Source organism: Schistocerca piceifrons, unplaced genomic scaffold (assembly GCF_021461385.2).
Source record: "Schistocerca piceifrons isolate TAMUIC-IGC-003096 unplaced genomic scaffold, iqSchPice1.1 HiC_scaffold_1544, whole genome shotgun sequence".
Classification (NCBI taxonomy): Eukaryota; Metazoa; Arthropoda; class Insecta; order Orthoptera; family Acrididae; genus Schistocerca; species Schistocerca piceifrons.
Genome location: NW_025727396.1, coordinates 5574686 through 5646774, shown reverse-complemented (window position 1 = coordinate 5646774; position 72089 = coordinate 5574686).

Here is a 72089-nt window from a genome sequence, read left to right as displayed (position 1 = left end):
CGACGATGAAACACAGAAATCTGCATCGGAATTAAATACAAAAGGCACAATGCCGACTTAAGTAAAAGAAGACTGACTCTTCTTACTGTCTATGTCTTGAACCAGTCCTGTGACACTAGTTATAGATTCCTATGCTTCACTTCAGGTTTACTGTATCCCTTGGACCTTCTTATTGACGACGAAACACAGAAATTGAATCGGGACTAAATAGAAAAGGCACAATGCCGACTTAAGAACAAGAAGACTGACTCTTCCTACTGTCTATGTTTTGAATCATTCCTGTGACACTAGTTATAGATTCCGATGCTTCACTTCAGGTTTACTGTATCCCTCTGACCTTCGTATTGACGATGAAACACAGAAATTGCATCGGATTTAAATAGAAAAGGCACAATGCCGACGTAAGTACAAGAAGACTGACTCTTCCGTGTCTATGTTTAGAACCATTCCTGTGACACTTGATATAGATTCCGATGCTCCACTTCAGGTTTACTGTATCCCTTGGCTCTTCTAATTGACGACGAAACACAGAAATTGCATCGGAATTAAATACAAAAGGCACAATGCCGACTTAAGTACAAGAAGACTGACTCTTCTTGATGTGTATGTTTTGAACCATTCCTGTGACACTAGTTATAGATTTTGATGCTTCACTTCAGGTTTACTGTATCCCTCTGACCTTCTTATTGACGATGAAACACAGAAATTGCATCGGAATTAAATACAAAAGGCACAATGCTGACTCAAATACAAGATGATCGCCACATCTTACTCTCTATGTTTTGAACGTTTCCTGTGAGACCGGTTTTAGATTCCGATGCTTCACTTCTGGTTTACTCTATCACTTGGACCTTCTTATTGACGATGAAACACAGAAATTGCATCGGAATTAAATACAAAAGGCACAATGCCGACTTAAGTACAAGTAGACTGAATCTCCTTACTGTCTAAGTTTTGAACCTTTTTTCTGATACTAGTTACAGATTCCGATGATTAACTTCAGGTTTACTGTATCCGTTGGACCTTCTTATTGACGACGAAACCCAGAGATTGCATCGGAATTAAGTAGAAAACGCACAATGCCGACTTAAGTACAAGAAGACTGACTCTTCCGTGTCTATGTTTAGAACCATTCCTGTGACACTTGATATAGATTCCGATGCTTCACTTCAGGTTTACTGTAATCCTTGGACCTTCTCATTAACGACGAAACACAGAAATTGCATCGGGATTAAATAAAAAAGGCACAATGCCGACTTAAGTACAAGAAGACTGACTCTTCCTACTGTCTATGGTTTAACCATTCCTGTGAAACTAGTTATAGATTCCGATGCTTCACTTCTGGTTTACTGTATCCCTTGGACCATCTTATTGACGACGAAACACAGAAATTGCATCGGAATTAAATAGAAAAGGCACAATGCCGACATAAGTACAAGAAGACTGACTCATCATACTGACTATGATTTGAACATTTCCTGTGAGACCAGTTTTAGATTCCGATGCTTCACTATACGTTTACTGTATCCCTTGACCTTCTTATTGATGATGAATCACAGAAAGTGCATCGGAATTAAATACAAAAGGCACAATGCCGACTTAAGTATAAGAAGACTGACACTTCTTACTGACTATGATTAGAACATTTCCTGTTAGACCAGTTTTAGATTCCTATGTTTCACTATATGTTTACTGTATCCCTTGGACCTTCTTATTGACGACGAAACACAGAAATTGCATCGGAATTAAATAGAAATGGCACAATGCCGACATAAGTACAAGAAGTCTGACTCTTCTTACTGACTATGATTTGAACATTTCCTGTGAGACCAGTTTTAGATTCCGATGCTTCACTATATGTTTACAGTATCCCTTGGACCTTCTTGTTGTCGATGAAATCCAGAAATTGCATCGGAATTAAATACAAAAGGCACAATGCCGACTTAAGTACAAGAAGACTGACTCTTCTTGATGTGTATGTTTTGAACCATTCCTGTGACACTAGTTATAGAATTCGATGCTTCACTTCAGGTTTACTGTATCCCTCTGACCTTCATTTTGACGATAAAACACAGTAATTGCATCGGAATTAAATACAAAATGCACAAAGCCGACTCATGTACAAGAAGACTGAGTCTTCTTACTGTCTATGTTTTGAACCTTTCCTGTGACACTAGATATAGAATCCGATGCTTCACGTCAGGTTTAGTGTATCCCATGGACATTCTTATTGACGACGAAACACAGAAATTGCATCGGAATTAAATAGAAAAGGCACAATGCCGACTTAAGTACAAGAAGACTGTTTCTTCCTACTGTCTATGTTTTGAACCATTCCTGTGACACTAGTTTCAGATTCCGATGCTTCACTTCAGGTTTACTATAACCCTCTGACATTCTTATTGACGATGAAACACACAAATTGCATCGGAATTAAATACAAAAGGCACAGTGCCGACTTAAGTACAAGAAGACTGACTCTTCTTAATCATTATGTTGTAAACATTTCCTGTGAGACCAGTTTTAGATTCCGATGCTTCACTATATGTTTACTGTATCCCTTGGACCTTCTTATTGATGATGAAACACAGAAAGTGCATCGGGATTAAATACTAAAGGTACAATGCCGACTTAAGTATAAGAAGACTGACACTTCTTACTGACTATGATTTGAACATTTCCTGTTAGACCAGTTTTAGATTCCGATGTTTCACTATATGTTTACTGTATCCCGTGGACCTTCTTATTGACGAAGAAACACAGAAATTGCATCGCAATTAAATACAAAAGGCACAATGCCGACCTACGTACAAGACGTCTGCCTCTTCCTACTGTCTATATTTTGAACCATTGCTGTGACACTAGTTATGGATTCCGATGCATCACTTCAGGTTTACTGTATCCCTTATAGCTTCTTATTGACGATGAAACACAGAAATTGCATCGGAATTAAATACAAAAGGCACAATGCCGACTTAAGTACAACAAGACTGACTCTTCTTGCCGTGTATGTTTTCAACCAATCCTGTGACGCTAGTTATAGATTCCGATGCTTCACTTCAGGTTTACTGTATCCCTTGGACCTTCTTATTGACGATGAAACACAGAAATTGCATCGGAATTAAATACAAAAGGCACAATGCCGTCTTAAGTACAAGAAGACTGACTCTCCTTACTGTCTATGTTTTGAACCTTTTCTCTGATACTAGTTACAGATTCCGATGATTAACTTCAGGTTTACTATATCCCTTGGACCTTCTTATTGACGACGAAACACAGAAATTGCATCGGAATTAAATAAAAAAATGGCACAATGCCGACTTAAGTACAAGAAGACTGAGTCTTCCTACTGTCTATGGTTTAACCATTCCTGTGACACTAGTTATGGATTCCGATGCATCACTTCAGGTTTACTGTATCCCTTGGAGCTTCTTATTGACGTTGAAACACTGAAATAGCATCGGAATTAAATAGAAAAGGCACAATGCCGACTTATGTACAAGCAGACTGACTCTTCCAACTGTCTATGATTTGAACCATTCCTGTGACACTAGTTATAGATTCCGATGCTTCACTTCGGGTTTACTGTATCCGTGGGACCTTCTTATCGACGATGAAACACAGAAATCTGCATCGGAATTAAATACAAAAGGCACAATGCCGACTTAAGTAAAAGAAGACTGACTCTTCTTACTGTCTATGTCTTGAACCAGTCCTGTGACACTAGTTATAGATTCCTATGCTTCACTTCAGGTTTACTGTATCCCTTGGACCTTCTTATTGACGACGAAACACAGAAATTGAATCGGGACTAAATAGAAAAGGCACAATGCCGACTTAAGAACAAGAAGACTGACTCTTCCTACTGTCTATGTTTTGAATCATTCCTGTGACACTAGTTATAGATTCCGATGCTTCACTTCAGGTTTACTGTATCCCTCTGACCTTCTTGTTGACGATGAAACACAGAAATTGCATCGGAATTAAATAGAAAAGGCACAATGCCGACTTAAGTACAAGAAGACTGACTCTTCCGTGTCTATGTTTAGAACCATTCCTGTGACACTTGATATAGATTCCGATGCTCCACTTCAGGTTTACTGTATCCCTTGGCTCTTCTAATTGACGACGAAACACAGAAATTGCATCGGAATTAAATACAAAAGGCACAATGCCGACTTAAGTACAAGAAGACTGACTCTTCTTGATGTGTATGTTTTGAACCATTCCTGTGACACTAGTTATAGATTTTGATGCTTCACTTCAGGTTTACTGTATCCCTCTGACCTTCTTATTGACGATGAAACACAGAAATTGCATCGGAATTAAATACAAAAGGCAGAATGCTGACTCAAATACAAGATGATCGCCACATCTTACTCTCTATGTTTTGAACGTTTCCTGTGAGACCGGTTTTAGATTCCGATGTTTCACTTCTGGTTTACTGTATCACTTGGACCTTCTTATTGACGATGAAACACAGAAATTGCATCGGAATTAAATACAAAAGGCACAATGCCGACTTAAGTACAAGAAGACTGAATCTCCTTACTGTCTAAGTTTTGAACCTTTTTTCTGATACTAGTTACAGATTCCGATGATTAACTTCAGGTTTACTGTATCCGTTGGACCTTCTTATTGACGACGAAACCAAGAGATTGCATCGGAATTAAGTAGAAAACGCACAATGCCGACTTAAGTACAAGAAGACTGACTCTTCCTTGTCTATGTTTAGAACCATTCCTGTGACACTTGATATAGATTCCGATGCTTCACTTCAGGTTTACTGTAATCCTTGGACCTTCTCATTAACGACGAAACACAGAAATTGCATCGGGATTAAATAAAAAAGGCACAATGCCGACTTAAGTACAAGAAGACTGACTCTTCCTACTGTCTATGGTTTAACCATTCCTGTGAAACTAGTTATAGATTCCGATGCTTCACTTCTGGTTTACTGTATCCCTTGGACCATCTTATTGACGACGAAACACAGAAATTGCATCGGAATTAAATAGAAAAGGCACAATGCCGACATAAGTACAAGAAGACTGACTCATCATACTGACTATGATTTGAACATTTCCTGTGAGACCAGTTTTAGATTCCGATGCTTCACTATATGTTTACTGTATCCCTTGACCTTCTTATTGATGATGAATCACAGAAAGTGCATCGGAATTAAATACAAAAGGCACAATGCCGACTTAAGTATAAGAAGACTGACACTTCTTACTGACTATGATTAGAACATTTCCTGTTAGACCAGTTTTAGATTCCTATGTTTCACTATATGTTTACTGTATCCCTTGGACCTTCTTATTGACGACGAAACACAGAAATTGCATCGGAATTAAATAGAAATGGCACAATGCCGACATAAGTACAAGAAGACTGACTCTTCTTACTGACTATGATATGAACATTTCCTGTGAGACCAGTTTTAGATTCCGATGCTTCACTATATGTTTACAGGATCCCTTGGACCTTCTTGTTGTCGATGAAACACAGAAATTGCATCGGAATTAAATACAAAAGGCACAATGCCGACTTAAGTACAAGAAGACTGACTCTTCCTACTGTCTATGTTTTGAACCATTCCTGTGACACTACTTTCAGATTCCGATGCTTCACTTCAGGTTTACTGTAACCCTCTGACATACTTATTGACGATGAAACACAGAAATTGCATCGGAATTAAAAACACACGGCACAGTGCCGACTTAAGTACAAGAAGACTGACTCTTCTTAATGATTATGTTGTAAACATTTCCTGTGTGACCAGTTTTAGATTCCGATGCTTCACTATATGTTTACTGTATCCCTTGGACCTTCTTATTGATGATGAAACACAGAAAGTGCATCGGGATTAAATACAAAAGGCACAATGCCGACTTAAGTATAAGAAGACTGACACTTCTTACTGACTATGATTAGAACATTTCCTGTTAGACCAGTTTTAGATTCCTATGTTTCACTATATGTTTACTGTATCCCTTGGACCTTCTTATTGACGACGAAACACAGAAATTGCATCGGAATTAAATAGAAATGGCACAATGCCGACATAAGTACAAGAAGACTGACTCTTCTTACTGACTATGATTTGAACATTTGCTGTTAGACCAGTTTTAGATTCCGATGTTTCAATATATGTTTACTGTATCCTGTGGACCTTCTTATTGACGAAGAAACACAGATATTGCATCGCAATTAAATACAAAAGGCACAATGCCGACCTACGTACAAGAAGACTGACTCTTCTTACTGTCTATGTTTTGAACCTATTCTGTGACACTAGTTATAGATTCCGATGCTTCACTTCAGGTTCACTGTATCCCTTGGATCTTGTTATTGACGATGAAACACAGATATTGCATCGGAATTAAATACAAAAATCACAATGCCGACATAAGTACAAGACGTCTGCCTCTTCCTACTGTCTATATTTTGAACCATTGCTGTGACACTAGTTATGGATTCCGATGCATCACTTCAGGTTTACTGTATCCCTTATAGCTTCTTATTGACGATGAAACACAGAAATTGCATCGGAATTAAATACAAAAGGCACAATGCCGACTTAAGTACAACAAGACTGACTCTTCTTGCCGTGTATGTTTTGAACCAATCCTGTGACGCTAGTTATAGATTCCGATGCTTCACTTCAGGTTTACTGTATCCCTTGGACCTTCGTATTGCCGATGAAACACAGAAATTGCATCGGAATTAAATACACAAGGCACAATGCCGACTTAAGTACAAGAAGACTGACTCTCCTTACTGTCTATGTTTTGAACCTTTTCTCTGATACTAGTTACAGATTCCGATGATTAACTTCAGGTTTACTGTATCCCTTGGACCTTCTTATTGACGACAAAACACAGAAATTGCATCGGAATTAAATAGAAAAGGCACAATGCCGACTTAAGTACAAGAAGACTGAGTCTTCCTACTGTCTATGGTTTAACCATTCCTGTGACACTAGTTATGGATTCCGACGCATCACTTCAGGTTTACTGTATCCCTTGGAGCTTCTTATTGACGATGAAACACAGAAATTGCATCGGAATTAAATACAAAAGGCACAATGCTGACTCAAATACAAGAAGACTGGCTTCTCTTACTCTCCATGCTTTAAACCTTTCCTGTGAGACCGGTTTTAGATTCCGATGCTTCACTTCAGGGTTACTGTATCCCTTGGACCTTCTTATTGACGAAGAAACACAGAAATTGCATCGGAATGAAATAGAAAAGGCACAATGCCGACATAAGTACAACAAGACTGACACTTCTTACTGACTATGATTTGAACATTTCCTGTGAGACCAGTTTCAGATTCCGATGCTTCATAATATGTTTACTGTATCCCTTGGACCTTCTTTCTGATGATGAAACACAGAAATTGCATCGGAATTAAGTACAAAAGGCACAATGCCGACTTAAGTACAAGAAGACTGACTCTTCATGCTGTGTATGATTTGAACCATTCCTGTGACACTAGTTATAGATTCCGATGCTTCACTTCAGGTTTACTGTATCCATCTGACCTTCTTATTGACGATCAAACACAGTAATTGCATCGTAATTAAATACAAAAGGCACAATGCCGACTCATGTACAAAAAGACTGACTCTTCCAACTGTCTATGATTTGAGCCATTCCTGTGACACTAGATATAGATTCCGATGCTTCACTTCAGGTTTACTGTATCCCTCTGACCTTCTTATTGACGATGAAACACACTAATTGCATCGGAATTAAATACAAAATGCTCAATGCCGTCTTATGTACAAGAAGAGTGACTCCTCTTACTGTCTATGTTTTGAACCTTTCCTGTGACACTAGATATAGATTCCGATTCTTCACTTCAGGTTTTCTGTATCCCTTGGACATTCTTATTGACGACGAAACACAGAACTTGCATCGGAATTAAATTGAAAAGGCACAATGCCGACTTAAAACAAGAAGACTGACTCATCCTACTGTCTATGTTTTGAACCATTCCTGTGACACTACTTATAGATTCCGATGCTTCACTTCAGGTTCACTGTATCCCTCTGACATTCTTATTGACGATAAAACACAGTAATTGCATCGGAATTAAATACAAAAGGCACAATGCCTACTTAATTACATGATGACTGACTCTTCTTACTGTCTATCTTTTAAACCTTTTCTCTCATACTAGTTACAGATTACAATGCTTAACTTCAGGTATACTGTATCCCTTGGACCTTCTAATTGACGACGAAACACAGAAATTGCATCGGAATTAAATAGTAAAGGCACAGTGCCGACTTAAGTACAAGAAGACTGACTCTTCCTACTGTCTATGTTTTAACTATTCCTGTGACACTAGTTATGGATTCCGATGCTTCACTACAGCTTTATTGTATCCCTCTGACCTTCTTATTGACGATGAAACACAGAAATTGCATCGGAATTAAATACAAAAGGCACAATGCTGACTCAAATACAAGATGATCGGCTCTCCTTACTCTCTATGTTTTGAACGTTTCCTGTGAGACCGGTTTTAGATTCCGATGCTTCACTTCTGGTTTACTGTATCCCTTGGACCATCTTATTGACGACGAAACACAGAAATTGCATCGGAATTAAATAGAAAAGGCACAATGCCGACATAAGTACAAGAAGACTGACTCTTCTTACTGACTATGATTTGAACATTTCCTGTGAGACCAGTTTTAGATTCCGATGCTTCACTATATGTTTAAGGTATCCCTTGGACCTTCTTGTTGTCAATGAAACACAGAAATTGCATCGGAATTAAATACAAAAGGCACAATGCCGACTTAAGTACAAGAAGACTGACTCTTCTTGATGTGTATGCTTTGAACCATTCCTGTGACACTAGTTATAGATTTCGATGCTTCACTTCAGGTTTACTTTATCCCTCTCACCTTCTTTTTGACGATAAAACACAGTAATTGCATCGGAATTAAATACAAAATGCACAATGCCGACTCATGTACAAGAAGACTGACTCTTCTTACTGTCTATGTTTTGAACCTTTCCTGTGACACTAGATATAGAATCCGATCCTTCACGTCAGGTTTATTGTATCCCATGGACATTCTTATTGACGACGAAACACAGAAATTGCACCGGAATTAAATAGAAAAGGCACAATGAAGACTTAAGAACAAGAAGACTGACTCTTCCTACTGTCTATGTTTTGAACCATTCCTGTGACACTAGTTTCAGATTCCGATGCTTCACTTCAGGTTTACTGTAACCCTCTGACATTCTTATTGACGATGAAACACACAAATTGCATCGGAATTAAATACAAACGGCACAGTGCCGACTTAAGTACAAGAAGACTGACTCTTCTTAATGATTATGTAGTAAACAGTTCCTGTGAGCCCTGTTTTAGATTCCGATGCTTCACTATATGTTTACTGTATCCCTTGGACCTTCTTATTGATGATGAAACACAGAAAGTGCATCGGAATTAAATACAAAAGGCACAATGCCGACTTAAGTATAAGAAGACTGACACTTCTTTCTGACTATGATTTGAACATTTCCTGTTAGACCAGTTTTAGATTCCTATGTTTCACTATATGTTTACTGTATCCCTTGGACCTTCTTATTGACGACGAAACACAGAAATTGCATCGGAATTAAATAGAAATGGCACAATGCCGACATAAGTACAAGAAGACTGATTCTTCTTACTGACTATGATTTGAACATTTCCTGTGAGACCAGTTTTAGATTCCGATGCTTCACTATATGTTTACAGTATCCCTTGGACCTTCTTGTTGTCGATGAAACACAGAAATTGCATCGGAATTAAATACAAAAGGCACATTGCCGACTTAAGTACAAGAAGACTGACTCTTCTTGATGTGTATGTTTTGAACCATTCCTGTGACGCTAGTTATAGAATTCGATGCTTCACTTCAGGTTTACTGTATCCCTCTGACCTTCTTTTTGACGATAAAACACAGTAATTGCATCGGAATTAAATACAAAATGCACAATGCCGACTCATGTACAAGAAGACTGAGTCTTCTTACTGTCTATGTTTTGAACCTTTCCTGTGACACTAGATATAGAATCCGATGCTTCACGTCAGGTTTAATGTATCCCATGGACATTCTTATTGACGACGAAACACAGAAATTGCATCAGAATTAAATAGAAAAGGCACAATGCCGACTTAAGTACAAGAAGACTGACTCTTCCTACTGTCTATGTTTTGAACCATTCCTGTGACACTAGTTTCAGATTCCGATGCTTCACTTCAGGTTTACTGTAACCCTCTGACATTCGTATTGACGATGAAACACAGAAATAGCATCGGAATTAAATACAAACGGCACAGTGCCGACTTAAGTACAAGAAGACTGACTCTTCTTAATGATTAAGTAGTAAACATTTCCTGTGAGACCAGTTTTAGATTCCGATGCTTCATTATATGTTTACTGTATCCCTTGGACCTTCTTATTGATGATGAAACACAGAATGTGCTTCGGGATTAAATACCAAAGGCACAATGCCGACTTAAGTATAGGAAGACTGACACTTCTTACTGACTATGATTTGAACATTTCCTGTTAGACCAGTTTTACATTCCGATGTTTCACTATATGTTTATTGTATCCCGTGGACATTCTTATTGACGAAGAAACACAGAAATTGCATCGCAATTAAATACAAAAGGCACAATGCCGACCTACGTACAAGAAGACTGACTCTTCTTACTGTCTATGTTTTCAACCAATTCTGTGACACTAGTTATAGATTCCGATGCTTCACTTCATGTTTACTGTATCCCTTGGATCTTGTTATTGACGATGAAACACAGAAATTGCATCGGAATTAAATACAAAAATCACAATGCCGACTTAAGTACAAGACGTCTGCCTCTTCCTACTGTCTATATTTTGAACCATTGCTGTGACACTAGTTATGGATTCCGATGCATCACTTCAGGTTTACTGTATCCCTTATAGCTTCTTATTGACTATGAAACACAGAAATTGCATCGGAATTAAATACAAAAGGCACAATGCAGACTTAAGTACAACAAGACTGACTCTTCTTGCCGTGTATGTTTTGAACCAATCCTGTGACGCTAGTTATAGATTCCGATGCTTCACTTCAGGTTTACTGTATCCCTTGGACCTTCTTATTGACGATGAAACACAGAAATTGCATCGGAATTAAATACAAAAGGCACAATGCCGACTTAAGTACAAGAAGACTGACTCTCCTTACTGTCTATTTTTTGAACCTTTTCTCTGATACTAGTTACAGATTCCGATGATTAACTTCAGGTTTACTGTAACCCTTGGACCTTCTTATTGACGACGAAACACAGAAATTGCATCGGAATTAAATAGAAAAGGCACAATGCCGACGTAAGTACAAGAAGACTGAGTCTTCCTACTGTCTATGGTTTAACCATTCCTGTGACACTAGTTATGGATTCCGATGCATCACTTCAGGTTTACTGTATCCCTTGGAGCTTCTTATTGACGATGAAACACAGAAATTGCAGCGGAATTAAATACAAAAGGCACAATGCTGACTCAAATACAAGATGACTGGCTTCTCTTACTCTCCATGCTTTAAACCATTCCTGTGAGACCGGTTTTAGATTCCGATGCTTCACTTCAGGGTTACTGTATCCCTCTGACCTTCTTATTGACGATCAAACACAGTAATTGCATCGTAATTAAATACAAAAGGCACAATGCCGACTCATGTACAAGAAGACTGACTCTTCTTACTGTCTATGTTTGAACCTTTCCTGTGACACTAGATATAGATTCCGATGATTCACTTCAGGTTTATTGTATCCCACTTACCTTCTTATTGACGACGAAACACTGAAATAGCATCGGAATTAAATAGAAAAGGCACAATGCCGACTTATGTACAAGCAGACTGACTCTTCCATCTGTCTATGATTTGAGCCATTCCTGTGACACTAGTTATAGATTCCGATGCTTCACTTCAGGGTTACTGCATCCCTCTGACACTCTTATTGACGATGAAACACAAAAATTGCATCGGAATTAAATACAAAAGGCACAATGCCGAATTAAGTACAAGAAGACACACTCTTCTTACTGTCTATGTTTTGAACCATTCCTGTGAGACTAGTTATAGATTCCGAGGCTTCACTTCAGGTTTACTGTATCCTTTGGACCTTCTTATTGACGACGAAACACAGAAATTGAATCAAGATTAAATACAAAAGGCACAATGCCGACTTAAGTTTAAGAAGACTGACTCTTCCTACTGTCTATGTTTTAACCATTCCTGTGACACTAGTTAGAGATTCCGATGTTTCACTTCAGGTTCACTGTATCCCTCTGACCTTCTTATTGACGATTAAACACAGAAATTGCATTGGAATTAAATACAAAACGCACAGTGCCGACTTAAGTACAAGAAGACTGACTCTTCTTAATGATTATGTTGTAAACATTTCCTGTGAGACCAGTTTTAGATTCCGATGCTTCACTATATGCTTACTGTATCCCTTGGACCTTCTTATTGATGATGAAACACAGAAAGTGCATCGGAATTAAATACAAAAGGCACAATGCCGACTTAAGTATAAGAAGACTGACTCTTCTTACTGACTATGATTTGAACATTTCCTGTGAGACCTGTTTTAGATTCCGATGCTTCACTATATGTTTACGGTATCCCTTGGACCTTCTTGTTAACGATGAAACACAGAAATTGCATCGGAATTAAATACAAAAAGCACAATGCCGACTTAAGTACAAGAAGACTGACTCTTCTTGCTGTGTATGCTTTGAACTATTCCTGTGACACTAGTTACAGATTCCGATGCTTCACTTCAGGTTTACTGTATCCCTCTGACCTTCTTATTGACGATGAAACGCAGTAATTTCGTCGGAATTAAATACAAAATGCACAATGCCGACTCATGTACATGAATACTGACTCTTCATACTGTCTATGTTTTGAACCATTCCTGTGACACTAAATATAGATTCCGATGCTTCACTTCAGGTTTACTGTATCCCTTGGACCTTCTTATTGACGATGAAACACAGAAATTGCATCGGAATTAAATACAAAAGGCACAATGCCGACTTAAGTACAACAAGACTGACTCTTCTTGCCGTGTATGTTTTGAACCAATCCTGTGACGCTAGTTATAGATTCCGATGCTTCACTTCAGGTTTACTGTATCCCTTGGACCTTCTTATTGACGATGAAACACAGAAATTGCATCGGAATTAAATACAAAAGGCACAATGCCGACTTTAGTACAAGAAGACTGAATCTCCTTACTGTCTATGTTTTGAACCTTTACTCTGATACTAGTTACAGATTCCGATGATTAACTTCAGGTTTACTGTATCCCTTGGACCATCTTATTGACGACGAAACCGAGAGATTGCATCGGAATTAAGTAGAAAATGCACAATGCCGACTTAAGTACAAGAAGACTGACTCTTCCGTGTCTATGTTTAGAACCATACCTGTGACACTTGATATAGATTCCGATGCTTCACTTCAGGTTTACTGTATTCCTTGGAAATTCTCATTAACGACGAAACACAGAAATTGCATCGGGATTAAATGCAAAAGGCACAATGCCGATTTAAGTACAAGAAGACTGACTCTTCCTACTGTCTATGGTTTAATCATTCCTGTGACACTAGTTATAAATTCCGATGCTTCACTTCAGGTTTACTGTATCCCTCTGACCTTCTTATAAAAATGAAACACAGAAATTGCATCGGAATTAAATACAAAAGGCACAATGCTGACTCAAATACAAGATGACTGGCTCTTCTTACTCTCTATGCTTTGAACCTTTCCTGTGAGACCGGTTTTAGCTTCCGATGCTTCACTTCAGGGTTAGTGTATCCCTTGGACCTTCTTATTGACGACGAAACACAGAAATTGCATCGGAATTAAATAAAAAAGGCACAATGCCGACATAAGTACAACAAGACTGACTCTTCTTACTGACAATGATTTGAACATTTCCTGTGAGACCAGTTTTAGATTCCGATGCTTCACTATATGTTTACTGTATCCCTTCGACCTTCTTTCTGATGATGAAACACAGAAATTGCATCGGAATTAAATACAAAAGGCACAATGCCGACTTAAGTACAAGAAGACTGACTCTTCATGCTGTGTATGATTTGAACCATTCCTGTGGCACTAGCTATAGATTCCGGTGCTTCACTTCAGGTTTACTGTATCCCTCTGACCTTCTTATTGACGATGAAACACAGTAATTGCATCGTAATTAAATACAAAAGGCACAATGCCGACTCATGTACAAGAAGACTGACTCTTCTTACTGTCTATATTTTGAACCTTTCCTGTGACACTAGATATAGATTCCGATGATTCACTTCAGGTGTATTGTATCCCTCTTACCTTCTTATTGACGACGAAACACTGAAATAGCATCGGAATTAAATAGAAAAGGCACAATGCCGACTTAAGTACAAGCAGACTGACTCTTGCAACTGTCTGTGATTTGAAAGATTCCTGTGACACTAGTTATAGATTCCGATGCTTCACTTCAGGTTTACTGAATCCCTCTGACACTCTCATGACGATGAAACACAGAAATTGCATCGGAATTAAATACAAAAGGCACAATGCCGACTTAAGTACAAGAAGACACACTCTTCTTACTGTCTATGTTTTGAACCATTCCTGTGACACTAGTTATAGATTCCGATGCTTCACTTCAGGTTTACTGTACCCTTTGGACCTTCGTATTGACGACGAAACACAGGACTTGAATCAAGATTAAATACAAAAGGCACAATGCCGACATAAGTTTAAGAAGACTGACTCTTCCTAATGTCTATGTTTTAACCATTCCTGTGACACTAGTTATAAATTCCGATGTTTCACTTAAGGTTTACTGTATCCCTCTGACCTTCTTATTGACGATGAAACACAGAAATTGCATCGGAATTAAATACAAATGGCACAAAGCCGACTTAATTACAAGAAGACTGTCTCTTCTTTCTGACTATGTTGTGAACATTTATTGTGAGACCAGTTTTAGATTCTGATGCTTCACTTTAGGTTTACTGTATCCCTTGGACCTTCTTATTGACGATGAAACACAGAAATAGCATCGCAATTAAATACAAAACGCACAATGCCAACTTAAGTACAAGAAGACTGACTCTTCTTACTGTCTATGTTTTGAACCTCTCCTGTGACACTAGTTACAGATTCCGATGCTTCACTTCAGGTTTACTGTACCCTTTGGACCTTCTTATTGACGACGAAACACAGAAATTGAATCAAGATTAAATACAAAAGGCACAATGCCGACTTAAGTTTAAGAAGACTGACTCTTCCTACTGTCTATGTTTTAACCATTCCTGTGACACTAGTTATAGATTCCGATGTTTCACTTCAAGTTTACTTTATCCCTCTGACCTTCGTATTGACGATGAAACACAGAAATCACATCGGAATTAAATACAAAAGGCACAGTGCCGACTCAAATACAAATGACTGGCTCTTCTTACTCTCTATTTTTTGAACCTTTCCTGTGAGACCGGTTTTAGATTCCGATGCTTCACTTCAGGATTACTGTATATCTTGGACCTCCTTATTGACGACGAAACACAGAAATTGCATCGGAATTAAATAGAAAAGGCACAATGCCGACATAAGTACAGGAAGACTGACTCTTCCTACTGTCTTTGCTTTGATCCATTCCTGTGACTCTAGTTATAGATTCCGATGCTTCACTTCAGGTTTACTGTATCCCTTGGACCATCTTATTGACGATGAAACACAGAAATTGCATCGGAATTAAATACATAAGGCACAATGCCGACTTAAGTACAAGAAGACTGACAGTTCTTACTGTCTATGTTTTGAACCTTATCTCTGACACTAGTTATAGATTCCGATGCTTCACTTCAGGTTTACTGTATCGCTTGGACCTTCTTATTGACGACGAAACACAGAAATTGCATCTGAATTAAATAGAAAAGGCACAATGCCGACTTAAGTACAAGAAGACTGAATCTTCCGTGTCTATGTTTAGAACGACTCCTGTGACACTTGATATAGATTCCGATGCTTCACTTTAGGTTTACTGTATCCCTTGAACCTTCTTATTGACGACGAAACACAGAAATTGCTTCGGGATTAAATACAAAAGGCACAATGCCGACTTAAGTACAAGAAGACTCCCTCTCCTTACTATCTATGTTTTAAACCATTCCTGTGACACTAGTTATAGATTCCGAAGCTTCATTTCAGGTTTACTGTATCCCTTGGCCTTTGTTATTGACGATGAAACACAGTAATTGCATCGGAATTAAATACAAAGGGCACAATGCCGACTCATGTACAAGAAGACTGACTCTTCTTACTGTCTATGTTTTGAACCTTTCCTGTGACACTAGATATAGATTCCGATGCTTCACTTCAGGTTTATTGTATCCCTCTTACCTTCTTATTGACGACGAAACACAGAAATAGCACCGAAATTAAATAGAAAAGGCACAATGCCGACTTAAGTACAAGAAGACTGACTCTTCCAACTGTCTATGATTTGAACCATTGCTGTGACACTAGTTATAGATTCCGATGCTTCACTTCAGGTTTACTGTATCCCTCTGACACTCTTATTGACGTTGAAACACAGAAATTTCATCGGAATTAAATACATAAGGCACAATGCCGACTTAAGTACATGAAGACTCACTCTTCTTACTGTCTATGTTTTAAACCATTCCTGTGACACTCTTTATAGATTCCGAAGCTTCACTTCAGGTTTACTGTATCCTTCGGACCTTCTTATTGACGATGAAACACAGAATTTGCATCGGAAATAAATACAAAAGGCACAATGCCGACGTAAGTACAAGAAGACTGACTACTTCCTGTCTATGCTTTGAGCAATTCCTGTGACACTACTTATAGATTCCGATGCTTCACTTCAGATTTACTGTATCCCTTGGACCTTCTTGTCGACGATGAAACACAGAAATAGCATCGGAATTAAATACAAAAGGCACAAGGCCGACTTAATTACAAGAAGACTGACTCTTCTTACTGTCTATGTTTTGAACCATTCCTGTGACACTAGTTATAGATTCCGATGCTTCACTTCTGGTTTACTGTATCCCTTGGACCTTTTTATTGACGACGAAACACAGAAATGGATTCGGGATTAAATACAAAAGGCACAATGCTGACTTAAGTACAAGAAGACTGACTCTTCCTGTTGTGTATGTTTTAACCATTCCTGTGACTCTAGTTATAGATTCCGATGCGTCACTTCAGCTTTACTGTATGCCTCTGACCTTCCTATTGACAATGAAACACAGAAATTGCATCGGAATTAATTACAAAAGGCCCAATGCCGACTCAAATACAAGGTGACTGGCCCTTCTTACTCACTATGTTTTGAACCTTTCCTATGAGACCGGTTTTAGATTCCGATGCTTCACTTCAGGATTACTGTATCCCATGGACCTTCTTATTGTCGACGAAACACAGAAATTGCATCGGAATTAAATAGAATAGGCTTAATGCCGACATAAGTACAAGAAGATTGACTCTTCTTACTGACTATGATTTGAACATTTCCTGTGAGACCAGTTTTTGATTCGGATGCTTCACTATTTGTTTACTGTATCCCTTGGACCTTCTTGTTGACGATGAAACACATAAAATTGCATCGGAATTAAATACAAAAGGCACAATGCCGACTTAAGTATAAGGGGACTGACTCTTCTTACTGACTATGATTTAAACATTACTGTGAGACCAGTTTTAGATTCCGATGCTTCACTATATGTTTACTGTATCCCTTGGACCTTCTTATTGACGATGAAACACAGAAATTGCATCGGAATTAAATGCTTATGGCACAATGCCGACTTAAGTACAAGAAGACTGACTCTTCTAACTGTCTATGTTTTGAACCATTCCTGTGACACTACTTATAGATTCCGATGCTCCACTTCTGGTTTACTGTATCCCTTGGACCTTGCTATAGACGATGAAACACAGAAATTGCTTCGAAATTAAATAGAAAAGGCACAATGCCGACTTAAGTACAAGAAGACTGACTCTCCCGTGTCTAAGTTTTGAACCATTCCTGTGACACTAGATATAGATTCCGATGCTTCACTTCAGGTTTACTGTATCCCTTGGACCTTCTTATTGACGATGAAACACAGAAATTGCATCGGGATTAAATACAAAAGGCCCAATGCCGACTTAAGTACAAGAAGACTGACTCTTCCTACTGTCTATGTTTTAACCATTCCTGTGACACTAGTTATAGATTCCGATGCTTCACTTCAGGTTTACTGTATCCCTGTGACCTTCTTATTGACGATGAAACACAGAAATTGCATCGGAATTAAATACAAACGCACAATGCCGACTCAAATACAATATGACTGGCTCTTCTTACTCTCTACGATTTGAGCCTTTCCTGTGAGACCGGTTTTAGATTCCGTTGCTTCACTTCAGGTTCACTGTATCCCATGGACCATCTTATTGACGACGAAAAACAGAAATTGCATCGGAATCAAATAGAAAAGTCATATTGCCGACTTACGTACAAGAAGACCGACTCTTCATACTGACTATGTTTTGAACATTCCCTGTGAGACCAGTTTTAGATTCCGATGCTTCACTATATGTTTACTGTTTCCCTTGGACTTTCTTAGTGACGATGAAACACAGATATTGCATCGGAATTAAATAGAAAAGCCACAATGCCGACTTAAGTACAAGTAGACTAAATCTTCTTACTGTCTATATTTTGAACCATTCCTGTGACACTAGTTATAGATTCCGATGCTTCACTTCAGGTTCACTGTATCCCCTGGACCTTCTTATTGACGTCGAAACACAGAAATTGCATCGGAATTAGATAGAAAAGGCACAATGCCGACTTAAGTACAAGAAGACTGACTCTTCTTACTGACTATGCTTTGAACATTTCCTGTGAGACCCGTTTTAGGTTCAGATGCTTCACTATATGTTTACTGTATCCCTTGGACCTTCGTATTGACGACGATACACAGAAATTGCATCGGAATTAAATAGAAGAGGCACAATGCCGACTTAAGTTCAAGAAGACTAACTCTTCCTACTCTCTATGTTTTGAACCATTCCAGTGACACTAGTTATAGATTCCGATGCTTCACTTCAGGTTTACTGTATCCCTCTGACCATCTTATTGACGATGAAGCACAGTAATTGCATCGGAACTAAATACAAATGGCTCAAAGCCGACTCATGCACAAGAAGACTGACTCTTCTTACTGTTTATATTTTGAACCTTTCCTGTGACACTAGATATAGATTCCGATGCCTCACTTCAGGTTTTACTGTATCCCTCTGACCTTCTTATTGACTACGAAGCACAGAAAATGCATTAGAATTAAATAGAAAAGGCACAATGCCGAATTAAGTACAAGAAAACTGACTCTTCTTACTGTTTATGTTTTGAACCATTCCTGTGACACTAATTATAGATTCCGATGCTTTACTTCAGGTTTACTGTATCGCTCTGTCCTTCTTATTGACGATGAAACACAGATATTGCATCGGAATAAAATACAACAGGGACAATGCCGACCAAAGTACAAGAAATCGAACTCTTCTTACAGTCTGTGTTTTGAACCATTCCTGTGACATTAGTTATCGATTCCGATGCTTCACTTCAGGTTAACTGTATCGCTCTGACCTTCTTATTGACGATGAAACACAGAAATTGCATCGGAATTAAATACAAAAGGCACAATGCCGAATTAAGTACAAGAAAACTGACTCTTCTTACTGTCTATGTTTTGAACCATTCCTGTGACACTAATTATAGATTCCGATGCTTTACTTCAGGTTTACTGTATCCCTCTGACCTTCTTATTGACGACGAAACACAGAAATTGATCGGAATGTAATAGAAAAGGCACAATGCCGACTTATGTACAAGAAGACTGACTCTTCCTACCGTCTATGTTTTGAACCATTCCTGTGACTCTAGTTAGAGATTCCGATGCTTCACTTCAGGTTTACTGTATCCCTTGGACCTTCGTATTGACGATGAAACACAGGAATTGGAACGGAATTAAATACAAAAGGCACAATGCCGACTTAAGTACTATTCGACTGACTCTTCTCACTGTCTATGTTTTGAACCTTTTCTGAGGCACTAGTTATAGATTCCGATGCTTCACGTCAGGTTTACTGTATCCCTTGGACCTTCTAATTGACGATGAAACACAGAAATTGCATCGGAATTGAATAAAAAAGGCACAATGCCGACTTAAGTACAAGAAGACTAAATCTTCTAACTGTCTATATTTTGAACCAATCCTGTGACACTAATTATAGATTCCGATCCTTCACTTCAGGTTCACTGTATCGCGTGGACCTTCTTATTGACGTCGATACACAGAAATTGCATCGGAATTACATAGAAAAGGCCCAATGCCGACTTATCTACAAGAAGACAGACTCTTCTTACTGACTATGTTTTGAACATTTCCTGTGAGACCCGTTGTAGGTTCCGATGCTTCACTATATGTTTACTGTATCCCTTGGACCTTCTTATTGACGACGAAACACAGAAATTGCATCGGAAATAAATAGAAAAGGCACAATGCCGACTTAAGTTCAAGAAGGCTAACTCTTCCTACTCTCTATGTTTTGAACCATTCCTGTGACACTAGTTATAGATTCCGATGTTTCACTTCAGGTTTACTGTTTCCCTTGGTGCTTCTTATTGACGACGAGACACAGAAATTGCATCGGAATTAAATAGAAAAGGCACAATGCCAACTTAAGTACAAAATGACTGACTCTTCTTACTGTCTATGTTTTGAATCATTCCCGTGACACTAGTTATAGGTTCCGGTGCTTCACTTCGGGTTTTCTGTATCCCTCTGACCTTCTTATTGACGAAGAAAGACAGAAATTGCATCGGAATTAAATAGAAAAGGCACAATGGCTACTGAAGTACAAGTAGACTGTCTCTTCTTACTGTCTATGTTATAAAGCTTTCCTGTGAGACCAGTTTCAGATTCCGATGCTTCGAATTAGGTTTACTGTATCCCTTGGTCCATCTTATTGACGACGAAACACAGAAATTGCATCGGAATTAAATAGAAAAGGCACAATGCCAACTTAGGTACAAGAAGACTGACTCTTCTTACTGACTATGTTTTGAACCTTTCCTGTAAGACCAGTTTTAGATTCCGATGCTTCATTTCAGTTTTACTGTATCCCTTGGACCTTCCGTATTGACGATGAAACACAGAAATTGCATCGGAATTAAATATAAAAGGCACAATGCCGACTTAAGTACAAGAAGACTGACTCTTCTTACTGACTATGTTTTGAACATTTCCTGTGAGACCAGTTTTAGATTCTCATGCTTCACTATATGTTTACTGTATCCCTTGGACCTTCTTATTGACGATGAAACACAGAAATTGCATCGGAATTAAAGACAAGAGGCACAATGCCGACTTAAGTACAACAAGACTGACTCTTCTTACTGACCATCTTTTGAACACTTCCTGTGAGACCAGTTTTAGATTCCGATGCTTCACTATATGTTTACTGTATACCTTGGAGCTTCTTATAGACGATGAAACAAAGAATTTGCATCGGAATTAAATACTAAACGCACAATGCCGACTTAAGAACAAGAAGACTGATTCTCCTTACTGATTATGCTTTGAACATTTTCTGTGAGACCAGTTCTAGATTCCAATGCTTCACTATATGTTTACTGTATCCCTTGGACCTTCTTATTGACGATGAAACACAGAAATTGCATCAGAATTAAATACAAAAGGCACAATGCCGGCATAAGTACATGAAGACTGAATCGTCCTACTGACTATGATTTCAACATTTCCTGTGAGACGAGTTTTACATTCCGATGCTTCACTATATGTTTACTGTATCCCTTGGACGTTCTTATCGACGATGAAACACAGAAATTGCATCGGAATTAAATAGAAAAGGCACAATACCGACTTAAGTACAAGAAAACTGACCCTTCTTACTGTCTATGTTTTGAACCATTACTGAGATACTAGTTACATATTCCGATGCTTCACTTCAGGTTTACTGTATCCCTCTGACCTTATTATTGACGATGAAACACAGAAATTGCATCGGAATTAAATACAAAAGGGACAATGCCGACTTAAGTACAAGAAATCGAACTCTTCTTACAGTCTGTGTTTTGAACCATTCCTGTGACATTAGTTATCGATTCCGATGCTTCACTTCAGGTTTACTGTATCGCTCTGACCTTCTTATTGACGATGAAACACAGAAATTGCATCGGAATTAAATACAAAAGGCACAATGCCGAATTAAGTACAAGAAAACTGACTCTTCTTACTGTCTATGTCTTGAACCATTCCCGAGATACTAGTTACACATTCCGATGCTTCACTTCAGGTTTACTGTATCCCTCTGACCATCTTATTGACGATGAAACACAGAAATTGCATCGGAATTAAATACAAAAGGCAAAATGCCGACTTAAGTACAAAATAACTGACTCTTCTCATTGTTTTTGTTTTGAACCATTCCCGTGACACTAGTTATGGATTTCGATGCTTCACTTAAGGTTTACTGTATCCCTCTCACCATCTTATTGACGATGAAATACAGAAATTGCATCAAAATTAAATACAAAAGGCACAATGCCGAATTAAGTACAAGAAGACTGACTCTTCTTACTGTCTATGTTTTGAACCATTCCTGTGACACTAATTATAGATTCTGATGCTTTACATCAGGTTTACTGTATCGTTCTGACCTTCTTATTGACGATGAAACACAGAAATTGCATCGGAATTAAATATAAAAGGGACAATGCCGACTTAAGTACAACAAATCGAACTCTTCTTACAGTCTGTGTTTTGAACCATTCCTGTGACATTAGTTATCGATTCCGATGCTTCACTTCAGGTTTACTGTATCGCTCTGACCTTCTTATTGACGATGAAACACAGAAATTGCATCGGAATTAAATACAAAAGGCACAATGCCGAATTAAGTACAAGAAAACTGACTCTTCTTACTGTCTATGTTTTGAACCATTCCTGTGACATTAGTTATCGATTCCGATGCTTCACTTCCGGTTTACTGTATCCCTCTGACTTTCTTATTGACGATGATGCACAGTAATTGCATCGGAATTAAGTACACATGGCACAATGCCGACTCATGTCCAAGAAGACTGACTCTTCTTACTGTCTATGTTTTGAACCATTCCTGTGACACTAGATATAGATTCCGATGCTTCACTTCAGGTTTACTGTATCCCTCTGACCTACGTACTGACGACGAAACACAGAAATTGCATTTGAATTAAATAGAAAAGGCACAATGCCGACTTAAGTACAAGTAGACTGAATCTTCCTGCTGTCTATGTTTTGAACCATTCCTGAGACACTAGTTATAGATTCCGATGCTTCGCTTCAGGTTTACTGTATCCCTCTGACATTCTTATTGACGATGAAACACAGAAATTGCATCGGAACTAAATACAAAAAACGGCACAATGCCGACTTAAGTACATGAAGACTGACTCTTCTTACTGACTATGTTGTGAACATTTCCTGTGAGACCAGTTTTTGATTCCGATGCTTCAATATGTTTACTGTATCCCTTGGACCTTCTTATTGACGACGAAACACAGAAATTGCATCGGAATTTAATACAAAAGGGACAATGCCGACTTAAGTACAAGAAATCGAACTCTTCTTACAGTCTGTGTTTTGAACCATTCCTGTGACATTAGTTATCGATTCCGATGCTTCACTTCAGGTTTACTGTATCGCTCTGACCTTCTTATTGACGATGAAACACAGAAATTGCATCGGAATTAAATACAAAATGCACAATACCGAATTAGGTACAAGATAACTGACTCTTCTTAATGTCTATGTTTTGAACCATTCCTGAGACACTAGTTATAGATTCCGATGCTTCACTTCAGGTTTACTGTATCTCTCTGACCATAGTATTGACGATGAAACACAGAAATTGCTTCGGAATTAAATACAAAAGGCACAATGCCGAATTAAGTGCAAGAAGACTGACTCTTCTTACTGTCTATGTTTTGAACCATTCCTGTGACACTAATTATAGATTCCGATGCTTTACTTCAGGTTTACTGTATCCCTCTGACCTTCTTATTGACGACGAAACACAGAAATTGCATCGGAATTAAATACAAAAGGCACAATGCCGACTTAAGTACAAGAAGACTGACTCTTCCTACTGTCTATGTTTTGAACCATTCCTGTGACTCTAGTTATAGATTCCGATGCTTCACTTCAGGTTTACTGTATCCCTTGGACCTTCGTATTGACGTTGAAACACAGAAATTGGAACGGAATTAAATACAAATGGCAGAATGCCAATTTAAGTACAATAAGACTGACTCTTCTTACTGTCTATGTATTGAACCTTTTCTGAGACACTAGTTATAGATTCCGATGCTTCACGTCAGGTTCACTGTATCCCTTGGACCTTCTCATTGACGACGAAACACGGAAATTGCATCGGAATTAAATAGAAAAGGCAAAATGCCGACTTAAGTACAAGAAGACTGACTCTTCCGTGTCTAGGTTTTAAACCATTCCTGTGACACTAGATTAAGATTCCGTTGCTTCACTTCAGGTTTAGTGTATCCCTCTGACTTTCTTATTGACGATGAAGCACAGTAATTGCATCGGAATTAAATACAAATGGCACAATGCCGACTCATGTCCAAGAAGACTGACTCTTCTTACTGTCTATGTTTCGAACTTTCCTGTGACACTAGATATAGATTCCGATTCTTCACTTCAAGTTTACTGGTTCCCTTGGTACTTCTTATTGACGACGAAACACAGAAATTGCATCGGAATTAAATACAAAAGGCACAATGCCGAATTAAGTACAAGAAGACTGACTCTTCTTACTGTCTATGTTTTGAACCATTCCTGTGACACTAATTATAGATTCCGATGCTTTATTTCAGGTTTACTGTATCGCTCTGACCTTCTTATTGACGATGAAACACAGAAATTGCATCGGAATTAAATACAAAGGGGACAATGCCGACTTAAGTACAAGAAATCGAACTCTTCTTACAGTCTGTGTTTTGAACCATTCCTGTGACATTAGTTATCGATTCCGATGCTTCACTTCAGGTTTACTGTATCTCTCTGACCATAGTATTGACGATGAAACACAGAAATTGCTTCGCAATTAAATACAAAAGGCACAATGCCGAATTAAGTGCAAGAAGACTGACTCTTCTTACTGTCTATGTTTTGAACCATTCCTGTGACACTAATTATAGATTCCGATGCTTTACTTCAGGTTTACTGTATCCCTCTGACCTTCTTATTGACGACGAAACACAGAAATTGCATCGGAATTAAATACAAAAGGCACAATGCCGACTTAAGTACAAGAAGACTGACTCTTCCTACTGTCTATGTTTTGAACCATTCCTGTGACTCTAGTTATAGATTCCGATGCTTCACTTCAGGTTTACTGTATCCCTTGGACCTTCGTATTGACGTTGAAACACAGAAATTGGAACGGAATTAAATACAAATGGCACAATGCCGATTTATGTACAATACGACTGACTCTTCTTACTGTCTATGTTTTGAACCTTTTCTGAGACACTAGTTATAGATTCCGATGCTTCACGTCAGGTTCACTGTGTCCCTTGGACCTTCTCATTGACGACGAAACACGGAAATTGCATCGGAATTAAATAGAAAAGGCAAAATGCCGACTTAAGTACAAGAAGACTGACTCTTCCGTGTCTAGGTTTTAAACCATTCCTGTGACACTAGATTCAGATTCCGTTGCTTCACTTCAGGTTTACTGTATCCCTCTGACTTTCTTATTGACGATGAAGCACAGTAATTGCATCGGAATTAAATACAAATGGCACAATGCGGACTCATGTCCAAGAAGACTGACTCTTCTTACTGTCTATGTTTTGAACCTTTCCTGTGACACTTGATATAGATTCCGATGCTTCACTTCAGGTTTACTGTATCCCTCTGACCTTCGTATTGACGACGAAACACCGAAATTGCATTTGAATTAAATAGAATAGGCACAATGCCGACTTAAGTACGAGAAGACTGAATCTTCCTGCTGACTATGTTTTGAACCATTCCTGTGACATTAGTTATAGATTCCGATGCTTCGCTTCAGGTTTACAGTATCCCTCTGACATTCTTATTGACGATGAAACACAGAAATTGCATCGGAATTAAATACAAACGGCACAATGCCGAATTAAGTACATGAAGACTGACTCTTCTTACTGACTATGTTGTGAACATTTCCTGTGAGACCAGTTTTAGATTCCGATGCTTCACTATATGTTTACTGTATCCCTTGGACCTTCTTATTGACGATGAAACACAGAAATTGCATCGGAATTTAATAATAAAGGCACAATGCCGACTAAAGTACAAGAAGAGTGACTCTTCCTACTGTCTACATTTTGAACCATTCCTGTGACACTTGATATAGATTCCGATGCTTCACTTCAAGTTCACTGTATCCCGTGGACCTTCTTATTGACGGCGAAACACAGAAATTACATCGGAATTACATAGAAAAGGCCCAATGCCGACTTAAGTACAAGAAGACAGACTCTTCTTACTGACTATGTTTTGAACATTTCCTGTGAGACCCGTTGTAGGTTCCGATGCTTCACTATATGTTTACTGTATCCCTTGGACCTTCTTATTGACGACGTAACACAGAAATTGCATCGGAATTAAATAGAAAAGGCACAATGCCGACTTAAGTTCAAGAAGGCTAACTCTTCCTACTCTCTATGTTTTGAACCATTCCTGTGACACTAGTTATAGATTCCGATGCTTCACGTCAGGTTTACTGTATCCCTTGGACCTTCTCATTGACGACGAAACACAAAAATTGCATCGGAATTAAATAGAAAAGGCAAAATGCAGACTTAAGTACAAGAAGACTGACTCTTCCGTGTCTATGTTTTAAACCATCCCAGTGACACTAGATACAGATTCCGTTGCTTCACTTCAAGTTTACTGTATCCCTCTGACTTTCTTATTGACGATGAAGCACAGTAATTGCATCGGAATTAAATACAAATGGCACAATGCTGACTCATGTCCAAGAAGACTGACTCTTCTTACTGTCTATGTTTTGAACCTTTCCTGTGCCACTAGATATAGATTCCGATGCTTCACTTCAGGTTTACTGTATCCCTCTGACCTTCGTATTGACGACGAAACACAGAAATTGCATTTGAATTAAATAGAAAAGGCACAATGCCGAATTAAGTACAGGAAGACTGACTCCTCTTACTGTCTATGTTTGGAACCATTCCTGTGACACTAATTATAGATTCCGATGCTTTACTTCATGTTTACTGTATCCCTCTGACCTTATTATTGACGACGAAACACAGAAATTGCATCGGAATTAAATAGAAAAGGCACAATGCCGACTTAAGTACAAGAAGACTGACTCTTCCTACTGTCTATGATTTGAACCATTCCTGTGACTCTAGTTATAGATTCCGATGCTTCACTTCAGGTTTACTGTATCCCTTGGACCTACTCATTGACGACGAAACACAGAAAATGCATCGGAATTACATAGGAAAGTCCCAATGCCGACTTAAGTACAAGAAGACAGACTCTTCTTACTATGTTTTGAACATTTCCTGTGAGACCCGTTGTAAGTTCCGATGCTTCACTATATGTTTACTGTATCCCGTGGTCCTTCCATATTGACGATAAAACACAGAAATTGCATCAGAATTAAATACAAAAGGCACAATGCCGACTTAAGTACATGAAGACCGACTCCTCCTACTGACTATGATTTCAACATTTCTTGTGAGACCAGTTTTACTTTCCAATGCTTCACTATATGTTTACTGTATCCCTTGGACCTTCTTATCGACGATGAAACACAGAAATTGCATCGGAATTAAATAGAAAAGGCACAATGCCGACTTAAGTACAAGAAAACTGACTCTTCTTACTGTCTATGTTTTGAACCATTCCTGAGAAACTAGTTACACATTCCGATGCTTCACTTCAGGTTTACTGTATCCCTCTGACCTTCTTATTGACGATGAAACACAGAAATTGCATCAAAATTAAATACAAAAGGCACAATGCCGAATTAAGTACAAGAAAACTGACTCTTCTTACTGTCTATGTTTTGAACCTTTTCTGTGACACTTCTTATAGATTCCGATGCATCACTTCAGGTTTACTGTATCCCTTGGACATTCTTATTGACGATGAAACACAGAAATTGGATCGGAATTTAATACAAAAGGCACAATGCCGACTTAAGTACAGTACGACTGACTCTTCTTACTGTCTATGTCTTGAACCTTTTCTGAGACACTAGTTATAGATTCCGATGCTTCACTTCAGGTTTACTGTATCCCTTGGACCTTCTTATTGACGACGAAACACAGATATAGCTTCGGAATTAAATAGAAAAGGCAAATTGCCGACTTAAGTACGAGAAGACTGACTCTTCCGTATCTATGTTTTATACCATTCCTGTGACACTAGATATAGATTCCGATGCTTCACATCAGGTTTACTGTATCCCTTGGACCTTCTTATTGACGACCAAACACAGAAATTGTATCGGGATTATATACAAAAGACACAATGCCGACTTAAGTACAAAACGACTCACTCTTCCTACTGTCTATGTTTTAACCATTCCTGTGACACTAGTTATAGATTCTGATGCTTCACTTCAGGTTTACTGTATCCCTCTGACCTTCTTTTTGACGATGAAACGCAGAAATTGCATCGGAATTAGATAGAAATGGCACAATGCCGACTTAAGTACAAGAAAACTGACTCTTCTTACTGTCTATGTTTTGAACCATTCCTGAGATACTAGTTACACGTTCCGATGCTTCACTTCAGGTTTCCTGTATCCCTCTGACCTTCTTATTGACGACGAATCACAGAAATTGCATCGGAATTAAATACAAAAGGCACAATGCCGAACTAAGTACATGAAAATTGACGTTTCCTACAGTCTATGTTTTGAACCATTTCTGTGACACTAGTTATAGATTCCGATGCTTTACTTCAGGTTTACTTTATCCCTCTGACCTTCTTCTCTGACCTTCTTGTAGACGACGAAACACAGAAATTGCATCGGAATTAAATAGAAAAGGCACAATGCCGACTTAAGTACAAGAAGACTCACTATTCCGTGTCTATGTTTTATACCATTCCTGTGACACTAGATATAGATTCCGATGCTTCACTTCAGGTTTACTGTATCCCTTGGACCTTCTTATTGACGACGAAACACAGAAATTGCATCGGGATTAAATACAAAAGACACAATGCCGACTTAAGTACAAAACGACTGACTCTTCCTACTGTCTATGTTTTAACCATTTCTGTGACACTAGTTATTGATTCTGATGCTTCACTTCAGGTTTACTGTATCTCTCTGTCATTCTTTTTGACGATGAAACACAGAAATTGCATCGGAATTAAATACAAAAGGCACAATGCCGACTCAAATACAAGATGACTGACTCTTCTTACTCTCTATGTTTTGAACCTTTCCTGTGAGTCCGGTTTTAGATTCCGATGCTTCACTTCAGGTTTACTCTATCCCTTGGACCTTCTTATTGTCGACGAAACACAGAAATTGCATCGGAATCAAATTGAAAAGGCACAATGCCGACATAAGTACAAGAAGACTGACTCTTCTTACTGACTATTACTTGAACATATCCTGTGAGACCAGTTTTAGATTCCGATGCTTCACTATATGTTTACTGTATCCCTTGGACCTTCTTGTTGACGATGAAACACAGAAATTGCATCGGAATTAAATACAAAAGGCACAATGCCGACATAAGTACAAGAAGAGTGACTCTTCTTGCTGTGTATGTTTTGAGCCATTCCTGTGACACTAGTTATAGATTCCAATGCTTCACTTCAGGTTTACTGTATCCCTCTGACCTTTTTATTGTAGGTGAAGCACAGTAATTGCATCGGAGTTAAATACAAATGGCACAATGCTGACTCATGTCCAAGAAGTCTGACTCTTCTTACTGTCTATGTTTTGGCCCTTTACTGTGACACTAGATATAGATTCCGATGCTTCACTTCAGGTTTACTGTATCCCTCTGACCTTCTTATTGACGACGAAACACAGAAATTGCAATTGAATTAAATAGAAAAGGCAGAATGCCGACTTAAGTACAAGATGACTGAATCTTCCTACTGTCTATGTTTTGAACCAATTCTGTGACACTAGTTATAGATTCCGATGCTTCATTTCAGGTTTACTATATCCCTCTGACATTCTTATTGACGATGAAACACAGAAATTGCATCGGAATTAAATACAAACGGCAGAATACCGACTTAAGTACAAGAAGACTGACTCTTCTTACTGACTATGTTGTGAACATTTCCTGTGAGACCAGTTTTAGATTCCGATGCTTCACTATATGTTTACTGTATCCCTTGGACCTTCTTATTGACGATGAAATACAGAAATTGCATCGGAATTAAATACAAAAGGCACAATGCCGACTTAAGTACAAGAAGACTGACTCTTCTTACTGCCTATGTTTTGAACCATTCCTGTGACACTAGTTACAGATTCCGATGCTTCACTTCAGGTTTACTGTATCCTTGGATCTTCTTATTGACGACGAAACACAGAAATTGCATCGGAATTAAATAGAAAAGGCACAATGCCGACTTAAGTTCAAGAAGACTAACTCTTCTTACTGACTATGTTTTGAACCTTTCCTGTGAGACCGGTTTTAGATTCCGATGCTTCACTTCAGGTTTACTGTATCCCATGGACCTTCTTATTGACGTCGAAACAAAGAATTTGCATCGGAATTAAATAGAAAATTCACAATGCCGACTTAAGTACAAGAAGACTGACTCTTCTTACTGTCTATGATTTGAACCATTCCTGTGACACTAGTTATAGATTCCGATGCTACACTTCAGGTTTACTGTATCCCTCTGACCTTCTTATTGACGATGAAACACAGAAATTGCATCAGAATTAAATACAAAAGGCACAATGCCGACATAAGTACATGACGACTGACTCCTCCTACTGACTATGATTTCAACATTTCCTGTGAGACCAGTTTTATATTCCAATGCTTCACTATATGTTTACTGTATCCCTTGGACCTTCTTATCGACGATGAAACACAGAAATTGCATCGGAATTAAATAGAAACGGCACAATGCCGACTTAAGTACAAGAAAACTGACTCTTCTTACTGTCTACGTTTTGAACCATTCCTGAGATACTAGTAACCAATTCCGATGCTTCACTTCAGGTTTACTGTATCCCTCTGAACCTCTTATTGACGATGAAACACAGAAATTGCATCAAAATTAAATACAAAAGGCACAATGCCGAATTAAGTACAAGAAGACTGACTCTGCTTACTGTCTATGTTTTGAACCATTCCTGTGACACTAATTATAGATTCCGATGCTTTACTTCAGGTTTACTGTATCGCTCTGACCTTCTTATTGACGATGAAACACAGAAATTGCATCGGAATTAAATACAAAAGGCACAATGCCGACTTAAGTACAAGAAATCGAACTCTTCTTACAGTCTGTGGTTTGAACCATTCCTGTGACATTAGTTATCAATTCCGATACTTCATTTCAGGTTACTGTATCGCTCTGCCCTTCTTATTGACGATGAAACACAGAAATTGCATCGGAATTAAATACAAAAGGCACAACGCCGAATTAAGTACAAGAAAACTGACTCTTATTACTGTCTATGTTTTGAACCATTCCTGTGACACTCGTTATAGAATCCGGTGCTTCACTTCAGGTTTACTGTATCTCTCTGACCATCGTATTGACGATGAAACACAGAAATTGCATCGGAATTAAATACAAAAGGCACAATGCCGACTTAAGTACAAGAAGACTGACTCTTCCTACTGTCTATGTTTTGAACCATTCCTGTGACTCTAGTTATAGATTCCGATGCTTCACTTCAGGTTTACTGTATCCCTTGGACCTTCGTATTGACGTTGAAACACAGAAATTGGAACGGAATTAAATACAAATGGCACAATGCCGATTTATGTACAATACGACTGACTCTTCTTACTGTCTATGTTTTGAACCTTTTCTGAGACACTAGTTATAGATTCCGATGCTTCACGTCAGGTTCACTGTGTCCCTTGGACCTTCTCATTGACGACGAAACACGGAAATTGCATCGGAATTAAATAGAAAAGGCAAAATGCCGACTTAAGTACATGAAGACTGACTCTTCTTACTGACTATGTTGTGAACATTTCCTGTGAGACCAGTTTTAGATTCCGATGCTTCACTATATGTTTACTGTATCCCTTGGACCTTCTTATTGACGATGAAACACAGAAATTGCATCGGAATTTAATAATAAAGGCACAATGCCGACTAAAGTACAAGAAGAGTGACTCTTCCTACTGTCTACATTTTGAACCATTCCTGTGACACTTGATATAGATTCCGATGCTTCACTTCAAGTTCACTGTATCCCGTGGACCTTCTTATTGACGGCGAAACACAGAAATTACATCGGAATTACATAGAAAAGGCCCAATGCCGACTTAAGTACAAGAAGACAGACTCTTCTTACTGACTATGTTTTGAACATTTCCTGTGAGACCCGTTGTAGGTTCCGATGCTTCCCTATATGTTTACTGTATCCCTTGGACCTTCTTATTGACGACGTAACACAGAAATTGCATCGGAATTAAATAGAAAAGGCACAATGCCGACTTAAGTTCAAGAAGGCTAACTCTTCCTACTCTCTATGTTTTGAACCATTCCTGTGACACTAGTTATAGATTCCGATGCTTCACGTCAGGTTTACTGTATCCCTTGGACCTTCTCATTGACGACGAAACACAAAAATTGCATCGGAATTAAATAGAAAAGGCAAAATGCAGACTTAAGTACAAGAAGACTGACTCTTCCGTGTCTATGTTTTAAACCATCCCAGTGACACTAGATACAGATTCCGTTGCTTCACTTCAAGTTTACTGTATCCCTCTGACTTTCTTATTGACGATGAAGCACAGTAATTGCATCGGAATTAAATACAAATGGCACAATGCTGACTCATGTCCAAGAAGACTGACTCTTCTTACTGTCTATGTTTTGAACCTTTCCTGTGCCACTAGATATAGATTCCGATGCTTCACTTCAGGTTTACTGTATCCCTCTGACCTTCGTATTGACGACGAAACACAGAAATTGCATTTGAATTAAATAGAAAAGGCACAATGCCGAATTAAGTACAGGAAGACTGACTCCTCTTACTGTCTATGTTTTGAACCATTCCTGTGACACTAATTATAGATTCCGATGCTTTACTTCATGTTTACTGTATCCCTCTGACCTTATTATTGACGACGAAACACAGAAATTGCATCGGAATTAAATAGAAAAGGAACAATGCCGACTTAAGTACAAGAAGACTGACTCTTCCTACTGTCTATGATTTGAACCATTTCTGTGACTCTAGTTATAGATTCCGATGCTTCACTTCAGGTTTACTGTATCCCTTGGACCTACTCATTGACGACGAAACACAGAAAATGCATCGGAATTACATAGGAAAGTCCCAATGCCGACTTAAGTACAAGAAGACAGACTCTTCTTACTATGTTTTGAACATTTCCTGTGAGACCCGTTGTAGGTTCCGATGCTTCACTATATGTTTACTGTATCCCGTGGTCCTTCCATATTGACGATAAAACACAGAAATTGCATCAGAATTAAATACAAAAGGCACAATGCCGACTTAAGTACATGAAGACCGACTCCTCCTACTGACTATGATTTCAACATTTCTTGTGAGACCAGTTTTACTTTCCAATGCTTCACTATATGTTTACTGTATCCCTTGGACCTTCTTATCGACGATGAAACACAGAAATTGCATCGGAATTAAATAGAAAAGGCACAATGCCGACTTAAGTACAAGAAAACTGACTCTTCTTACTGTCTATGTTTTGAACCATTCCTGAGAAACTAGTTACACATTCCGATGCTTCACTTCAGGTTTACTGTATCCCTCTGACCTTCTTATTGACGATGAAACACAGAAATTGCATCAAAATTAAATACAAAAGGCACAATGCCGAATTAAGTACAAGAAAACTGACTCTTCTTACTGTCTATGTTTTGAACCATTCCTGTGACACTCGTTATAGATTCCGATGCTTCACTTCAGGTTAACTGTATCTCTCTGACCATCGTATTGACGATGAAACACAGAAATTGCTTCGGAATTAAATACAAAAGGCACAATGCCGACTTAAGTACAAGAAGACTGACTCTTCCTACTGTCTATGTTTTGACCATTCCTGTGACTCTAGTTATAGATTCCGATGCTTCACTTCAGGTTTACTGTATCCCTTGGACCTTCTTATTGACGATGAAACACAGAAATTGCATCAGAATTAAATACAAAAGCCACAATGCCGACTTAAGTACAATAAGACTGACTCTTCTTACTGTCTATGTTTTGAACCTTTTCTGTGACACTTCTTATAGATTCCGATGCATCACTTCAGGTTTACTGTATCCCTTGGACATTCTTATTGACGATGAAACACAGAAATTGGATCGGAATTTAATACAAAAGGCACAATGCCGACTTAAGTACAGTACGACTGACTCTTCTTACTGTCTATGTCTTGAACCTTTTCTGAGACACTAGTTATAGATTCCGATGCTTCACTTCAGGTTTACTGTATCCCTTGGACCTTCTTATTGACGACGAAACACAGATATAGCTTCGGAATTAAATAGAAAAGGCAAATTGCCGACTTAAGTACGAGAAGACTGACTCTTCCGTATCTATGTTTTATACCATTCCTGTGACACTAGATATAGATTCCGATGCTTCACATCAGGTTTACTGTATCCCTTGGACCTTCTTATTGACGACCAAACACAGAAATTGTATCGGGATTATATACAAAAGACACAATGCCGACTTAAGTACAAAACGACTCACTCTTCCTACTGTCTATGTTTTAACCATTCCTGTGACACTAGTTATAGATTCTGATGCTTCACTTCAGGTTTACTGTATCCCTCTGACCTTCGTTTTGACGATGAAACACAGAAATTGCATCGGAATTAGATAGAAATGGCACAATGCCGACTTAAGTACAAGAAAACTGACTCTTCTTACTGTCTATGTTTTGAACCATTCCTGAGATACTAGTTACACGTTCCGATGCTTCACTTCAGGTTTCCTGTATCCCTCTGACCTTCTTATTGACGACGAATCACAGAAATTGCATCGGAATTAAATACAAAAGGCACAATGCCGAACTAAGTACATGAAAATTGACGTTTCCTACAGTCTATGTTTTGAACCATTTCTGTGACACTAGTTATAGATTCCGATGCTTTACTTCAGGTTTACTTTATCCCTCTGACCTTCTTCTCTGACCTTCTTGTAGACGACGAAACACAGAAATTGCATCGGAATTAAATAGAAAAGGCACAATGCCGACTTAAGTACAAGAAGACTCACTATTCCGTGTCTATGTTTTATACCATTCCTGTGACACTAGATATAGATTCCGATGCTTCACTTCAGGTTTACTGTATCCCTTGGACCTTCTTATTGACGACGAAACACAGAAATTGCATCGGGATTAAATACAAAAGACACAATGCCGACTTAAGTACAAAACGACTGACTCTTCCTACTGTCTATGTTTTAACCATTTCTGTGACACTAGTTATTGATTCTGATGCTTCACTTCAGGTTTACTGTATCTCTCTGTCCTTCTTTTTGACGATGAAACACAGAAATTGCATCGGAATTAAATACAAAAGGCACAATGCCGACTCAAATACAAGATGACTGACTCTTCTTACTCTCTATGTTTTGAACTTTTCCTGTGAGTCCGGTTTTAGATTCCGATGCTTCACTTCAGGTTTACTCTATCCCTTGGACTTTCTTATTGTCGACGAAACACAGAAATTGCATCGGAATTAAATTGAAAAGGCACAATGCCGACATAAGTACAAGAAGACTGACTCTTCTTACTGACTATTACTTGAACATATCCTGTGAGACCAGTTTTAGATTCCGATGCTTCACTATATGTTTACTGTATCCCTTGGACCTTCTTGTTGACGATGAAACACAGAAACTGCATCGGAATTAAATACAAAAGGCACAATGCCGACATAAGTACAAGAAGAGTGACTCTTCTTGCTGTGTATGTTTTGAGCCATTCCTGTGACACTAGTTATAGATTCCAATGCTTCACTTCAGGTTTACTGTATCCCTCTGACCTTTTTATTGTAGGTGAAGCACAGTAATTGCATCGGAGTTAAATACAAATGGCACAATGCTGACTCATGTCCAAGAAGTCTGACTCTTCTTACTGTCTATGTTTTGGCCCTTTACTGTGACACTAGATATAGATTCCGATGCTTCACTTCAGGTTTACTGTATCCCTCTGACCTTCTTATTGACGACGAAACACAGAAATTGCAATTGAATTAAATAGAAAAGGCAGAATGCCGACTTAAGTACAAGATGACTGAATCTTCCTACTGTCTATGTTTTGAACCAATTCTGTGACACTAGTTATAGATTCCGATGCTTCATTTCAGGTTTACTATATCCCTCTGACATTCTTATTGACGATGAAACACAGAAATTGCATCGGAATTAAATACAAACGGCAGAATACCGACTTAAGTACAAGAAGACTGACTCTTCTTACTGACTATGTTGTGAACATTTCCTGTGAGACCAGTTTTAGATTCCGATGCTTCACTATATGTTTACTGTATCCCTTGGACCTTCTTATTGACGATGAAATACAGAAATTGCATCGGAATTAAATACAAAAGGCACAATGCCGACTTAAGTACAAGAAGACTGACTCTTCTTACTGCCTATGTTTTGAACCATTCCTGTGACACTAGTTACAGATTCCGATGCTTCAATTCAGGTTTACTGTATCCTTGGATCTTCTTATTGACGACGAAACACAGAAATTGCATCGGAATTAAATAGAAAAGGCACAATGCCGACTTAAGTTCAAGAAGACTAACTCTTCTTACTGACTATGTTTTGAACCTTTCCTGTGAGACCGGTTTTAGATTCCGATGCTTCACTTCAGGTTTACTGTATCCCATGGACCTTCTTATTGACGTCGAAACAAAGAATTTGCATCGGAATTAAATAGAAAATTCACAATGCCGACTTAAGTACAAGAAGACTGACTCTTCTTACTGTCTATGATTTGAACCATTCCTGTGACACTAGTTATAGATTCCGATGCTACACTTCAGGTTTACTGTATCCCTCTGACCTTCTTATTGACGATGAAACACAGAAATTGCATCAGAATTAAATACAAAAGGCACAATGCCGACATAAGTACATGACGACTGACTCCTCCTACTGACTATGATTTCAACATTTCCTGTGAGACCAGTTTTATATTCCAATGCTTCACTATATGTTTACTGTATCCCTTGGACCTTCTTATCGACGATGAAACACAGAAATTGCATCGGAATTAAATAGAAACGGCACAATGCCGACTTAAGTACAAGAAAACTGACTCTTCTTACTGTCTACGTTTTGAACCATTCCTGAGATACTAGTAACCAATTCCGATGCTTCACTTCAGGTTTACTGTATCCCTCTGAACCTCTTATTGACGATGAAACACAGAAATTGCATCAAAATTAAATACAAAAGGCACAATGCCGAATTAAGTACAAGAAGACTGACTCTGCTTACTGTCTATGTTTTGAACCATTCCTGTGACACTAATTATAGATTCCGATGCTTTACTTCAGGTTTACTGTATCGCTCTGACCTTCTTATTGACGATGAAACACAGAAATTGCATCGGAATTAAATACAAAAGGCACAATGCCGACTTAAGTACAAGAAATCGAACTCTTCTTACAGTCTGTGGTTTGAACCATTCCTGTGACATTAGTTATCAATTCCGATACTTCATTTCAGGTTACTGTATCGCTCTGACCTTCTTATTGACGATGAAACACAGAAATTGCATCGGAATTAAATACAAAAGGCACAACGCCGAATTAAGTACAAGAAAACTGACTCTTATTACTGTCTATGTTTTGAACCATTCCTGTGACACTCGTTATAGAATCCGATGCTTCACTTCAGGTTTACTGTATCTCTCTGACCATCGTATTGACGATGAAACACAGAAATTGCTTCGGAATTAAATACAAAAGGCACAATGCCGAATTAAGTACAGGAAGACTGACTCCTCTTACTGTCTATGTTTGAACCATTCCTGTGACACTAATTATAGATTGCGATGCTTTACTTCAGGTTTACTGTATCCCTCTGACCTTCTTATTGACGACGAAACACAGAAATTGCATCGGAATTAAATAGAAAAGGCACAATGCCGACTTAAGTACAAGAAGACTGACTCTTCCTACTGTCTATGTTTTGAACCATTCCTTTGACTCTAGTTATAGATTCCGATGCTTCACTTCAGGTTTACTGTATCCCTAGGACATTCTTATTGACGATGAAACACAGAAATAGGATCGGAATTAAATACAAAAGGCACAATGCCGACTTAAGTACAATACGACTGACCCTTCTTACTGTCTATGTTTTGAACCTTTTCTGAGACACTAGTTATAGATTCCGATGCTTCACTTCAGGTTTACTGTATCCCTTGGACCTTCTTATTGACGACGAAACACAGAAATTGTATCGGGATTATATACAAAAGACACAATGCCGACTTTAGTACTAAACGACTGACTCTTCCTACTGTCTATGTTTTAACCATTCCTGTGACACTAGTTGTAGATTCTGATGCTCCACTTCAGGTTTACTGTATCCCTCTGACCTTCTTTTTGACGATGAAACACAGAAATTGCATCGGAATTAGATTGAAAAGGCACAATGCCGACTTAAGTAAAATAAAACTGACTCTTCTTACTGTCTATGTTTTGAACCATTCCTGAGATACTAGTTACACGTTCCGATGCTTCACTTCAGATTTCCTGTATCCCTCCGACATTCTTATTGACGATGAATCACAGAAATTGCATCAAAATTAAATACAAAAGGCACAATGCCGAATTAAGTACGAGAAGACTGACTCTGCTTACTGTCTATCTTTTGAACCATTCCTGTGACACTAATTATAGTTTCCGATGCTTTACTTCAGGTTTGCTGTATCGCTCTGACCTTCTTATTGACGATGAAACACAGAAATTGAATCGGAATTAAATACAAAAGGCACAATGCCGACTTAAGTACAAGAAATCGAACTCTTCTTACAGTCTGTGTTTTGAACCATTCCTGTGACATTAGTTATCGATTCCGATGCTTCACTTCAGGTTTACTGTATCGCTCTGACCTTCTTATTGACGATGAAAAACAGAAATTGCATCGGAATTAAATACAAAAGGACAATGCCGACTCATGTCAAAGAAGACTGACTCTTCTTACTGTCTATGTTTTGAACCTTTCCTGTGACACTAGAGATAGATTCCGATGCTTCACTTCAGGTTTACTGTATCCCTCTGACTTTCGTATTGACGACGAAACTTAGAAATTGCATTTGAATTAAATAGCAAAGGCACAATGCCGACTTAAGTACAAGAAGACTGAATCTTCCTACTGTCTATGTTTTGAACCATTCCTGTGACACAGTTATAGATTCCGATGTTTCGCTTCAGGTTTACTGTATCCCTCTGACATTCTTATTGACGATGAAACACAGAAATTGCATCGGAATTAAATACAAACGGCACAATGCCGACTTAAGTACATGAAGACTGACTCTTCTTACTGACTAAGTAGTGAACATTTCCTGTGAGACAAGTTTTAGATTCCGATGCTTCACTATATGCTTACTGTATCCCTTGGACCTTCTTATTGACGATGAAACACAGAAATTGCATCGGAATTAAATAAAAAAGGCACAATGCCGACTTAAGTACAAGAAGACTGACTCTTCCGTGTCTATGTTTTATACCATTCCTGTGACACTAGATATAGATTCCGATGCTTCACTTCAGGTTTACTGTATCCCTTGGACCTTCTTATTGACGACGAAACACAGAAATTGCATCGGGATTAAATACAAAAGACACAATGCCGACTTAAGTACAAAACGACTGACTCTTCCTACTGTCTATGTTTTAACCACTTCTGTGACACTAGTTATTGATTCTGATGCTTCACTTCAGGTTTACTGTATCCCTCTGTCCTTCTTTTTGACGATGAAACACAGAAATTGCATCGGAATTAAGTACAAAAGGCACAATGCCGACTCAAATACAACATGACTGACTCTTCTTACTCTCTATGTTTTGAACCTTTCCTGTGAGTCCGGTTTTAGATTCCGATGTTTCACTTCAGGTTTACTCTATCCCTTGGACCTTCTTATTGTCGACGAAACACAGAAATTGCATCGGAATTAAATAGAAAAGGCACAATGCCGACATAAGTACAAGAAGACTGACTCTTCTTACTGACTATTATTTGAACATATCCTGTGAGACCAGTTTTAGGTTCCGATGCTTCACTATATGTTTACTGTATCCCTTGGACCTTCTTGTTGACGATGAAACACAGAAATTGCATCGGAATTAAATACAAAAGGCACAATGAGGACTTAAGTACAAGAAGAGTGACTCTTCTTGCTGTGTATGATTTGAGCCATTCCTGTGACACTAGTTATAGATTCCAATGCTTCACTTCAGGTTTACTGTATCCCTCTGACCTTTTTATTGTTGGTGAAGCACAGTAATAGCATCGGAGTTAAATACAAATGGCACAATGCTGACTCATGTCCAAGAAGTCTGACTCTTCTTACTGTCTATGTTATGGCCCTTTCCTGTGACACTAGATATAGATTCCGATGCTTCACTTCAGGTTTACTGTATCCCTCTGACCTTCTTATTGACGACGAAACACAGAAATTGCATTTGAATTAAATAGAAAAGGCAGAATGCCGACTTAAGTACAAGATGACTCAATCTTCCTACTGTCTATGTTTTGAAGCATTCCTGTGACACTTGTTATAAATTCCGATGCTTCACTTCAGGTTTACTATATCCCTCTGACATTCTTATTGACGATGAAACACAGAAATTGCATCGGAATTAAATACAAACGGCAGAATGCCGACTTAAGTACAAGAAGACTGACTCTTCTTACTGACTATGTTGTGAACATTTCCTGTGAGACCAGTTTTAGATTCCGATGCTTCACTATATGTTTACTGTTTCCCTTGGACCTTCTTATTGACGATGAAATACGGAAATTGCATCGGAAGTAAATACAAAAGGCACAATGCCGACTTAAGTACAAGAAGACTGACTCTTCTTACTGCCTATGCTTTGAACCATTCCTGTGACACTAGTTATAGATTCCGATGCTTCACTTCAGGTTCACTGTATCCCTCTGACATTCTTATTGACGATGAAACACAGAAGTTGCATCGGAATTAAATAGAAAAGGCACAATGCCGACTTAAGATCAAGAGGACTAACTCTTCCTACTCTCTACGTTTTGAACCATTCCTGTGACACTAGTTATAGATTCCGATGCTTCACTTCAGGTTTACTGTATCCCTTGGACCTTCTTATTGACGACGAAACACAGAAATTGCATCGGAATTAAATAGAAAAAGCACAATGCCGACTTAAGTACATGAAGACTGACTCATCTTACGGACTGTGTTTTGAACCATTCCTGTGACACTAGTTATAGATTCCGATGCTTCACTTTAGGTTTACTGTATCCCTCTTACCTTTTTATTGACGATGTAACGCAGAAATTGCATCGGAATTAAATACAAAAGCCACAATGGTGACTTAAGTACAAGAAGACTGACACTTTTTACTGTCTATGTTTTGAACCTTTCCTGTGACACTAGTTATATATTCCTATGTTCCACTTCAGGTTTGCTGTATCCCTTGGACCTTCTTATTGGCGACGAAACACAGAAATTGCATCGGAATTAAATAGAAAAGTCACAATGCCAACTTAAATACAAAAAGACTTACTCTTCTTGCTGTGTATGATTTGAACCATTCCTGTGACACTAGTTATAGATTCCGATGCTTCACTTCAGGTTTACTGTATCCCTTGGTCCTTCTTATTGACGACGAAACACAGAAATTGCATCGGAATTAAATAGAAAAGGCACAATGCGAACTTAAGTACAAGAAGACTGACTCTTCTTACTGACTATGTTTTGAACCTTTCCTGTGAGACCGGTTTTAGATTCCGATGCTTCACTTCAGGTTTACTGTATCCCATGGACCTTCTTATTGACGTCGAAACAAAGAATTTGCATCGGAATTAAATAGAAAATTCACAATGCCGACTTAAGTACAAGAAGACTGACTCTTCTTACTGTCTATGATTTGAACCATTCCTGTGACACTAGTTAGAGATTCCGATGCTACACTTCAGGTTTACTGTATCCCTCTGACCTTCTTATTGACGATGAAACACAGAAATTGCATCAGAATTAAATAGAAAAGGCACAATGCCTACTCAAGTACAAGTAGACTGTCTCTTCTTTCTGTCTATGTTATAAAGCTTTCCTGTGAGACCGGTTTCAGATTCCGATGCTTCACATTAGGTTTACTGTATCCCTTGGACTTTCTTACTGACGACGAAACACAGAAGATGAATCAGAAATAAATAGAAAATACACAATGCTGACTTAAGTACAAGAAACCTAACTCTTCTTACTGTCTATGTTTTGAACCTGTCCTGTGAGACCAGTTTTAGATTCCGATGCTTCATTTCAGTTTTACTGCATCACGTGGCCCTTCCATATTGACGATGAAACACAGAAATTGCATCGGAATTAAATATAAAAGGCACAATGCCGACTTCAGTACAAGAAGACTGACTCTTCTCACTGACTATGTTTTGAACATTTCCTGTGAGACCAGTTTTAGATTCTGATGCATCACTATATGTTTACTGTATCCCTTGGACCTTCTTACTGACGATGAAACACAGAAATTGCATCGGAATTAAATACAAAAGGCACAATGGCGACTTAAGTACAACAAGACTGACTCTTCTTACTGACCACCTTTGAACACTTCCTGTGAGACCAATTTTAGATTCCGATTCTTAACTATATGTTTACTGTATCCCTTGGACCTTCTTATTGACGATGAAACACAGAAATTGCATCAGAATTAAATACAAAAGGCACAATGCCGACATAAGTACAGGAAGACTGACTCCTCCTACTGACTATGATTTCAACATTTCCTGTGAGACCAGTTTTACATTCCAATGCTTCACTATATGTTTACTGTATCCCTTGGACCTTCTTATCGACGATGAAACACAGAAATTGCATCGGAATTAAATAGAAATGGCAGAATGCCGACTTAGGTACAAGAAAACTGACTCTTCTTACTGTCTACGTTTTGAACCATTCCTGAGATACTAGTTACACATTCCGATGCTTCACTTCAGATTTACTGTATCCCTCTGACCTTCTTATTGACGATGAAACACAGAAATTGCATCAAAATTAAATACAAAAGGCACAATGCCGAATTAAGTACAAGAAGACTGACTCTGCTTACTGTCTATGTTTTGAACCATTCCTGTGACACTAATTGTAGATTCCGATGCTTTACTTCAGGTTTACTGTATCGCTCTGACCTTCTTATTGACGATGAAACACAGAAATTGCATCGGAATTAAATACAATAGGCACAATGCCGACTTAAGTACAAGAAATCGAACTCTTCTTACAGTCTGTGTTGTGAACCATTCCTGTGACATTAGTTATCGATTCCGATGCTTCACTTCATGTTTACTGTATCGCTCTGACTTTCTTATTGACGATGAAACACAGAAATTGGATCGGAATTAAATACAAAAGGCACAATGCCGACTTAAGTACAATACGACTGACTCTTCTTACTGTCTATGATTTGAACCTTTTCTGAGACACTAGTTATAGATTCCGATGCTTCACTTCAGGTTTACTGTATCCCTTGGACCTTCTTATTGGCGACGAAACACAGAAACTGTATCGGGATTATATACAAAAGACACAATGCCGACTTAAGTACAAAACGACTGACTCTTCCTACTGTCTATGTTTTAACCATTCCTGTGACACTAGTTATAGATTCTGATGCTTCACTTCAGGTTTACTGTATCCCTCCGACCTTCTTTTTGACGATGAAACACAGAAATTGCATCGGAATTAGATAGAAAAGGCACAATGCCGACTTAAGTACAAGAAAACTGACTCTTCTTACTGTCTATGTTTCGAACCATTCCTGAGATACTAGTTACACGTTCCGATGCTTCACTTCGGGTTTCCTGTATCCCTCTGACCTTCTTATTGACGATGAATCACAGAAATTGCATCGGAATTATATACAAAAGGCACAATGCCGAACTAAGTACAAGAAAATTGACTTTTCTTACAGTCTATGTTTTGAACCATTTCTGTGACACTAGTTATAGATTCCGATGCTTTGCTTCAGGTTTACTGTATCCCTCTGACCTTCTTCTCCGACCTTCTTATAGACGACGAAACACAGAAATTGCATCGGAATTAAATAGAAAAGGCACAATGCCGACTTAAGTACAAGAAGACTGACTCTTCCTACTGTCTATGTTTTGAACCATTCCTGTGACTCTAGTTATCGATTCCGATGCTTCACTTCAGGTTTACTGTATCCCTCTGACCTTCTTGTTGACGATGAAGCACAGTAATTGCATCGAAATAAAATACAAGTGGCACAATGCCGACTCATGTCAAAGAAGACTGACTCTTCTTACTGTCTATGTTTTGAACCTTTCCTGTGACACTAGATATAGATTCCGATACTTCACTTCAGGTTTACTGTATCCCTCTGACTTTCGTATTGACGACGAAACTTAGAAATTGCAATTGAATTAAATAGAAAAGGCACAATGCCGACTTAAGTTCAAGAAGACTGAATCTTCCTACTGTCTATGTTTTGAACCATTCCTGTGACACAGTTATAGATTCCGATGCTTCGCTTCAGGTTTACTGTATCCCTCTGACATTCTTATTGACGATGAAACACAGAAATTGCATCGGAATTAAATACAACCGGCACAATGCCGACTTAAGTACATGAAGACTGACTCTTCTTACTGACTAAGTTGTTAACATTTCCTGTGAGACCAGTTTTAGATTCCGATGCTTCACTATATGTTTACTGTATCCCATGGACCTTCTTGTTGACGATGAAACACAGAAATAGCATCGGAATTCAATAAAAAAGGCACAATGCCGACTTAAGTACAGGAAGACTGACTCTTCCGTTTCTATGTTTTATACCATTCCTGTGACACTAGATATAGATTCCGATGCTTCACTTCAGGTTTACTGTATCCCTTGGACCTTCTTATTGACGACGAAACACAGAAATTGCATCGGGATTAAATACAAAAGACACAATGCCGACTTAAGTACAAAACGACTGACTCTTCCTACTGTCTATGTTTTAACCATTTCTGTGACACTAGTTATTCATTCTGATGCTTCACTTCAGGTTTACTGTATCCCTCTGTCCTTCTTTTTGACGATGAAACACAGAAATTGCATCGGAATTAAATACAAAGGCACAATGCCGACTCAAATACAACATGACTGACTCTTCTTACTCTCTATGTTTTGAACCTTTCCTGTGAGTCCGGTTTTAGATTCCGATGCTTCACTTCAGGTTTACTCTATCCCTTGGACCTTCTTATAGTCGACGAAACACAGGAATTGCATCGGTATTAAATAGAAAAGGCACAATGCCGACATAAGTACAAGAAGGCTGACTCTTCTTACTGACTATTGTTTGTACATATCCTGTGAGATCAGTTTTAGGTTCCGATGCTTCACTATATGTTTACTGTATCCCTTGGACCATCTTGTTGACGATGAATCACAGAAATTGCATCGGAATTAAATACAAAAGGCACAATGCCGACTTAAGTACAAGAAGAGTGACTCTTCTTGTTGTGTATGATTTGAGCCATTCCTGTGACACTAGTTATAGATTCCAATGCTTCACTTCAGGTTTACTGTATCCCTCTGCCCTTTTTATTGTTGGTGAAGCACAGTAATTGCATCGGAGTTAAATACAAATGGCACAATGCTGACTCATGTCCAAGAAGTCTGACTCTTCTTACTGTCTATGTTTTGGCCCTTTCCTGTGACACTAGATATAGCTTCCGATGCTTCACTTCAGGTTTACTGTATCCCTCTGACCTTCTTATTGACGACGAAACACAGAAATTGCATTTGAATTAAATAGAAAAGGCAGAATGCCGACTTAAGTACAAGATGACTGAATCTTCCTACTGTCTATGTTTTGAAGCATTCCTGTGACACTAGTTATAGATTCCGATGCTTCACTTCAGGTTTACTATATCCCTCTGACATTCTTATTGACAATGAAACACAGAAATTGCATCGGAATTAAATACAAACGGCAGAATGCCGACTTAAGTACAAGAAGACTGACTCTTCTTACTGACTATGTTGTGAACATTTCCTGTGAGACCAGTTTTAGATTCCGATGCTTCACTATATGTTTACTGTATCCCTTGGACCTTCTTATTGACGATGAAATACAGAAATTGCATCGGAAGTAAATACAAAAGGCACAATGCCGACTAAAGTACAAGAAGACTGACTCTTCTTACTGCCTATGTTTTGAACCATTCCTGTGACACTAGTTATAGATTCCGATGCTTCACTTCAGGTTCACTGTATCGCTCTGACATTCTTATTGACGATGAAACACAGAAGTTGCATCGGAATTAAATGGAAATGGCACAATGCCGACTTAAGAGCAAGAGGACTAACTCTTCCTACTCTCTATGTTTTGAACCATTCCTGTGACACTAGTTATAGATTCCGATGCTTCACTTCAGGTTTACTGTATCCCTTGGACCTTCTTATTGACGACGAAACACAGAAATTGCATCGGAATTAAATAAAAAAAGGACAATGCCGACTTAAGTTCATGAAGACTGACTCATCTTACAGACTGTGCTTTGAACCATTCCTGTGACACTAGTTATAGATTCCGATGCTTCACTTTAGGTTTACTGTATCCCTCTGACCTTCTTATTGACGATGTAACGCAGAAATTGCATCGGAATTAACTACAAAAGCCACAATGCCAACTTAAGTACAAAAAGACTTACTCTTCTTGCTGTGTATGATTTGAACCATTCCTGTGACACTAGTTATAGATTCCGATGCTTCACGTCAGGTTTACTGTATCCCTCTGACCGTCTTATTGACGATGAAGCACAGTAATTGCATCGGAATTAAATACAAATGGCACAATGCTGACTCATGTCGAGAACACTGACTCTTCTTACTGGCTATGTTTTGAACCTTTCCTGTGACACTAGATATAGCTTCCGATGCTTCACTTCAGGTTTACTGTATAGCTTGGACCTTCTTAATGACGACGAAACACAGAAATTGCATCGGAATTAAATAGAAAAGGCACAATGCCGACTTAAGTACAAGAAGACTGACTCTTCTTTATGTCTGTGTTTTGAACTTTTCCTGTGACACTAGCTTTAGATTCCGATGCTTCAATTAAGATTTACTGCATCCCTTGGACCTCCTTAATGACGACAAAACACAGAAATTGCATCGGAATTAAATAGAAAAGGCACAATGCCGACTTAAGTAAAGAAGACTGACTCTTCCTACTGTATATGATTTGAACAATACCTGTGACACTAGTTATAGATTCCGATGCTTCACTTCAGGTTTACTGTATCTCTCTGACCATCGTATTGACGACGAAACACAGAAATTGCTTCGGAATTATATACAAAAGGCACAATGCCGAATTAAGTACAAGAAGACTGACTCTTCTTACTGTCTATGTTTTCAACCATTCCTGTGACACTAATTATAGATTGCGATGCTTTACTTCAGGTTTACTGTATCCCTCTGACCTTCTTATTGACGACGAAACACAGAAATTCCATCGGAATTAAATAGAAAAGGCACAATGCCGACTTAAGTACAAGAGGCCTGACTCTTCCTACTGTCTATGTTTTGAACCATTCCTGTGACTCTAGTTATCGATTCCGATGCTTCACTTCAGGTTTACTGTATCCTTCTGACGTTCTTATTGACGATGAAGCACAGTAATTGCATCGGAATAAAATACAAATGGCACAATGCCGACTCATGTCCAAGAAGACTGACTCTTCTTACTGGCTATGTTTTGAACCTTTTTTCGTGACACTAGATATAGATTCCGATACTTCACTTCAGGTTTACTGTATCCCTCTGACCTTCGTATTGAAGACGAAACTTAGACATTGCATTTGAATTAAATAGAAAAGGCACAATGCCGACTTAAGTACATGAAGACTGACTCTTCTTACTGACTAAGTTGTGAACATTTCCTGTGAGACCAGTTTTAGATTCCGATGCTTCACTATATGTTTACTGTATCCCTTGGACCTTCTTATTGACGACGAAACACAGAAATTGCATCGGGATTAAATCCAAAAGACACAATGCCGACTTAAGTACAAAACGACTGACTCTTCCTACTGTCTATGTTTTAACCAATCCTGTGACACTATCTATTGAATCTGATGCTTCACTTCAGGTTTACCGTATCCCTCTGACCTTCGTTTTGACGATGAAACACAGAAATTGCATCGGAATTAGATAGAAAAGCACAATGCCGACTTAAGTACAAGAAAACTGACTCTTCTTACTGTCTATGTTTTGAACCTTTCCTGTGAGTCCGGTTTTAGATTCCGATGCTTCATTTCAGGTTTACTCTATCACTTGGACCTTCTTAATGGCGACGAAACACAGAAATTGCATCGGAATTAAATAGAAAAGGCACAATGCCGACATAAGTACAAGAAGACTGACTCTTCTTACTGACTCTGATTTGAACATTTCCTGTGAGACCAGTTTTAGATTCCGATGCTTCACTATATGTTTACTGTATCCCTTGGACCTTCTTGTTGACGATGAAACACAGAAATTGCGTCGGAAATAAATACAAAAGGCACAATGCCGACTTAAGATCAAGATGACTAACTCTTCCTAATCTCTATGTTTTGAACCATTCCTGTGACACTAGTTATAGATTCCGATGCTTCACTTCAGGTTTAGTGTATCCCTTGGACCTTTTAATTGACGAAGAAACACAGAAATTGCATCGGAATTAAATAGAAAAAGCAGAATGCCAACTTAAGTACAAAAAGACTTACTCTTCTTGCTGTGTATGATTTGAACCACTCCTGTGACACTAGTTATAGATTCCGATGCTTCACTTCAGGTTTACTGTATCCCTCTGACCTTCTTCTTATTGACAATTAAGCACAGTAATTGCATCGGAATTAAATACAAATGGCACAATGCTGACTCATGTCCAAGAAGACAGACTCTTCTTACTGTCTATGTTATGAACCTTTCCTGTGACACTAATTATAGATTCCGATACTTCACTTCAGGTTTACTGTATCCCTCTGACCTTCGTATTGAGGACGAAACTTAGAAATTGCATTTGAATTAAATAAAAAAGGCACAATGCCGACTTAAGTACAAGAAGACTGAATCTTCCTACTGTCTATGTTTTGAACCATTCCTGTGACTCTAGTTATATATTCCGATGCTTTGCTTCAGGTTTACTGTATCCCTCTGACATTCTTATTGACGATGCAACACAGAAGTTGCATCGGAATTAAATAGAAAAGGCACAATGCCGACTTAAGGTCAAGAAGACTAACTCTTAATACTCTCTATGTTTTGAACCATTCCTGTGACACTAGTTATAGATTCCGATGCTTCACTTCAGGTTTACTGCATCCCTTGGATCTTCTTATTGACGACGAAACACAGAAATTGCATCGGAATTAAATAAAAAAAGCACAATGCCGACTTAAGTACATGAAGACTGACTCATCTTACAGACTGTGTTTTGAACCATTCCTGTGACACTAGTTATAGATTCCGATGCTTCACTTTAGGTTTACTGTATCCCTCTGACCTCCTTATTGACGATGTAACACAGAAATAGCATCGGAATTAAATACAAAAGGCACAATGCCGAATTAAGTACAAGAAGACTGACTCTTCTTACTGTCTATGTTTTGAGCCATTCCTGTGACACTAATTATAGATTGCGATGCTTTACTTCAGGTTTACTGTATCCCTCTGACCTGCTTGTTCACGACGAAACACAGAAATTGCATCGGAAGTAAATAGAAAAGGCACAATGCCGATTTAAGTACAAGAAGACCGACTCTTCCTACTAGCTATGTTTTGAACCATTCCTGTGACTCTAGTTATCGATTCCGATGCTTCACTTCAGATTTACTGTATCCCTCTGACTTTCTTATTGACGATGAAGCACAGTAATTACATCGGAATAAAATACAAATGGCACAATGCCGACTCATGTCCAAGAAGACTGAGTCTTCTTACTGTCTATGTTTTGAGCCTTTCCTGTGACACTAGTCACAGATTCCGATACTTCACTTCAGGTTTACTGTATCCCTCTGACCTTCGTATTGACGACGAAACTTAGAAATTGCATTTGAATTAAATAGAAAAGGCACAATGCCGACTTAAGTACATGAAGACTGACTCTTCTTACTGACTAAGTTATGAACATTTCCTGTGCGACCAGTTTTAGATTCCGATGCTTCACTATATGTTTACTGTATCCCTTGGGCCTTCTTATTGACGGTGAAACACAGAAATTGCATCGGAATTAAATAAAAAAGGCACAATGTCTACTTAAGTACAGAAAGACTGACTCTTCCTACTGTCTATGTTTTGAACCATTCCTGTGATTCTAGTTATAGATTCCGATGCTTCACTTCAGGTTTACCGTATCCCTTGGACGTTCTTATTGACGATGAAACACAGAAATTGCATCGGAATTAAATACAATAGGCACAATGCCGACTTAAGTACAATAAGACTGACTCTTCTTACTGTCTATGTTTTGAACCTTTTCTGTGACCATTCTTATAGATTCCGATGCTTCACTTCAGGTTTAATGTATCCCTTGGACCTTCTTATTGACGACGAAACACAGAAATAGCATCGGAATTAAATAGAAAAGGCAAAATGCCGACTTAAGTACAAGAAGACTGACTCTTCCGTGTCTATGTTTTATACCATTCCTGTGACAATAGATATAGATTCCGATGCTTCACTTCAGGTTTACTGTATCCCATGGACCTTCTTATTGACGACGAAACACAGAAATTGCATCTGGATTAAATATAAAAGACACAATGCCGAATTAGTACAAAACGACTGACTCTTCCTACTGTCTATGTTTTAACCAATCCTGTGACACTTGTTAATGATTCTGATGCTTCACTTCAGGTTTACTGTATCCCTCTGACCTTCTTTTTGACGATGAAACACAGAAATTGCATCGGAATTAAATACAAAAGGCACAATGCCGACTCAAATACAAGATGACTGACTCTTCTTACTCTCTATGTTTTGAACCTTTCCTGTGAGTCCGGTTTTAGATTCCGATGCTTCAATTCAGGTTTACTCTATCCCTTGGACCTTCTTATTGACGACGAAGCACAGAGATTGCATCTGAATTAAATAGAAAAGGCACAATGCCGACATAAGTACAAGGAGACTGAATCTTCTTACTGACTCTGATTGAACATTTCCTGTGAGACCAGTTTTAGATTCCGATGCTTCACTATATGTTTACTGTATCCCTTGGACCTTCTTGTTGACGATGAAACACAGAAATTGCATCGGAATTAAATACAAAAGGCACAATGCCGACTTAAGTACAAGAAGACTGACTCTTCTTACTGCCTATGTTTTGAACCATTCCTGTGACACTAGTTATAGATTCCGATGCTTCACTTCAGGTTTACTGTATCCCTCTGACCCTCTTATTGACGACGAAACACAGAAATTGCATCGCAATTACATAGAAAAGGCACAATGCAAATTAAGTACAATAAGACAGACTCTTCCTACTGTCTATGTTTTGAACCATTCCTGTGACACTAGTTGTAAATTCCAATGCTACACTTCAGGTTTACTGTATCCCTCTGGGCTTCTTGTTGACGATGAAACACATATATTGCATCGGAATGAAATACAAAAGGCACAATGCCGACTTAAGTACAAGAAGACTGACTCTTCTTACTGTCTGTGTTTTGAACTTTTCCTGTGACACTAGCTATAGATTCCGATGCTTCAATTCAGATTTACTGCATCCCTTGGACCTTCTTAATGACGATGAAACACAGAAGTTGCATCGGAATTAAATAGAAAAGGCACAATGCCGACTTAAGTACAAAACGACTGACTCTTCCTACTGTCTATGTTTTAACCATTTCTGTGACACTAGTTATTCATTCTGATGCTTCACTTCAGGTTTACTGTATCCCTCTGTCCTTCTTTTTGACGATGAAACACAGAAATTGCATCGGAATTAAATACAAAGGCACAATGCCGACTCAAATACAACATGACTGACTCTTCTTACTCTCTATGTTTTGAACCTTTCCTGTGAGTCCGGTTTTAGATTCCGATGCTTCACTTCAGGTTTACTCTATCCCTTGGACCTTCTTATAGTCGACGAAACACAGAAATTGCATCGGTATTAAATAGAAAAGGCACAATGCCGACATAAGTACAAGAAGGCTGACTCTTCTTACTGACTATTGTTTGTACATATCCTGTGAGATCAGTTTTAGGTTCCGATGCTTCACTATATGTTTACTGTATCCCTTGGACCATCTTGTTGACGATGAATCACAGAAATTGCATCGGAATTAAATACAAAAGGCACAATGCCGACTTAAGTACAAGAAGAGTGACTCTTCTTGTTGTGTATGATTTGAGCCATTCCTGTGACACTAGTTATAGATTCCAATGCTTCACTTCAGGTTTACTGTATCCCTCTGCCCTTTTTATTGTTGGTGAAGCACAGTAATAGCATCGGAGTTAAATACAAATGGCACAATGCTGACTCATGTCCAAGAAGTCTGACTCTTCTTACTGTCTATGTTTTGGCCCTTTCCTGTGACACTAGATATAGCTTCCGATGCTTCACTTCAGGTTTACTGTATCCCTCTGACCTTCTTATTGACGACGAAACACAGAAATTGCATTTGAATTAAATAGAAAAGGCAGAATGCCGACTTAAGTACAAGATGACTGAATCTTCCTACTGTCTATGTTTTGAAGCATTCCTGTGACACTAGTTATAGATTCCGATGCTTCACTTCAGGTTTACTATATCCCTCTGACATTCTTATTGACAATGAAACACAGAAATTGCATCGGAATTAAATACAAACGGCAGAATGCCGACTTAAGTACAAGAAGACTGACTCTTCTTACTGACTATGTTGTGAACATTTCCTGTGAGACCAGTTTTAGATTCCGATGCTTCACTATATGTTTACTGTATCCCTTGGACCTTCTTATTGACGATGAAATACAGAAATTGCATCGGAAGTAAATACAAAAGGCACAATGCCGACTAAAGTACAAGAAGACTGACTCTTCTTACTGCCTATGTTTTGAACCATTCCTGTGACACTAGTTATAGATTCCGATGCTTCACTTCAGGTTCACTGTATCGCTCTGACATTCTTATTGACGATGAAACACAGAAGTTGCATCGGAATTAAATGGAAATGGCACAATGCCGACTTAAGAGCAAGAGGACTAACTCTTCCTACTCTCTATGTTTTGAACCATTCCTGTGACACTAGTTATAGATTCCGATGCTTCACTTCAGGTTTACTGTATCCCTTGGACCTTCTTATTGACGACGAAACACAGAAATTGCAACGGAATTAAATAAAAAAAGGACAATGCCGACTTAAGTTCATGAAGACTGACTCATCTTACAGACTGTGTTTTGAACCATTCCTGTGACACTAGTTATAGATTCCGATGCTTCACTTTAGGTTTACTGTATCCCTCTGACCTTATTGACGATGTAACGCAGAAATTGCATCGGAATTAACTACAAAAGCCACAATGGCGACTTAAGTACAAGAAGACTGACTCTTCTTACTGTCTATGTTTTGAACCTTTCCTGTGACACTAGTTATATATTCCTATGTTCCACTTCAGGTTTGCTGTATCCCTTGGACCTTCTTATTGGCGACGAAACACAGAAATTGCATCGGAATTAAATAGAAAAGTCACAATGCCAACTTATGTACAAAAAGACTTACTCTTCTTGCTGTGTATGATTTGAACCATTCCTGTGACACTAGTTATAGATTCCGATGCTTCACGTCAGGTTTACTGTATCCCTCTGACCTTCTTATTGACGATGAAGCACAGTAATTGCATCGGAATTAAATACAAATGGCACAATGCTGACTCATGTCGAGAACACTGACTCTTCTTACTGGCTATGTTTTGAACCTTTCCTGTGACACTAGATATAGCTTCCGATGCTTCACTTCAGGTTTACTGTATAGCTTGGACCTTCTTAATGACGACGAAACACAGAGATTGCATCTGAATTAAATAGAAAAGGCACAATGCCGACATAAGTACAAGGAGACTGAATCTTCTTACTGACTCTGATTGAACATTTCCTGTGAGACCAGTTTTAGATTCCGATGCTTCACTATATGTTTACTGTATCCCTTGGACCTTCTTATTGACGACGAAACACAGAAATTGCATCGGGATTAAATCCAAAAGACACAATGCCGACTTAAGTACAAAACGACTGACTCTTCCTACTGTCTATGTTTTAACCAATCCTGTGACACTATCTATTGAATCTGATGCTTCACTTCAGGTTTACCGTATCCCTCTGACCTTCTTTTTGACGATGAAACACAGAAATTGCATCGGAATTAGATAGAAAAGCACAATGCCGACTTAAGTACAAGAAAACTGACTCTTCTTACTGTCTATGTTTTGAACCTTTCCTGTGAGTCCGGTTTTAGATTCCGATGCTTCATTTCAGGTTTACTCTATCACTTGGACCTTCTTATTGGCGACGAAACACAGAAACTGCATCGGAATTAAATAGAAAAGGCACAATGCCGACATAAGTACAAGAAGACTGACTCTTCTTACTGACTCTGATTTGAACATTTCCTGTGAGACCAGTTTTAGATTCCGATGCTTCACTATATGTTTACTGTATCCCTTGGACCTTCTTGTTGACGATGAAACAGAGAAATTGCGTCGGAAATAAATACAAAAGGCACAATGCCGACTTAAGATCAAGATGACTAACTCTTCCTAATCTCTATGTTTTGAACCATTCCTGTGACACTAGTTATAGATTCCGATGCTTCACTTCAGGTTTAGTGTATCCCTTGGACCTTTTAATTGACGACGAAACACAGAAATTGCATCGGAATTAAATAGAAAAAGCAGAATGCCAACTTAAGTACAAAAAGACTTACTCTTCTTGCTGTGTATGATTTGAACCACTCCTGTGACACTAGTTATAGATTCCGATGCTTCACTTCAGGTTTACTGTATCCCTCTGACCTTCTTCTTATTGACAATTAAGCACAGTAATTGCATCGGAATTAAATACAAATGGCACAATGCTGACTCATGTCCAAGAAGACAGACTCTTCTTACTCTCTATGTTATGAACCTTTCCTGTGACACTAATTATAGATTCCGATACTTCACTTCAGGTTTACTGTATCCCTCTGACCTTCGTATTGAGGACGAAACTTAGAAATTGCATTTGAATTAAATAAAAAAGGCACAATGCCGACTTAAGTACAAGAAGACTGAATCTTCCTACTGTCTATGTTTTGAACCATTCCTGTGACTCTAGTTATAGATTCCGATGCTTTGCTTCAGGTTTACTGTATCCCTCTGACATTCTTATTGACGATGCAACACAGAAGTTGCATCGGAATTAAATAGAAAAGGCACAATGCCGACTTAAGGTCAAGAAGACTAACTCTTAATACTCTCTATGTTTTGAACCATTCCTGTGACACTAGTTATAGATTCCGATGCTTCACTTCAGGTTTACTGCATCCCTTGGATCTTCTTATTGACGGCGAAACACAGAAATTGCATCGGAATTAAATAGAAAAAGCAAAATGCCGACTTAAGTACATGAAGACTGACTCATCTTACAGACTGTGTTTTGAACCATTCCTGTGACACTAGTTATATATTCCGATGCTTCACTTTAGGTTAACTGTATCCCTCTGACCTCCTTATTGACGATGTAACACAGAAATAGCATCGGAATTAAATACAAAAGGCACAATGCCGAATTAAGTACAAGAAGACTGACTCTTCTTACTGTCTATGTTTTGAGCCATTCCTGTGACACTAATTATAGATTGCGATGCTTTACTTCAGGTTTACTGTATCCCTCTGACCTGCTTGTTCACGACGAAACACAGAAATTGCATCGGAAGTAAATAGAAAAGGCACAATGCCGATTTAAGTACAAGAAGACCGACTCTTCCTACTAGCTATGTTTTGAACCATTCCTGTGACTCTAGTTATCGATTCCGATGCTTCACTTCAGATTTACTGTATCCCTCTGACTTTCTTATTGACGATGAAGCACAGTAATTACATCGGAATAAAATACAAATGGCACAATGCCGACTCATGTCCAAGAAGACTGAGTCTTCTTACTGTCTATGTTTTGAGCCTTTCCTGTGACACTAGTTACAGATTCCGATACTTCACTTCAGGTTTACTGTATCCCTGTGACCTTCGTATTGACGACGAAACTTAGAAATCGCATTTGAATTAAATAGAAAAGGCACAATGCCGACTTAAGTACATGAAGACTGACTCTTCTTACTGACTAAGATATGAACATTTCCTGTGCGACCAGTTTTAGATTCCGATGCTTCACTATATGTTTACTGTATCCCTTGGACCTTCTTATTGACGGTGAAACACAGAAATTGCATCGGAATTAAATAAAAAAGGCACAATGTCTACTTAAGTACAGAAAGACTGACTCTTCCTACTGTCTATGTTTTGAACCATTCCTGTGATTCTAGTTATAGATTCCGATGCTTCACTTCAGGTTTACCGTATCCCTTGGACGTTCTTATTGACGATGAAACACAGAAATTGCATCGGAATTAAATACAATAGGCACAATGCCGACTTAAGTACAATAAGACTGACTCTTCTTACTGTCTATGTTTTGAACCTTTTCTGTGACCATTCTTATAGATTCCGATGCTTCACTTCAGGTTTAATGTATCCCTTGGACCTTCTTATTGACGACGAAACACAGAAATAGCATCGGAATTAAATAGAAAAGGCAAAATGCCGACTTAAGTACAAGAAGACTGACTCTTCCGTGTCTATGTTTTATACCATTCCTGTGACAATAGATATAGATTCCGATGCTTCACTTCAGGTTTACTGTATCCCATGGACCTTCTTATTGACGACGAAACACAGAAATTGCATCTGGATTAAATATAAAAGACACAATGCCGAATTAGTACAAAACGACTGACTCTTCCTACTGTCTATGTTTTAACCAATCCTGTGACACTTGTTAATGATTCTGATGCTTCACTTCAGGTTTACTGTATCCCTCTGACCTTCTTTTTGACGATGAAACACAGAAATTGCATCGGAATTAAATACAAAAGGCACAATGCCGACTCAAATACAAGATGACTGACTCTTCTTACTCTCTATGTTTTGAACCTTTCCTGTGAGTCCGGTTTTAGATTCCGATGCTTCAATTCAGGTTTACTCTATCCCTTGGACCTTCTTATTGACGACGAAGCACAGAGATTGCATCTGAATTAAATAGAGAAGGCACAATGCCGACATAAGTACAAGGAGACTGAATCTTCTTACTGACTCTGATTTGAACATTTCCTGTGAGACCAGTTTTAGATTCCGATGCTTCACTATATGTTTACTGTATCCCTTGGACCTTCTTGTTGACGATGAAACACAGAAATTGCATCGGAATTAAATACAAAAGGCACAATGCCGACTTAAGTACAAGAAGACTGACTCTTCTTACTGCCTATGTTTTGAACCATTCCTGTGACACTAGTTATAGATTCCGATGCTTCACTTCAGGTTTACTGTATCCCTCTGACCCTCTTATTGACGACGAAACACAGAAATTGCATCGCAATTACATAGAAAAGGCACAATGCAAATTAAGTACAATAAGACAGACTCTTCCTACTGTCTATGTTTTGAACCATTCCTGTGACACTAGTTGTAAATTCCAATGCTACACTTCAGGTTTACTGTATCCCTCTGGGCTTCTTGTTGACGATGAAACACATATATTGCATCGGAATGAAATACAAAAGGCACAATGCCGACTTAAGTACAAGAAGACTGACTCTTCTTACTGTCTGTGTTTTGAACTTTTCCTGTGACACTAGCTATAGATTCCGATGCTTCAATTCAGATTTACTGCATCCCTTGGACCTTCTTAATGACGATGAAACACAGAAGTTGCATCGGAATTAAATAGAAAAGGCACAATGCCGACTTAAGATCAAGAAGACTAACTCTTCCTAATCTCTATGTTTTGAACCATTCCTATGACACTAGTTATAGATTCCGATGCTTCACTTCAGGTTTAGTGTATCCCTTGGACCTTCTTATTGACGACGAAACACAGAAATTGCATCGGAATTAAATAGAAAAAGCACAATGCCGACTTAAGTACATGAAGACTGACTCATCTTACATACTGTGTTTTGAACCATTCCTGTGACACTAGTTATAGATTCCGATGCTTCACTTTAGGTTTACTGTATCCCTCTGACCTTCTTATTGACGATGTATCGCAGAAATTGCATCGGGATTAAATACAAAATGCACAATGGCGACTTAACTACAAGAAGACTGACTCTTCTTCCTGTCTATGTTTTGAACCTTTCCTGTGACACTAGTTATATATTCCTATGTTCCACGTCAGGTTTGCTGTATCCCTTGGACCTTCATTTTGGCGACGAAACACAGAAATTGCATCGGAATTAAATAAAAAAGTCACAATGCCAACTTAAGTACAAAAAGACTTACTCTTCTTGCTGTGTATGATTTGAACCATTCCTGTGACACTAGTTATAGATTCCGATGCTTCACTTCAGGTTTACTGTATCCCTCTGACCTTCTTATTGACGATGAAGCACAGTAATTGCAACGGAATTAAAAACAAATGGCACACTGCTGACTCATGTCGAGAAGACTGACTCTGCTTACTGTCTATGTTTAGAACCTTTCCTTTGACACTAGTTATAGATTCCGATGCTTAACTTCAGGTTTACTGTATCCCTTGGACGTTCTTATTGACGACGAAACACAGAAATTGCATCGGAATTAAATAGAAAAGGCACAATGCCGACATAAGTACAAGGAGACTGACTCTTCTTACTGACTATGATTTGAACATTTCCTGTGAGACCAGTTTTAGATTCCGATGCTTCACTATATGTTTACTGTATCCCTTGGACCTTCTTATTGACGACGAAACACAGAAATTGCATCGGAATTAAATACAAAAGGCACAATGCCGACTTAAGTTCAAGAAGACTGACTATTCTTGCTGTGTATGATTTGAACCATTCCTGTGACACTAGTTATAGATTCCGATGCTTCACTTCAGGTTTACTGTATCCCTCTGACCTTCTTATTGACAATGAAGCACAGTAAATGCATCGGAATTAAATACAAATGGCACGATGCTGACTCATGTCCAAGAAGACAGACTCTTCTTAATGTCTATGCTTTGAACCTTTCCTGTGACACTAGATATAGCTTCCGCTGCTTCACAACAGGTTTACTGTATCCCTCTGACCTTCTTATTGACGACGAAACACAGAAATTGCATTTGAAATAAATACAAAAGGCACAATGCCGACTTAAGTACAAGAAGACTGACTCTTCTTACTGACTATGTTTTGAACATTTCCTGTGAGACCCGTATTAGGTTCCCATGCTTCACTTCAGGTTTACTGTATCCCTTGGACCTTCTTATTGACAACGAAACACAGAAACTGCATCGGAATTAAATAGAAAAGCACATTGCCGACATAAGTACAAGAAGACTGACTCATCTTACTGACTATGCTTTGAACATTTCCTGTGAGACCTGTTTTAGACTCCGACGCTTCAATATAAGTTTACTGTATCCCTTGGACCTTCTTATTGACGATGAAACACAGAAATTGCATCGGAATTAAATACAAAAGGCACAATGCCGAATTAAGTACAATGAGACTGACTCTTCCTACTGTCTATGTTTTGAACCATTCCTGTGACACTAGTTATAAATTCCGATTCTACACTTCAGGTTTACTGTATTCCTCTGACCTTCTTATTGACGATGAAACACAGAAATTGCATCGGAATGAAATACATAAGGCACAATGCCGACTTAAGTACAAGAAGACTGACTCTTCTCACTGTCTATGTTTTTAACTTTTCCTGTGAAACTAGCTATAGATTCCGATCCTTCAATTCAGATTTACTGCATCCCTTGGACCTTCTTATTGACGACGAAACACAGAAATTGCATCGGAATTAAATAGAAAAGGCACAATGCCGACTTAAGTAAAGAAGACTGACTCTTACTACTGTATATGCTTTGTACCATTCCTGAGACACTAGTTATAGATTCCGATGCTTCACTTCAGGTTTACTGTATCCCTCTGACATTCTTATTGACGATGAAACACAGAAATTGCATCGGAAATAAATAGAAAATGCACAATGCCGACTTAAGTACAAGAAGACTGACTCTTCTTACTTTCTATATTTTGAACAATTCCTGTGACACTAGTTATAGGTTCCGATGCTTCACTTCAGGTTTACTGTACCCCCTGGACCTTCTTATTGACGTCGAAACACAGAAATTGCATCGGAATTAAATAGAAAAGGCACAATGCCGACTTAAGTACAAGAAGACTGACTCTTCTTACTGACTATGTTTTGAACATTTCCTGTGAGACCCGTTTTAGGTTCCCATGCTTCACTATATGTTTACTGTATCCCTTGGACCTTCTTATTGACGAAGTAACACAGAAATTGCATCTGACTTAAATACAAAAGGAACAATGCCGACATAAGTACAAGATAACTGACTCTTCTTACTGTCTATGTTTTGAACCATTCCTGTGACACTAGTTATAGATTCCGTTGCTCCACTTCAGGTTCACTGTATCACTTGGAACTTCTTATTGACGACGAAACACAGAAATTGCATCGGAATTAAATACAAAAGACACAATGCCGACCTAAGTACAATAAGACTGACTCTTCTTACTGTCCATGTTTTGAACCTTTTCTGTGACACTAGTTATAGATTCCGATGCTTCACTTCAGGTTTACTGTATCCTTTGGACATTCTTATTGACGACGAAACACAGAAATTGCATCGGTATTAAATACAAAAGGCACAATGCCGACTTAAGTACAAAACGACTGACTGTTCCTACTGTCTATGTTTTAACCATTCCTGTGACAGTAGTTATAGATTCCGATGCTTCACTTCAGGTTTACTGTATCTCTCTGACCTTCTTATTGACGATGAAACACAGAAATTGCATCTTAATTAAATACAAAAGGCACAATGCCGACTCAAATACAAGAAGACTGACTCTTCTTACTCTCTATGTTTTGAAACTTTTCTGTGAGACCGGTTTTAGATTCCGATGCTTCATTTCAGGTTTACTGTATCCCTTGGACCTTCTTATTGACGATGAAACACAGAAATTACATCGGAATTAAATGCAAAGGGCACAATGCCGACTCAAATACAAGATGACTCTCTCTTCTTACTCTCTATGTTTTGAGCCTTTCCTGTGAGACCGGTTTTGGGTTCCGTTGCTTCACTTCAGGTTTACTGTATCCCTTGGACCTTCTTGTTGACGACGAAACACAGAAATTGCATCGGAATTAAATGGAAAAGGCACTTTGCCGACTTAAGTACAAGAAGACTGACTCTTCTTCCTGACTATGTATTGAACATTTCCTGTGAGACCAGTTTTAGATTCCGATGCTTCACTATATGTTTACTGTATGCCTTGGACCTTCTTATTGACGATGAAACACAGAAATTGCATCGGAAATAAATACAAAAGGCACACTGCCGACTTAAGTACAAGAAGACTGACTCTTCTTACTGCCTATGATTTGAACCATTCCTGTGACACTAGTTATAGATTTCGATGCTTCACTTCAGGTTTACTGTATCCCTCTGACCCTCTTATTGACGACGAAACACTGAAATAGCATCCGAATTAAATAGAAAAGGCACAATGCAAATTAAGTACAATAAGACTGACTCTTCCTACTGTCTATGTTTTGAACCATTCCTGTGACACTAGTTATAATTTCCGATGCTACACTTCAGGTTTACTGTATCCCTCTAACCTTCTTATTGACGATGAAACACAGATATTGCATCGGAATGAAATACAAAAGGCACAATGCCGACTTAAGTACAAGAGGACTGACTCTTCTTACTGTCTATGTTTTGAACTTTTCCTGTGACACTAGCTATAGATTCCGATGCTTCAATTCAGAATTACTGCATCCCTTGGACCTTCTTATTGACGACGAAACACAGAAATTGCATCGGCATTAAATAGAAAAAGCACAATGCCGACTTAAGTAAAGAAGACTGACTCTTCCTACTGTATATGTTTTAAACCATTCCTGAGACACTAGTTATAGATTCCGATGCTTTACTTCAGGTTCACTGTATCCCTCTGACATTCTTATTGACGATGAAACACAGAAGTTGCATCGGAATTAAATAGAAAAGGCACAATGCCGACTTAAGTTCAAGAAGACTAACTCTTCCTGCTCTCTATATTTTGAAACATTCCTGTGACACTAGTTATAGATTCCGATGCTTCACTTCAGGTTTACTGTATCCATCAGATCTTCTTATTGACGATGAAACACAGATATTGCTTTGGAATTTAATACAAAAAGCACAATTCCGACTTAAGTACAAGAAAACTGACTCTTCTTACTGTCTATGCTTGAACCATTCCTGTTACACTAGTTATAGATTCCGATGCTTCACTTCAAGTCTACTATATCCCTCTGACCTTCTTATTGACGATGAAGCACAGAAATTGCATCGGAGTTAAATACAAAAGGCAAAATGATGACTTAAGTACGAGAAAACTGACTCTTCTCACTGTCTTTGTTTTAAACCATTCCTATGACACTAGTTACACATTTCGATGCTTCACTTCAGGTTTACTCTATCCCTCTGACCTTCTTATTGGCGATGAAGCACAGAAATTGCATCGGAGTTAAATACAAAAGGCAAAATGCCGACTTAAGTACGAGAAAACAGACTCTTCTCACTGTCTTTGTTTTAAACCATTCCTGTGACACTAGTTATGGATTTCGATGCTTCACTTAAGGTTTACTGTATCTTTCTGACCTTGTTATTGACGATGAAACACAGAAATTGCATCGGAATTAAATACAAAAAGCACAATGCCGACTTAAGTAAAAGAAATCTAACTCTTCACACTGTCTGTGTTTTGAACCATTCCTGTGACATTAGTTATCGATTCCGATGCTTCACTTCAGGTTTACTGTATCCCTCAGACCTTCTTATTGACGATGAAACACAGAAGTTACATCGGAATTAAATACAAAAGGCACAATGCCGACTCAAGTACAAGAAGACTGGCTCTTCCTACTGTCTAGGTTTTGAACCATTCCTTTGACACTAGTTATAGATTCCGATGCTTCACTTCAGGTATACTGTATCCCTCAGACCTTCATATTGACGATGAAACACAGAAATTGCATAGGTATTAAATACATAGGCACAATGGCGACTCAAGTACAAGAAGACTGGCTCTTCTTACTGTCTATGTTTTGAAAGATTCCTGTGACACTAGTTATAGATTCCGATGCTTCAATTCAGGTTTACTGCATCTCTCTGACCTTCTTATTGATGATGAAACACAGAAATTGCATCGGAATTAAATAGAAAAGGCACAATGCCGACTTAAGTACAAGAAAACTGACTCTTCTTACTCTCTATGTTTTCAAGCATTCCAATGACACTAGTTATAGATTCCGATGATTCACTTCAGGTTTACTGTTTCCCTCTGACCTTCTTATTGACGATGAAACACAGAAATTGCATCGGAATCAAATACAAAAGCACAATGACGAATTAAGTACAAGAGAACTACTCTTCCTACTGTCTATGTTTTGAACCATTCCTGTGACACTAGTTGTAGATTCCGATGCTTCACTTCGGGTTTACTGTAACCCACTGACCTTCGTATTGACGATGAAACACAGAATCTGCATCGGAATTAATTACAAAAGGCACAATGCCGACTCAAGTACAAGAAGACTGGCTCTTCTTACTGTCTATGTTTCGAACCATTCCTGTGGCACTAGTTATAGATTCCGATGCTTCACTTCAGGTTAACTGTATCCCTCTGACCTTCTTATTGACGATGAAACACAGAAATTGCATCGGAATTAAATAGAGAAGGCACAATGCCGACTTAAGTACAAGATGACTGACTCTTCTTACTGTCTATGTTTTGAACCATTCCCGTGACACTAGTTATAGATTCCGATGCTTCACTTTCATTTACAGTATCCCTCTGACCTTCTTATTGACGATGAAACACAGATATTGCATCGGAATTAAATACAAATGCACAATGCCCAATTAAGTACAAGAAAACTGACTCTGCTTACTGCCAATGCTTTGAACCATTCCTGTGACACTAGTTATAGATTCCGATGCTTCACTTCAGGTATACTGTATCTCTCTGACCTTCTTATTGACGATGAAACACAGAAATTGCATCGAAATCAAATACAAACGGCACAATGCCGACTCAAGTACAAGAAGACTGGCTCTTCTTACTGTCTATGTTTTGAGACTTTCCTGTGAGACCGGTTTTAGATTCCAATGCTTCACTTCAGGTTTACTGTATCCCTTGGATCTTCTCACTGACGACGAAACACTGAAATTGCATCGGAATTAAACAGAAAAGGCACAATACCGACTTAAGTACAAGAAAACTGACTATTCTTAATGTCTATGTTTTGAACCATTCCCGTGACACTAGTTACACATTGCAATGCTTCACTTCAGGTTTACTGTATCCCTCTGACCTTCTTATTGACGATGAAACACATAAATTGCAGCGGAATTAAATACAAAAGGCAAAACGATAACGTAAGTACAAGAAAACTGACTCTTCTTACTGTCTTTGTTTGAACCATTCCTGTGACACCTGTTATAGATTTCGATGCTTCACTTCAGGTTTACTGTATCCCTCTGACCTTCTTATTGACGATGAAACACATAAATTGCATCGGAATTAAATACAAAAGGCACAATGCCGACTTAAGTACTAGAAGGCTGACTCTTCTTACTGTCTGTGTTTTGAACTATTCCTGTGCCACTAGTTATAGATTCCGATGCATCACTTCAGGTTTATTGTATCCCTCTGACCTTCTTGTTGACGATGAAACACAGAAATTGCAACGGAATTAAATACAAACGGCACAATGCCGAATCAAGTACGAGAAGACTGCCTTTTCCTACTGTCTATGTTTTGAACCATTCCTGTGACACAATTTATAGATTCCGATGCTTCACTTCAGGTTTACTGTATCCCTCTGACCGTCTTATGGACGAAGAAACACAGAAATTGCATCGGAATTAAATACATAGGCACAATGACGACTCAAGTACAAGAAGACTGGCTCTTCTTACTGTCTATGCTTTGAACCAATCCTGTGACACTAGTTATAGATTCCGATGCTTCACTTCAGGTTTACTGTATCCCTCTGACCTTCTTATTGACGATGAAACACAGAAATTGCATCAGAATTAAATAGAAAAGACACAATGCCGACTTAAGTACAAGAGAACTGACTCTTCTTACTGTCTATGTTTTGAAGCATTCCCGTGACACTAAATAGAGATTCAGATGCTTCACTTCAGGTTTACTGTCTCCTTCTGACCTTCTTATTGACGATGAAACACAGTAATTGAATCAGAATTAATAGAAAAGGCACAATGCTGACTTAAGTACAAGAAATCTAACTCTTCTTACTGTCAATGTTTTGAACCTTTCCTGTGAGACCGGTTTTAGGATCTGATGCTTCACTTCAGGTTTACTGTATCCCTTGGACCTTCTTATTGACGATGAAACACAGAAATTGCACCGGAATTAAGTACAAAAGGCACAATGCCCACTTAAGTACAAGAAAACTGACTCTCCTTACTGACTATGTTTTGAACATTTCCTGTGAGACCAGTTTTAGATTCTGATGCTTCACTATATGTTTACTGTACCCCGTGGACCTTCTTGTTGACGATGAAACACAGAAATTGCATCGGAATTAGATACAAAAGGTACAACGCCGACTTAAGTACAAGAAGACTGACTGTTCTTACTGACTATCTTTTGAACATTTCCTGTTGTACCAGTTTTAGACTCCGATGCCTCACAATATGTTTACTGTATCCCATGGACCTTCTTACTGCCGATTAAACACAGAAATTGCATCGGAATTATATACAAAGGGCACATGGCCTACTTAAGTACAAGAAGACTGACTCTTCTTACTGACTATCTTTTGAACATTTCCTGTGAGACCAGTTTTAGATTCCGATGCTTCACTATATGTTTACTGTATCCCTTGGACCTTCTTATTGACGATGTAACACAGAAATTGCATCAGAATTATATACAAAAAGCACAATGGTGACTTAAGTACAAGAAGAGTGATTATTCCTACTGACTATGATTTCAACATTTCCTGTGAGACCAGTTTTATATTCCGATGCTTCACTATATGTTTACTGTATCCCTTGGACCAACTTATTGACGATGGAACACAGAAATTGCATCGGATATAAATAGATAAACCACAATGCGGACATAAGTTCAAGAAAACTGACTCTTCGTACTGCGTATGTTTTGAACCATTCCTGTGACTCTAGTTATAGATTCCGATGCTTCACTTCAGGTATACTATATCTCTCTGACCTTCTTATTGACGATGAAACACAGAAATTGCATCGCAATTAAAAACAAAAGGCACAATGCCGACTCAAGTACAAGAAGACTGGCTCTTCTTACTGTCTATGTTTTGACACTTTCCTGTGAGACCGGTTTTAGATTCCGATGCTTCACTTCAGGTTTACTGTATCCCTTGGATATTCTTATTGACGATGAAACACGGAAATTGCATCAGTATTAAATATAAAAGTCACATTGCCGACGTAAGTACAAGAAGACTGACACTTCTTACTGTCTATGTTTCGAACCATTCCTGTGCCTCTAGTTATAGATTGCGATGCTTCACCTCAGGTTTACTGTATCCCTCTGACCTTTTTATTGACGATGAAACTCTGAAATTGCATCGGAATTAATTACAAAAGGCACAATGCCGAATCAAGTTCAAGAAGACTGGCTCTTCTTACTGTCTATGCTTTGAACCTTTCCTGTGAGACCGGTTTTAGATTCCGATGCTTCACTTCAGGTTTACAGTATCCCTTGGACCTTCCTATTGACGACAAAACACAGAAATTGCATCGGAATTAAATAGAAAAGGCACAATGCCGATTTACGTACAAGAAGACTGACTCTTCTTACTGACTATGTTTTGAACATTATCCGTGAGACCAGTTTTTGATTCCGGTGCTTGACTATATGTTTACCGTATCCCTCTGACCTTCTTATTGACGATTAAACACAGAAATTGCATCGGAATTAAATACAAAAGGCACAATGCCGACTCAAGTACAAGAAGGCTGGCTCTTCTTACTGCCTGTGTTTTGAAGCTTTCCTGTGGTACCGGTTTTAGATTCCGATGCTTCACTTCAGGTTTACTGTATCCCATGGACCTTCTTACTGTCGTCGAAACACAGAATTGCATCGGAATTAAAGAGAAAAGGTACAATGTCGACTTAAGTACAAGAAACTGACTCTTCTTACTGTCTATGTTTTGAACCATATCTGTGGCACTAGTTATAGATTAAGATGCTTCACTTCAGGTTTACTGTATCCCTCTGACCTTCTTATTGACAATGAAATACAGAAATTGCATCGGAATTAAATACAAAAGGCAGATTGCCGACTCAAATACAAGATGACTGGTTTTTCTTACTGTTTATGCTCTGAAGCTTTCCTGTGAGATTGGTTTTAGATTCCGATGCTTCACTCAGGTTTACTGTAACACTTGGACCTTCTTATTGACGACGAAACACAGAAATTGAATCAGATTTAAATAGAAATAGCACAATGCTGACTTACGTTCAAGAAAACTAACTCTTCTTAATGCCTATGTTTTGAACCTCTCCTGTGAGACCAGTTTTAGATTCCGATGCTTCTCTTCAGGTTTTACTGTAATCCCTTTGGACCTACTTATTGACGATGAAACACAGAAATTGCATCGGAATTAAATACAAAAGTCACAATGCCGACTTAAGTACAAGAAGACTGACTATTCTTACTGACTATGTTTTGAACATTTCCTGTGAGACCAGTTTTAGATTCTGATGCTTCACTATATGTTTACTGTATCCTTGGACCTACTTATTGATGATGAAACACAGAAATGGCATCGGAATTAAATACAAATGGCACAACGCCGACTTATGTACTAGAAGACTGACTCTTCTCACTGACTAACATTTGAACATTTCCTGTGAGACCGGTTTTAGATTCGATGCTTCCCTATATGTTTACTGTATCCTTGGACCTTCTTATCGACGATAAAACCCAAAACTTGCATCGGAATTAAATACAAAACGCACAATGCCGAATTAAGTAGAAGAAAACTGACTCTTCTTACTGTGTATGTTTTGATACCATTCCTGTGACACTAGTTATGGATTCCGATGCTTTCACTTCAGGTATACTGTATCTCTCTGACCTTCTTATTGACGATGAAACACAGAAATTGCATCGAAATCAAATACAAATGGCACAATGCCGACTCAAGTACAAGAAGACTTGCTCTTCTTACTGTCTATGTTTTGAGACTTTCCTGTGAGACCGGTTTTAGATTCCAATGCTTCACTTCAGGTTTACTGTATCCCTTGGATCTTCTCACTGACGACGAAACACTGAAATTGCATCGGAATTAAACAGAAAAGGCACAATACCGACTTAAGTACAAGAAAACTGACTATTCTTAATGTCTATGTTTTGAACCATTCCCGTGACACTAGTTACACATTGCGATGCTTCACTTCAGGTTTACTGTATCCCTCTGACCTTCTTATTGACGATGAAACACAAAAATTGCAGCGGAATTAAATACAAAAGGCAAAACGATAACGTAAGTACAAGAAAACTGACTCTTCTTACTGTCTTTGTTTTGAACCATTCCTGTGACACCTGTTATAGATTTCGATGCTTCACTTCAGGTTTACTGTATCCCTCTGACCTTCTTATTGACGATGAAACACATAAATTGCATCGGAATTAAATACAAAAGGCACAATGCCGACTTAAGTACTAGAAGACTGACTCTTCGTACTGTCTGTGTTTTGAACTATTCCTGTGACACTAGTTATAGATTCTGATGCTTCACTTCAGGTTTATTGTATCCCTCTGGCCTTCTTATTGACGATGAAACACAGAAATTGCATCGGAATTAAATACAAACGGCACAATGCCGAATCAAGTACGAGAAGACTGGCTTTTCCTACTGTCTATGTTTTGAACCATTCCTGTGACACAATTTATAGATTCCGATGCTTCACTTCAGGTTTACTGTATCCCTCTGACCGTCTTATGGACGATGCAACACAGAAATTGCATCGGAATTAAATACATAGGCACAATGACGACTCAAGTACAAGAAGACTGGCTCTTCTTACTGTCTATGCTTTGAACCAATCCTGTGACACTAGTTATAGATTCCGATGCTTCACTTCAGGTTTACTGGATCCCTCTGACCTTCTTACTGCCGATGAAACATAGAAATTGCATCGGAATTAAATACAAAAGGCACAATGCCGACTCAAGTACAAGAAAACTGTCTCCTCTTACTGTCTATGCTTTGAACCAATCCTGTGACACTACTTATAGATTCCGATGCTTCACTTCAGGTTTACTGTATCCTTCTGCCCTTCTTATTGACGATGAAACACAGAAATTGCATCAGAATTAAATAGAAAAGACACAATGCCGACTTAAGTACAAGAGAACTGACTCTTCTTACTGTCTAAGTTTTGAACCATTCCTGTGACACTAGTTATAGATTCCGATGCTTCACTTCTGGTTTACTGTATCCTTCTGACCTTCTTATTGACGATGAAACACAGAAATTGCATCAGAATTAAATAGAAAAGACACAATGCCGACTTAAGTACAAGAGAACTGACTGTTCTTACTGTCTATGTTTTGAAGCATTCCCGTGACACTAGATATAGATTCAGATGCTTCACTTCAGGTTTACTGTCTCCTTCTGACCTTCTTATTGACGATGAAACACAGAAATTGAATCAGAATTAAATAGAAAAGGCACAATGCTGACTTAAGTACAAGAAATCTAACTCTTCTTACTGTCAATGTTTTGAACCTTTCCTGTGAGACCGGTTTTAGCGTCCGATGCTTCACTTCAGGTTTACTGTATCCCTTGGACCTTCTTATTGACGATAAAACACAGAAATTGCACCGGAATTAAGTACAATAGGCACAATGCCCACTTAAGTACAAGAAAACTGACTCTCCTTACTGACTATGTTTGAACATTTCCTGTGAGACCAGTTTTAGATTCTGATGCTTCACTATATGTTCACTGTACCCCGTGGACCTTCTTGTTGACGATGAAACACAGAAATTGCTTCGGAATTAGATACAAAAGGTACAACGCCGACTTAAGTACAAGAAGACTGACTGTTCTTACTGACTATCTTTTGAACATTTCCTGTTGTACCAGTTTTAGATTCCGATGCCTCACAATATGTTTACTGTATCCCATGGACCTTCTTACTGCCGATTAAACACAGAAATTGCATCGGAATTATATACAAAGGGCACAATGCCTACTTAAGTACAAGAAGACTGACTCTTCTTACTGATTATCTTTTGAACATTTCCTGTGAGACCAGTTTTAGATTCCGATGCTTCACTATATGTTTACTGTATCCCTTGGACCATCTTATTGACGATGGAACACAGAAATTGCATCGGATATAAATAGATAAACCACAATGCGGACATAAGTACAAGAAAACTGACTCTTCGTACTGCGTATGTTTTGAACCATTCCTGTGACTCTAGTTATAGATTCCGATGCTTCACTTCAGGTATACTATATCTCTCTGACCTTCTTATTGACGATGAAACACAGAAATTGCATCGGAATTAAAGACAAAAGGCACAATGCCGACTCAAGTACAAGAAGACTGGCTCTCCTTACTGTCTATGTTTTGACACTTTCCTGTGAGACCGGTTTTAGATTCCGATGCTTCACTTCAGGTTTACTGTATCCCTTGGATATTCTTATTGACGACGAAACACAGAAATTGCATCGGAATTAAATAGAAAAGGCACAATGCCGACTTAAGTACAAGAAAACTGACTCTTCTTGCTGTCTAAGTTTTGAACCATTCCTGTCACACTAGTGACACATTCCGATGCTTCACATCAGGTTTACTGTATCCCTCGGACCTTCTTGTTGACGATGAAACACAGAAATTGCAGCGGAATTAAATACAAAAGGTAAAATGCCGACTTAAGGACAAGAAATCTGACTCTTCTTATTGTCTTTGTTTTGAACCATTGCTGTGCCACTAGTTATAGATTTCGATGCTTCACTTCAGGTTTACTGTATCCCTTGGATATTCTTATTGACGACGAAACACAGAAATTGCATCGGAATTAAATACAAAAGGCAAAATGCCGACTTAAGTACGAGAAAACTGACTCTTCTCACTGACTTT